The sequence below is a fragment of the Leopardus geoffroyi genome, chromosome E2, assembly GCF_018350155.1.
Source record: "Leopardus geoffroyi isolate Oge1 chromosome E2, O.geoffroyi_Oge1_pat1.0, whole genome shotgun sequence".
NCBI lineage: Eukaryota > Metazoa > Chordata > Mammalia > Carnivora > Felidae > Leopardus > Leopardus geoffroyi.
The window spans coordinates 4,363,991-4,435,437 of NC_059335.1; the positions used below are offsets into that span (position 1 = coordinate 4,363,991).

At 45.3% G+C, this 71,447-nt stretch overlaps 2 protein-coding genes and 1 long non-coding RNA gene across 6 annotated transcripts; 2 read left to right on the top strand and 1 right to left on the bottom strand.

Moving 5' to 3' along the window:
- Positions 1-18,234: 18,234 nt before the first annotated feature.
- ZNF331 (zinc finger protein 331) lies at positions 18,235-32,296 on the bottom strand. 4 transcript variants are annotated; one of them, XM_045441641.1, is made up of 7 exons: positions 32,130-32,296; positions 31,092-31,157; positions 30,109-30,228; positions 29,360-29,459; positions 24,019-24,066; positions 22,698-22,824; positions 18,235-20,073 (listed from the first exon to the last, which is right to left on the bottom strand). In XM_045441641.1, exons 5-7 carry the CDS (start codon positions 24,025-24,027, stop codon positions 18,737-18,739), a joined length of 1,473 nt encoding a protein of 490 aa, XP_045297597.1. In that variant the 5' UTR covers positions 24,028-24,066; positions 29,360-29,459; positions 30,109-30,228; positions 31,092-31,157; positions 32,130-32,296; the 3' UTR covers positions 18,235-18,736. The 4 variants fall into 4 exon arrangements, with proteins under 4 accessions (XP_045297597.1, XP_045297598.1, XP_045297596.1 ...); XM_045441642.1 differs by having other exon boundaries at positions 30,115-30,228; positions 32,130-32,273; XM_045441640.1 differs by lacking the exon at positions 30,109-30,228 and having other exon boundaries at positions 32,130-32,288.
- A 184-nt stretch (positions 32,297-32,480) lies between these two features.
- Positions 32,481-34,815, top strand: LOC123578645. The gene is made up of 3 exons (XR_006702444.1): positions 32,481-32,556; positions 32,862-32,982; positions 34,689-34,815. It is a non-coding gene; the product is annotated as an uncharacterized LOC123578645 (long non-coding RNA).
- A 27,921-nt stretch (positions 34,816-62,736) lies between these two features.
- On the top strand, positions 62,737-63,681 carry LOC123578641 (vomeronasal type-1 receptor 2-like). The gene has a single exon (XM_045441646.1). It carries the CDS (start codon positions 62,737-62,739, stop codon positions 63,679-63,681), a length of 945 nt encoding a protein of 314 aa, XP_045297602.1.
- Positions 63,682-71,447: the final 7,766 nt, after the last annotated feature.

Genomic DNA, 71,447 nt, shown 5'->3' on the forward strand with positions numbered 1-71,447 from the left:
GGGGCTTGAGGACTATCGTACCTCATGAGTTCCCAGGTGATGGTACCTCCGTGACGGGGTCTGGGAGGGTGTCTCTGGTTGCTTGGGGAGCACTTAGGTGTTCTTTAGTGGTTAGTCTGTGCCTGACATCCTTCTAAGCACCTGCATGTCCTAGTTTATTTAATCCACTTGCTCTCATTTTACAGATGAGGAAACAGACAAAAGGCAAGTTTAATCGACTTGGCCAATGTCCGGTAACCAGTAAGTGTCAGAGGCAGTGTTTTTACCAGGCGGTCATGCTCCAATGACCCTGCTCTGACCAGCGAGGTGCTATTGCCCCTAAGTCCAGTTGGGGGAGCCAGAGGGCCCGCAAGTGAGCAAAGAAAACCCCGACTTCATGGGATCATTGCGTAGAAAGAAACAAACATACTGAAAGAAAGGGGCTAAATGAAGATACTTTAGAAACAGTACTTCTAGTAAGCCTACATCTTGTAACTAGATTTCTGCCTGCCTTTTGTCTTGGGTTTTGTATTCTGGACCGGAAAGCATCCAGCCAACTTTCCTATCATTTCAGCAGTTAAAAAAAAAAAAAAAAAAATCCGCCTAATGAGACATGATGATCGGATAATGAGAAATAATCACATCATCATCATCCGATAATCAGCATCATCTCTGATGAACTGGAGTAACAAATAATGTACCCGAGAGGCAACGAACACATCTTCAGTGGTGAATCCAACACACCGACAATTTATAAGCCATAATTTCATCTCATAGTGTCAGAAACCACTTTGAAAAGGGCCTCCGTTCTGCTTTCTTTTTATGCATTTGCCTATTAGGGATATTTCACATAGTGGGATCCTACACTACATGACCTCTTGTGTCTTGTATTCACTGAGCATGTTGTCTTCAGAACCCTTGTATCTGTGGCTGAATTAGACGCCAGTGCATGGATATACCATAATTGGCTCATTCATCTGTTGATGGATGGATGGGCTGGCAGCAGAGAGAGTGGAGAGTAAGTGTGTAATGAGCACAGGGATTATTTGGGGGTTAATGAAAGCATTTCGAAGCTAGATACAGGTGGTGGTTGTACGACATTGTGTGTGTACTGAATACTGCTGAGTTGTTGACTTTAAAATGGTTAATTTTGGGGGTGCTTGGCTGGTCCAGTCAGTGGAGCGTGCAACTCGTGATCTTGGGGTCGTGAGTTTGAGCCCTACGTTGGGGGTACAGATTGCTTTTTTTTTTTTTTTTTTTTTTATTATTTTTTATTATTTTTTTTATTATTTTTTTTTAAATTTTTTAAGATTTTTTTTTTTAATCTTTATTTTTGAGAGAGAGACAGAGTGTGAGCAGGGGAGGAGCAGAGAGGGAGGGAGACACAGAATCTGAAGCAGGCTTCAGGCCCCAAGCTGTCAGCACAGGGCCTGACGCGGGGCTTGAACTCATGAACCGAACCGTGAGATCATGACCTGAGCCGAAGTCGGATGCTCAACCGACTGAGCCACCCAGGCGCCCCTACGGATTGCTTTTTTAAAAAATCTTAAAAATAAAATAGTTGGGGCACCCGGGTGGCTCAGTCAGTTAAGTGTCTGACTCTTGATTTTGGCTCAGGTCATGAAATCTTCATCGTGGGATTGATGTGTCCCACTTGGCATGAAAACAGAATTTGCTTGGGATTCTCTCTCTTTCCCTCTCTGCCCCTTTCTGCATGTTCTCTCTCTCTCTTTCTCTCTCTAAATAAACTTTAAAAATAAAATAAAATGGTTAATTTTATGTTAAGTGCATTTCACCTCAATACAAAAAAAAAAAAAGCCACTAAGAAAGTCACATAAAGTCCACTTGTCAGAGGTACAATGGCATGCATTCCCTCAAGCTGTTACCATCAGTCTAGTCAAAGGGGCTAAAGCCATAGCTTGCTTGTTTCTGTCCTTGGGTACAATTTTTACCCTTTCTTGGGAAAGGGCCAACTGCTATAGGTTGACCTCAGGAGGACCCAAATGCTATAGAAAACTTTTTTTAAAGACACTTTTATTTATTAATTTATTTACTAATTTTTTTTAATGTTTACTTTTGAGAGAGAGAGAGACATAGTGCAAGTGGGGGAGGGGCAGAGAGGGAGACACAGAATCTGAAACAGGCTCCAGGCCCCAAGCTGTCAGCACAGGGCCTGACTCGGGGCTTGAACTCACGAACCGAACCGTGAGATCATGACCTTAGCTGAAGTCGGATTATCAACGAACTGAGCCACGCAGATGCCCCTGTTTTTTTTTTTTTTTGTTTTTTTTTTTTAAGAAAGGGGGTGCCTGCCTGGCTCAGTGGGAAGAGTGTGCAGCTCTTGATCTTGGGGTCATCAGTTTAAGTCCCAAGTTGGGTGTAGAAATTACTTAAAAAAATGTTTAAAAAAAAAAAAAAAAAGGAAAGATAATCTTTATATTCCAAACCTTTATTGAGGTAGCTCATACCTTTTTAGAGGTTTCACTACACTTTATGTTTTCTTTATTTTACTTCATATTTAAAATTTTTATTGTATTTTATATTTTATTTTGTTTTTATTTTAAATTTAATTTTATATTTTATATACTCGTATATATATGTATATATTTTAAGTTTACTTATTTTGAGAGACACACAGAGTACGAGGGGCAGAGAGAGGGGGGAGAGAGCGAGAATCCCAATCAGGCTCAGCACTGTCAGCACGGAGCCCGATGTGGGGCTCAAACTCACGAACTGTGAGATCACGACCTGAGCTGAAATCAAGAGTCGGACGCTTAGCTGACTGAGCCACCCAGGCGACCCTTGTCTTTTATATTTTTTATTTATTTTTTTAGAAAGACAGAGCACAAGAGGGGGAGGGGCAGAGAGAGAGGGAGACACAGAATCTGAAGCAGGCTCCAGGCTCTGAGCTGTCAGCACAGAGCCTGATGTAGGGCCTGAACCCATGAGCTGTGAGACCATGACCCAAGCCTAAATGAGGTGCTTAACCAACTGAGCCACCCAGGTGCCCCTATAATTTTTTTGTTTTACTTTTATACTTTATTCATTTAATTTTGTATCTGATTGTATATTTTATATTTTATTTATTTACTTCGGCTGGGTACAGTGTACTGTATTAACAACACACGACCGGGTAGCTCTCCCTACGACTCTCCCCTGCTCCAGGGCGTCTGGGACGGACAATATCAAGGATGGGAGATTCTGTGTGTCGGGTGACTGAATTGGGGCAGCTGAGGGCCTCTCTCTTCCTTTTGAGCTCTTGCTGTGGCTGGAGGTCCAGGGCTTTTGTGCCTTGGAGGCCACACTGCAGTCAGATTTACTGTCGTCCCAGGAAATGAGCCTAATGTGGTGCCAGAACTAGCAACAGAGGTGGAAGACCAGGTGTCCCTACTAAAGACGCAGGAGACACCCTGCTCTGTGCTGCCCAGGATGCCCCTTAGGGGGCCCTCTGATGCTGAATTCACCACCCTGTTGATGTCACCATACTGAACAGCTTCAGAAGGACCCACGCTGGCTGTGGGGACACAGAAGGTCATGAGCGAGCTTCCCATTCAGCCCAGGGATGAGTCTGCCAACAGCCTTGACAGTCCCTGCAGAAGCAGGGATGTTATTCTGGGCCGCCCCTCCCTCATTATGCCCCAGCTTCCCAGAGGGGCTGTCCATGGTCTTCTGGCTGGCTGTGATGGCAGGGACTGTGGTCGTGAGTCCTTCCACGATGCCACAGTTGTCATGGATGACCTTGGCCTGGAGGGGCCAAGTAGTTGGTGGTAAGGGAGGCCTTGCTGACGACCTTCAGGGAGCTGTCCTCATTCTCATGGTTCACACCCATTACAAAGCATGAGGCGTGTCAGCAAATGGGGCAGAGATAATGACCCTCTTAGTTCCACTCTTCAGGTGAGCCCCAGCCTTCTCCAGGGCAGTGAGGACACTGGCTGACTCCACAACTTATTCAGCACAGGGTTCACCCCATGTGATACTCTTGATCCTGGAAGATGGACATGGGCTTTCCGTTGATGACAAGGCTTGACTGTGCCACTAAGCTTGCCTTGGGTGGGGTCATTGCAACACGTGGACCATGTAGTTGAGGTCAGTGAAGGGGTCATTGATGGCGACAATATCCACCTTACCAGCGTTAAAAGCAGACCTGGTGACCAGACGCCCAATACGCTCAAATCCATTTACTCTGACCTTCACCGTCGTGTGAAAGTCACACATCTCAGAGACGCCACTGGCACCACACAAGATTTGGCTGCCTGTCACCTGGGAGGAGCAGAGGGTCTAAACTTTTAAAATTAAGTGGTTTCAGAAATTCCACCCGAGTCTGAAAAAGCATACCTCAGGGATAAGCCTGCAGCTTCAGGAAGAGACAGGAAGACATTAATGAATTTGAGTTAGTAGTGTTTTTCAACCACGGCTGCTGTATATTGTCATCCTAGGCTAGAGTTTTTAAAAATGCCTGGGGCTCCACCCCAGGGTCAGGTCAATCAACTCAAATCTCTGCAGGTGGGGCCTCAGCATAAAGATTTGCATGCGATCCTCAAGTGGTTCCCGAGCACTGGTTGGGTTGGAAATTGTTTAGCTCAGTCTCCACCTGGGAGAGGAGGATTCTACTGCCATCTAGTGGGTTAGAGGCTAAGGATTGATGCTAAACATCTCACATTGCACACACAACAAAGCCCCCACAACAAAGAATCACCAGTCTCCAAAGGTAAAGGTCAGTAGCAACAAGGTTGAGAAACGCTGCCTTAGACTGTATCAACCACCGTACTTCCTTGGTGAGGCTCTCTACCCCCATCTTATTACTTCTTTCTAGAGACTGAACCCTGTAATTTTCTTCCATCACATAGTCACATGGCTTCTCTCACTTCATCCAAATCTCTGCTAAGATATCACCTCCTCAAAATAAAAATAAGCGGGGCCCCTGGGTGGCTCAGTCGGTTGAGCGTCTGACTTCAGCTCAGGTCATGATCTCGCGGTTCGTGAGTTAGAGCCCCGGATCAGGCTCTGTGCTGACAGCTCGGAGCCTGGAGCCTGCTTTGGATTCTGTGTCTCCCTCTCTCTCTGCCCCTCCCCCGTTCATGCTCTGTCTCTCTCTGTCTCAAAAATAAACATTTTAAAAAAAGAAAAAAGAAAGAAAAATAAGCACAACACCCCCGCCACCCCCAAATCAAAACAAGTAAATGCTCTCCCTAAGCATCCTATCTTAAAAAGCACCCATCAGTCTTCATTCCTTTGTACTGTCTTATTTTTCTTTAGCATATTTATTATTTCTTGACACTAAATTTTTGTTTTTAAAATGTTTATCTATTTTTGAAAGAGGGAGACAGAGCATGAGCGGGGGAGGGGCAGAGAGAGAAGGAGACACAGAATCCAAAGCAGGCTCCAGGCTCTGAGCTGTCAGCACAGAGCCCTACGCGGGGCTCGAACTCACAGACCATGAGATCATGACCTGAGCCGAGGTCAACGCTTAAGGGACTGAGCCACTCAGGCGCCCCTTGACGTTAAATTTTATATCTCTTCATTGCCTGGCTCATTTACTGGACTGTAGTATCTTTGAAATCAGGGTCTTTTTTGTTCCTCATTGAACTCACCCATTTATTCAATGTATATTAATTGGCTGACTCTACGAGTTACTGCTGTAGACACCAGAGACACAGAACACACAGACAAACCCACATGAGTTTATAGTTTAAGGAGATTGCATCACATTTTATGGGGGAATGCATCTAAAGTACTGGAATGTTCTAAGCTAATTCAAGTAGTCAATTAACTCATCCATGCACTTTTCAGTAATTGATTCAGCTCCTTTGGTCAAGTATCTCGAAGAGCCATCACCCTCATGGAGGCTCCCCTGCCCCGGCGGGGCACTCTACTGGTAAGTTAATATAACGTGCAGAAATTTGGAGCACCTGGGTGGCTCAGTTGGTTCAGCATCTGACTCTTGATCTCAGCTCAGGTCTTGATTTCAGGGCCTTGAGTTCAAGGCCCATGTTGGGCTCCATGGGAGCCTACTAAAAACAAACATACAGAAATTCATATTTTTAATGTTTATTTTATTTTTGAGAGAGAGAGCGTGGGGGGGGGGGGACGGGCAGAGAGAGAGAAAGGGAGACACAGAATCCGAAGCAGGCTCCAGGCTCTGAGCTGTCAGCACAGAGCCTGGTGTGGGGCTCAAACTCACGAACCATGGGATCATGATCTGAGCCAAAATCGGGAGTCAGATGCTCAACCAACTGAGCCACCCAGGCACCCTAAGAGAAGGATATATCCTGATGCATGTTCTAGGTTCTAATCTTCCCCAAATAATCGGTACCCAAAAGACCACTTAAGATGACTCTGTTAGGAAAGTCTCGCCCAACTCATTTCTAGGGTGATGTAAAGGCTGCTGGTTTTGGGTGGACCCAGAGTAAGACTAGGTCCTGCAGTCTGTCCAGGCTGGTGGTACAGGGTCCTTGCTCCTGTTCCAGCAGGTCCAGCCACGTGTAGTGGTATCTGTGGTAGTGACGACACTCCAAGGAATGTTTGGCAAGCATCGGTTACAGAATGTTCACAGAGGGATTCTAGGGTTCTGGAGCATGGCCATCCCTTCTGCGGCAGAACCCCTCACTCCTGGGATGAATTGCAGCTGAACCCTAGTCAATCCTGAACGCCTCTGAACGTGAGACATCAAGGGGCCACACAGCCAGAAATGCCCATCATGCTCTGGGTGTGGTTAGACCCTCGGCGGATCGGGTCCCGTATTGGATGGGTGTGGCAGCCATTACTTGTACCTTGGAAGAGGCACGTTGAGGAATCGAGCTGAGAAGGTCCAGAACACCCAGGTAAGTTACACAAGAAGAATTGGCATCAGGTCCTGGTGTTTCAAACCCAGTTACGTTGGTGCCTCTTCTTGACCTCACACTATGGTCTCACGGGGTTTCCTATGAGCAGCTGAGAGAGGACGAAACTCCAGCCTGGCTCACAGGTGGGTCACGTGCCCCCATGGATGTCCACTGACACCTCTGCGCTTCTCAGAGGTGGCCCTGTGGTCGTGGTGATAGGGAATTAGCCCAGCGGCCAGAGCTGTGAGAGGTGCCCACGGCTTCCCACTTTGTACGGACAGAGACGTGGCCTGAGATCGGGTTAGATATGCACTTGTGGGAAGTGGAACATGGACCAGCTTATTGGTCAGGGAAGGGAAGAAGGCTGAAAGATGGAAGTCTAAGTGGTCTGTGGACAAGGTAGGTCAATGACCTATGAAGAGACACACAACACATGTAGAACGTTGTGTCTCGTGTTAATGACCTCCAGGGAGCACTCATCAGTGAGAAGTCCCTCAACAACCAGGTAGAGAGGATGCTCTACCTAGTGGGTATGTTGGAGTCTCCTTCCTCAGACCTGTGTTTGATAATGAGCCCTGATAACGGGATCTTACAAAACACCACCTCAGACTGGGGGATTCATTTTGTGCTGAAATGGCTCATCCGTATGTGCATGACTATGGAAACCACTGTTGATGTCATATGTTGCATTATATACAGAGTGAGCTGCCACAATGGGATGATGGAATGGCCTGGAAACAGCTCTGCTCAGGTGCCAGCTGAGGGATAACAACCTGTGGGGGTGGGGTGCTGTCCTGCAACATGCGGTATATGCATTAAACTAACAACAGTCAGTAGAAGGTGCCGTGTCCCTATCAGAAGGCACAAGTCTAGCCACCAAGGGGTGAAAAGAAGAGTCGGCTTTTGTCACTCCCACTTCTAGGGACTCACTTGGAGAATTTGTACTTCCTGACTCCCCAACCTTAGGACCTGTTGGATGAGGTGTCTTCATTTTCAGAAGGGCAACACTTCCATCAGGAATCAGAAACCAGTCCCTGCCTGGTTACTTTGGGCTTTCTGTGCTGATTAACCAGTGGGCAGAGAAATGAGTTCGTTCACAGGCATGGATAGCCCACCATGATGACTACCAGACCAGGGACTAGGGTCACTGCTACATAATGAGGTCACGAACACATGTGTCTGGGACCCAGAGGTGTGCCCTACAGTCATGGGTGAAAGGAACTTGCAACCCAATAAAAGCAAAGTCACTGAGATAACCCTCAGGGATGGTGAAAGACTCATGTGATCAGAGATTTTCAATACCCACATCAAACTTCATCAATAATTCCAAGGATACAGATAATTGCAAGACACAGGCAAACACGGGGAAAGTCTAAGGCAGCCAACACAGCCGCTCAGGCCCTTCCTTGTCACATCAGAATGACACTTGGCCCTGAATTAAGATTCGAAGTCCTTATTTAAATGATGTATATTGGGGCCACAAAGGTGTTTGTTCCTTTGATCAATGAGTTTCTCTCCCCCCACACACACTCTGAGTAAATAGCAGACATGTTTTCCAATGGCCTCCGCCCTGTAAACCCATAAATCCCAGGTTTGTTTACTATAAGCCAGCTAGAAAGACCAGGTATATCCTATTAAAAGTATTTCATAGATAAGGAGTCTAGTTTGGTTTCCTCTAATACCTCGGGGAGGAGGTCTGATTAGCACGTTCATAAGTCAGGATAGGGAGAGCGGATTACAGACCAGCTGCTAATGCCTTCCTAGCAGCCCATGATTCAGACCTCTTAGAAACGAAGTCCCCGGTTGCCCTACTGGACAAATGACTTAGACAAGATATGGTGCTGACCCACCACAGGAATCCAGAAGGTGTCGGGCAGAAGGAGAGATGAGTAATAGAAGTGGTCTTGGGTCCGAGGGACAGTGGGGACTATGGCTGGTTCCACTGTCATGCTGAAGTCAGAATTTTGTAGATGGTGGCAGGATCCCTGAAGACTCAACCACTGGGGGGACTCCGTGTGGAAGGGAGTATATCTGAGAAGGTGCAAGGGTTGTGCCTTGGCAGAAGTCAACCCCCTATCTCTTTGCTGCACCTCTAAAGTCAGTCTGGGCTTCAATGGTCTCATACAAACACAGATTCCCCTTATTCTGCCATAGTCTTATCTCAGCCACGGGCCACTCATCCTTCTGTATTTGTCCCTAGAGCCTTTTCTGACGCTGTTCACCCCATAGAAAATAATGGCCCATGAAGCTTCTGGCTTCGTCAGTTAAACATCTGTCTCTTGATTTCAGCTCAGGTCATGATCTCACAGTTCGTGAATTTGAGCCCTGCACTGGGCTCTGTGCTGACAGTGCTGAGCCTGCCTGGGATTGTCCTTCTTTCCCTGCGCCTCCCCTGCTCATGCTCTCTCTCAAAATAAACTTAAAAAAAGAAAAAAGAAGAAAGGAAATAATGGCTCAGAATTGCAGAAAGTCAATTCCTCTGAGGAAAACCCCCAAGTCAGTGAGGGAGAGGGGTTAAATTTGGTACATAAATGCCCTAACCTCCCGTCTTTCTGGCAGGGTATTATATGAGGCATCATATATGCTCTTCAGAAGGGATGAAGGCCCCCCTCATTGCTCACACCTGGATTTCAGTAACTTACCCTTAGGTTGGGTCCCCTGCCTTCCCCTATCTTACTCTCCCTACTACGTCCCTCTTGTTCTGGGGGATCGGTTTCCAAATAAGCATCTTGAACTCACGTCCTTGTACCAGGCTCTGATTTGGGGAATCCAGATTAAGGCAGTATCGTTCTGAAAAACAGGATGAGGAAGAGACGCAAGAAACAGGCAGAAGTGGGAGATCTTCCCCCTAAAAATAAACATTCAAAAAAACCCCAGATCAACAGAACAAATAAAATCACCCGTTGCCACACTTTATGGCATAACAAATGGATCTTGACTCTCTCTTTCCTCATACACAAAAAGCAAATACAAATGATTTACAGACCTAAAATCAGAAGGCACAACAGTAGGGTTTTAGAAGACAACATACAAGGACATATTTTTTGTGATCTAGGAGTAAGCTAAGATTTATTAAAAAGGCCAAAAAATTCTTAATAGTGAGGATACACAAATTAAATTGTATTAATGTTAAGGACCACTGTTCTTTAAAAAAGCGAAACACCATTGACAAAGGGGAAAGGCAGTCCACAGCGTGGGGAAAGATACAGGCAATGGCATATGAAGAGTTCTTGTAAATCACTACGAAAAGAGATAAATCGGTACAAAAATGAGCAAAAGACGGAGACAGAAGAGGGAGTGACCTCGGCACCACAGCAGCGAAGGAAAAGCCTCCTTTTTACCCGCCTTAACAACGGGTTAGACAACCGTCCAGGAACGGAGGCGCCCCCGTGGGTGCTGCGCGATCCGGAAGGAGGCCTGAGCACCTGCGCATGAGGTGACGGGCACCCGCGGAACCAGCAAGTGTTGGTGAAGCCAGGAGAGTGCAGACCAGGACAGAGTCTCGCCAGCAGCGAGAATCTGCACGAGCGCAGGCTTCCGGGAGGGACTCGGCGGCAGCGCCCTCGCGCGCGGGGAAAGGAGAGCGGCACGGGGGGCGCCCGGCCATTCGGAGCGCAGGACGCCGCGGCGCACGGTGGGACCTCCCCTACCAGGGGAGAAGGGATCCTGGGAGAGACGGCAGATACAGATTTCTGGGGCCTTGGAAGGGAGAGACTTTGCGCCAATCCCAAACCTCTCCCAGCTCTGAGCGCCTACGAGCGCGCAGCAGCCGGTCCCGCGGACCCGGAGCGCGCTCGGAGATCCGACCGCGCGTCGGCCGGGAGAGACCGCAGCTGGAGCTACAGCGCCACCTTCCGGAACACGAGAGAACGCTTTCCAGGATACGGCCTGCTGAGTCCTTAAGACATCCCATTAAAGCTTTTGAATTGGGCCGCAGGGGAGAACAAGAGTGGGGCAGGTGCACCCATAGAAAGTCAGAAGACCCCAGACGGTAAAAGTGCCATCGAATAGAATGCACCATCCGAAGGTCACTCGCGCATTTTTTTTTTTTTTTTTTTTTTTTTTTTTAATTTTTGAGAGAGAGAGAGCATGAGCAGAGGAGCGGCAGAGAGAAAGAGAGGGAGACACGGAATCCGAAACAGGCTTCAGGCTCTGAGCTGTCAGCACAGAGCCCAGTGAGAGTCTCGAACTCACTAATGGAACCGTGAGATCATGACCTGAGCCAAAGTCAGAGGCTTAACCCACTGAGCCACCCAGACGCCCCTAGGTGAATAGGTTTTTAAGAGAACAAACAGGAGATAAGAAACTTTGTGATAGTGTTTGCCTGTGCAGGCGTGAGCGGTCTTTCCATCGTCAGGGACTTAGAATAGTAAGTACGTTCCTTCTGCTTGGGAACAGCTCTTCCCTGAAGAGGGAGTTTGTTGCATCCTTATACTGTAGAATATTCTGCTTTGAGTCACATAAGGGAAGAGCCAAGAAGGCTCCTTTGTGCATCAGTTGGGTCTCAAATGTCTTCCCTTTAAAATAATCTTCGGGGCACCTGGGTGGCTCAGTCGGTTGAGCGTCCGACTTCAGCTCAGGTCACGATCTTGCAGTCTGTGAGTCGAGCCCCATGTCGGGCTCTGGATTGATGGCTCAGAGCCTGGAGCCTGCTTCCGATTCTGTGTCTCCCTCTCTCTCTGCCCCTCCCCCGTTCATGCTCTGTCTCTCTCTGTCTCAAAGATAAATAAACGTTAAAAAACATTAAAAAATAAAATAAAATAATCTTCATATTCAGGATGCCTGGGTGGCTCTGTTGGTTAAGCGTTGGACTCTTGGTTTCGGCTCTGGTTGGTGAGTTTGAGCAGCGCGGAGCCTGCTTGGGATTCTCTGTCTCCCTCTGTCTTTCCCTTTGCCCCGCTTGGGTTCTCACTCAAAAATACTTATATAAACCTTTAAGAAAAAAAAAAAAAAAGCTTTAAGATCATCTTAATGTCAACCCTGGGGGTCTGAGTTGGTTTCCACACAACAAACCACAAGTCTGCTCAAGAGCTTAAGCCACTTCGCTCCATCTTGGGTGGATGGCTTTTTGAAAGTTAGTGAAAGAGTACTGCATTCTGCATTTCAGTCCCATTATTGGTGGATTGTACCCGGCGTTTCAGCACGTCGGGTGTTTGATGCATGTCGTAACCTGTTCCGTCAGTCCTGCACCGGGCCCCTTCCCTCGCCTGGGACTCTCCCCGTGAAGGAACAGTGCTTGTCTTGCATCACGTTGCCTGTCGTGGCTGCTTGCTCCGCTGGCCCAGCCAGCTGAGCTCCTTGAAGAACAGGATGAATTCATAGTCCTCTGTATCTTCCCCCATCCCCATGTGCTAGGTGGGGCGAGTGCATGATGCTTGCTTGTTAAATGCCATGCCTGTGTGGATTCACAGATATCAGAGCTCCCCTGCTTCTGGTTGGGCCCCAGCTCGGCTTGGGGGTCCCCCGCACCCAACTGTCCCAGGCGTGTGCAGACTGGCAAGTCAAGGGGCCTAAGAAGATGGGGGGAGGAAGGGCTGTGAGTGGGTCCTGTGTTATACACCTCCTATTTCTCTGGGTCCTTGGCGATCAAATGGATTCAAATATTTAAAAATCTTAGAAATAAAGGCACCTGGATGGCTCAGTTGGTTAAGTGTCCGACTCTTGGGTTTCAGCTCAGGTCATGGTCTCACGGTTTATGGGATTGAGCCCTGTGCCCGGCTCTGTGCTGACAGTGTGGAGCCTGCTTGGGATTCTCTCTCTCTCTCTCTCTCTCTCTCTCTCTGCCCCTGCTCATGTTCTCTCTCCAAATAAATAACGTTAAAAAAAATCTTAGAAAGATATTGAAGGGGTTGAGGAAAGGTGCCCCCAGAATAGGCACTGTTGGCATGCAGGTTACTTTAAGTTGAAAGCAGTCAAGACCCTGAAGGCTCAAGAGGAACTTTCACCCCTCCCTTAATTACATAGAAGAATCTAAATTGGAGAGTGTTTCCAGAGTAAAGATTATGAGTAGAGATAAATTTTATCTGAGTAACCCATCTGTAAGATAAAAAGTTTTTTTTTAATGTTTATTTATTTCTGAGACAGAGACAGAGCATGAGTGGGGGAGGGGCAGAGAGAGAGGGAGACACAGAACCTGAAACAGGCTCCAGGCTCTGAGCTGTCAGCACAGAGCTCAACGTGGGGCTCGAACCCACAAGCTGAGATCATGACCTGACCTAAAGTTGGACGCTTAACCGACTGAGCCACCCAGGCGCCCAAACCATATTTTATTTGTACGTTGTGTAACTCTTCATCTTGCAATATGAAACTCTGCCCCCATTAAACACCTCCTCCTCCCCCTCCCTCTATCCCACGGCCAGCCCATTCTACTTTCTGTCTCCATGAATTTGAGGACTTCTGGTACTTCATAGAAGTGGAATCATGCACCTGTCTTTGTGATTGGCGTATCTCAGTTACCATAATGTCTTCCAGACTCATCTGTGTTGCAGCATGTACCAAAATTCAGTCTTTTAAAGGCTGACTAATATTTCTTTGGGGGGCCCCCGGTTGGCTCAGTCGGTTGAGTGTCTGACTCTTGATTTAGGCTCAGGTCATGATCCAAGCAAGGGTCTTGGGATTGAGCCCCAAGTCAGGCTCCGTGCTGATAGTGGAGCCTGCTTAAGATTCTCTTTCTCTCCCTCTCCCTCTGCCCCTCTCCCCTGTTCTCTCTCCCTAAACATTAAAAAAGAAAATGATTTTTTTAAAGTCATCTCCACCCAGTGTGAGGCTTCAACCTACAACCCTGTGATCAAGAGTGACAGGCTCTTAGGGGCACCTAGGTGGTTTAGTCGGTGAAGCGTCCGATTTTCGTTCAGGTCATGACCTCATGGTTCATGGGTTCGAGCCCCCCCTTTGTGCTCTGTGCTGACAGCTCAGAGCCTGGACCCTGCTTCAGACTCCGCGTCTCCCTCTCTCTCTGTCCCTCCCCTGCTCACCCTCTCTCTCTCTCTCAAAATAATAAAAATAAATAAATAAATAGTAGGGCACAGACTAGAAATAAAAGGAAGGGAAGAGGGGCGCCTGGGCGGCTCAGTTCGTTGAGCATCTGACTTTGGCTCAGCACATGATCTCACGGTTCATCGGTTTGAGCCCCATATCAGACTAGCTACTGTCAGCACAGAGCCCACTTCAGATCCTCTGTCCCTCTCTCTCTCTGCCCCTCCCCTGCTTGCGCTCTCTCTCCTCAAAAATAAACATCAGGGTTGCCTGCGTGGTTCAGTCGGTTAAGTGACTTCGGTTCAGGTCATGATCTCACAGTTCGTGAGTTTGAGCCCCGTGTTGGGCTCTGTGCTGACAGCTCAGAGCCTGGAGCCTGCTTCAGATTCTGTGTCCCCCTCTCTCTGCCCCTCCCCTGTCTGCACTTTGTCTCTCTCTCTCTGAGAGTTAAATAAACATTAAGAAAAAATTTAATAAAAACATTAAAAAAAAAAAGGAAGAGAATAGACACATTGTGCAAGTGGTAACAGGAAGCTGGCATAGCTGTTTTAACATCAGGCAATGGAGACTCTAAGAAAGAGAGTAGTATCAGGTGAGGTACATCATTTCATAATATCCAAGAGAACTGATCATTTTTATTTTCCCACCAGCTTTACTGAGGCATAGTTGACTTATCGGCTTGTGTAAGTGATCATTTTTCTTTACGTTTTCGGTCATACTCTTACGTGGCGGGGTTGGTGAGGAAAAGTTGTGAACCAAAGAGAATTGCATTGCCAGAGGCGGGGCGGCGTGGGAAGTAATGGTGGATACGTGGGTACATTCGGGTGGAACTAAAAGTCAAGACCGCTGTGCTGAAGGGAATACTTGAAGTTGAGATTGTGGATGCTGAAGATGTTGGTAAGAGCCAAGTACAGGACTGTCTGTCGGGTAAGCAGTAGAGTGAAGAATATGACCGTTGTGACGATGGAAGTCAAGAAAATGAACAGCGAAGTTAATACGGTGAGGTTTTTTTTTAATATTTTAATGTGTTTTTTTTTTTGAGAGAGAGTGACAGAGTGTAAGTGGGGGAGGGGCAGAGACAGAGGAAGACACAGAATCCAAAGCAGGCTCCAGGCTCTGAGCTGTCAGCACAGAGCCCGACGCGGGGCTCGAACTCATGAGCCGTGAGATCATGACCTGAGCCAAAGTCAAGAGTGGGACGCTAAACCAACCGAGCCACTCAGGCACCCCTAGTTTCCTTTTTGTTTTTTGTGTTTTTAATATTTTTAAATGTTTATTTTGAGAGAGAGAGAGAGAGAGAGAGAGAAGGGGACAGGGTGGAGAGAGACTCCCAAACAGACTCCACGCTGTCAGCACAGAGCCCGATGTGGGGCTTGAACCCACGAACTATGAGATCATGACCTGAGCCGAAGTCGGACGCTTAACCGACTGAACCATGCAGGCGCCCCTCTTTTTATGTATATATTTATAAAGATATTTTCTTAATGGTTACCATGGGGATTTTAGCCGACATTCTAAATTTGTAACAATCTAGTTTGAGCTGATGCCAACTTAGATTCAGTAACAGAGACACCGTGCTCCTATCACTGTCAGTTACAGGTTTACTTTTGTGCCCATTAACACAGACATCATTTCTGATGCATTTATCCTTTATATCACGCAGGAAATTAGAGGGATTACAAATATTTACCTGTGTAGTTACGGTTTCTTTACATGCCTTCAAATTACTGCTGTGTGCCATTTCATGTCAACCTGAAGGACTCCCTTTAGCATTTTTCAAAAATTTTAATGTTTATTTTTGAGATACAGAACGTGAGTGGGGGAGGGGCAGAGAGAGAGGGAGACACAGAATCTGAAGCAGGCTCCAGGCTCCGAGCTATCGGCACAGAGCCCAATGCGGGGCTAGAACCTACGAGCCGTGAGATCATGACCTGAACGGAAGTCGGATGCTTGACCGAGTCACCCCAGGCGCTCCTTTGGCATTTCTTGTAGGGCAGGTCTGTTAACAAGCAACTCCTTGGTCTTTTATCTGGGAGTGTCCTCACTTCAGTCTAGTTTTTAAAGGACAGTTTTGACGGATAAAGAATTCTTGGTTTGCAGCCTTTTCTTTCAGCACTTTATATCATTCCACCCCCGGTCGAGATCTTGTGAATCCTTGCAACAGCTCTTTAGACATATCCTTAATGATAAAGTGTGTCTTATGCTTATATATTTGAGAAGGGGATCATTGATTAATGTGTTATTGAGGCTCAATAAAATTCAGATGTTCAACAGATATTTCTTGACTGCCTACAACGTACACGGTGTCTACTGTTCAAAAGGGTCAGGATTCAGGGGCACCTGGGTGGCTCAGTTGGTTAAGCGTCCGACTTCGGCTGAGGTCATGATCTCACAGTCCATGGGTTTTGGGCCCTGAGTCAGGCTCTGTGCTGACTGCTCAGAGCCTGGAGCCTGCTTCGGTTTCTGTGTTTCCCTTTTTCTAACTCTCCCCTGCTCGCGCTTTATCTCTTTCTCTCTCAAAAATAAACAAACGTTAAAAAAAAATTTTTTTTTAAAAAGGGTCAGGATTCAGAGGTAAGCAAGCGAAAGGTCACAGGATTCAAGAACTCACACTCTGATGGAGAACACAGACGATAAGTCAGTAAACCTTCAGTAGAGGGGTACCTGGGTGGCTCAGTCGGTTAAGTGTATGACTTCGGCTCAGGTCATGATCTTACGGTTCGAGTTCAAGCCCCATGTCAGTCTCTGTGCTGACAGCTCAAAGCCTGGAGCCTGCTTTGGATTCTGTGTCTCCCTCTCTCAGCTCCTCCCCTGCTTACACTCTCTCTCTAATAAATAAACATTAAAAATTAAAAAAAAAAACCTTCAGTAGAAATTTCAGTTTTGGATATGCACCAGAAGCAAATGAGTAGTGATGTGACAGAGCTGCATCAAGATGCCTTAAACCCTATTCTCCCAAAAACTGAGCCTGAAGCAAGGATTATGCATTGATGCTTCCATGGGCGGCAAGAACGAACTTGTCAGAACTACTCTAATGCCAGGGTGGCAACCACTGGGAGACCACACTCTTGAAAACAGTCCAAAGCAGAGTTTGAAGATTTCTGAAGTTGAAACTGTGGGGGTGCCTGGGTGGCCTCGCTCTATACCTGCCCCCACTTCCCTTCATGCAGGACAGCACCCACCCACACCTGTAGTCTGCAGACATCTGTATTCTGTGAATACTATACCCCAACCCGGAGGTAAACCAAACATTAAGCCCTACGTTGACCCCAGAATCTGGGTCCTCTGTTGCCCTTGTAGGACGCTCCTCTGTGCTCTAACCACACTACCACCCCCCGTACCAAGGCCAGACCCACAGGCATTCAAGTCTTCTAGCTCTTGAAGGCTTCAGTCTCCCAGGACCTGTCTGAGCACTAGCCATTCCTCCCCCAGCTTCTCAAACTCACTCCTGTGGGCTCTAGTCCCTCCCACAAGACGACCTCTCCCTTCTCCCTAGGACTCCTGACTCTAACTGCTCCCTTCATTCTCCCAGGGCTGGATGGAGGGTCCCAGCGCCTCCCCCCAGGGCAAGTCCACTCGCCACCTGCCTTGAGCACCACCTCCTTGCTCCTGCTGCGGGACCCCCAAGATCTCACGTGCTGGTCCCATATTCCTTCCCGAACAGATCATGTGTGACGATCCAACAAAGTGCCAGGCTCACACGTGATTCTAATGGTAGCTATTCTAGTGATCCGGTGAAATCGCAGGTAGTGTTCTTATTTCCTTGGTGAGAAAAGACGTCGAACCCGTTTCACTGGCTCACAGGCCATTTGATGATCTCTGTCAAGCGCTTATTTAAGTCTCCCTCCCCGCCTTTCCCACCAATTTGTTACTGACTTGGGGGATTTGGTTTTCTGTGTGAGTCCTTTACCAGGTGCATGGACAGGAAGTGCCTTCTTCCTGCTGTTTTTGCTGGCTTCATGGTTTCGCCTGACGAACAACTTTCAACAAGATCCAACATGTAAAAAAAAAAAAAAAAAATTAGAAAAAAAAAAAAAAGAGGCGCCTGGGTGGCGCAGTCGGTTAAGCGTCCGACTTCAGCCAGGTCACGATCTCGCGGTCCGTGAGTTCGAGCCCCGCGTCAGGCTCTGGGCTGATGGCTCAGAGCCTGGAGCCTGTTTCGGATTCTGTGTCTCCCTCTCTCTCTGCCCCTCCCCTGTTCATGCTCTGTCTCTCTCTGTCCCAAAAATAAATAAACGTTGAAAAAAAAATTTTTTTAAAAAAAAGATCCAACATGTAAACTTTTTATTTCACAATGAGCATCTTTTGTGTACCAAGAAACGCTGTCCACCCCAAGGCCGTGGCAGTAATCTCTAGATGACTGTTATTTTCTTCTAGAAGTCTGAGTCTTTTCTAAACCCGCTGTACCCACAGGGAAGGGGGTCTTCCTGTAAGAATTCACTAAGAGCAACGCCCATGGTAATGATGGTAAGAACAACAACAGCTAATATTTATTGAGCTTATGTGATATTCCAGATACACTTTCAAAGAGTTTACAAGTACCAGACGCAGTCACCACAACAGCAGTATTAGGTGTAATTATCCCCATTCCACACATAACGCACAGGGGGTACCAGGTCACTTCCCCAGTGAATCACAGGGAGTAAAGCGGTGGGATGGTGACGATAACAGGGAGGGAGTGTACCATGGCGGGAGGCTCTCCCGCATATGTTACATTGGTGGAGTTATTCCCCAGAACAAGTCTGAAATGAGACAGACATCGAGTGGTACTAGGAGGCTTCTATCCACTCACTGCACTAACCAATTCAGTAAAAAACAAAACAAAAAAGTCTACACGGGGTATACGGTGATCACTACGAAAAAGTGATTTCTCCATTCTCCAAGTCTGCCTCAAGCATGACTCCTCTGAGGTCCTGTGAGCAGAAGGGTGTCTGGTGAAGGCTTTCTCGTGTTAAATCGTATCATGGGTTTTCCTTGTGTTGTGGAAGGGAGGAATGTGGGATGGAAGTTTCTGCATGTTCTTTGTGTTCAAGAGGTTTTCCAGCAGTGTGAATTCTCTCATGTTCTCGAAGATGGTTCACATGGTGACACCCCTTCCCACACTCCTTACCTTCAAAGGGCTTCTCACCCGTGTGAATCTTCTGATGCTGCGTAAGCTGATGGCCGTGACTGAAGGCCTTCCCGCACTCTTTACATTCGTAGGGCTTCTCCCCTGTGTGAATCCTCTCATGTTTCACAAGGCTCGACCCGTAGATGAAGGCCTTCCCGCACTCCCTACATTTGTAAGGCGTCTCGCCCGTGTGGATCCGCTCGTGCTGCGTGAGGTGGTAGCCACAGTTAAAGGCCTTCCCACATTCTGTGCACTTGTAAGGCTTCTCACCCGTGTGAATCCTCTCGTGCTTCACGAGGCTCGAGCCCCAGCGGAAGGCCTTCCCGCACTCCTTGCACTCGTGTGGTTTCTCACCAGTGTGGATCTTCTGATGCTGAGTGAGGTAGTTGACTCGCGTGAAGGCCTTCCCGCACTCCTGGCACTCGTAGGGCTTCTCGCCAGTGTGGATCCTCTTGTGCTGGACGAGGCTCGAGCCGCAGATGAAGGCCTTCCCACAGTCCTTACACTCGTAGGGCTTCTCGCCGCTGTGAATTCGCTTGTGCTGGATCAGTTTATACACACGGCTGAAGGTCTTCCCGCAGTCTTTGCACTCGTAGTCCTTCTCCCCCGTGTGAAACCTCTGATGCTGGGTGAGCTCGTCACCACGTCTAAAGGCCTTCCCGCAGTCCTTACACTCGTAGGGCTTCTCGCCTGTGTGGATCCTCTTATGAATGACCAGGCTCGAGCCCCAGCGGAAGGCCTTCCCGCAGTCCTTACATTCATAGGGTTTCTCCCCCGTGTGGATTTTCTGGTGTTGCGTGAGTTGATTGCCCCAACGAAAGGCCTTTTTGCATTCTTTACATTCGTAGGGTTTCTCCCCCGTGTGAATTTTCTGATGCTGAGTGAGCTGGTAGCCACGACTAAAGGCCTTCCCGCATTCCTTACATTCATAGGAATTCTCCCTAGCATGAGGTCTCTGGTGTGGTCTACCAGAGGTATTTTCTCTACAAGTGGGCGTTTTCTCATGGTTGGTTATCACTTGATTCAAACAGCCCTGCTGAGGGCCCTGTGATCTTTCAAACTCACCTTCACACATCCAGTTAAGGCCCAGGGATTTACTTTTTCCATTTGAGTTCCATCTGGATAAATTTATTTCGTAAATGCCCTTTTCTGTAGGTAAACTCTTGGTCCCATATGGTGACTCCAAATCTGGGGGGAAAAAAATAAACATATTTTGTTTCCTTCTAAGGAGAATGAAAACACAAAACTAACCACAAACCAAAAACCTTGTCTAAGAGAAATAAAACTTCTCTAGGAGAACAAACATGAATCCCCTAAGGGCTCTTGTTAGAATATAGAGTCCACTTCTGGGACCATAATACTTAATGAGGAAACACTGGAGATGCACACATTCCTGCTAAAGTCAGACAAGAAAAAGGAACTGTCTGTTAGACGCCCCACTATTTCCTATGAGCTGATGCAATTAAGCAGAAAGAAATCGGAGGGGCAGATCTCAAAAATAAAGATGAGAAAGAACAAATCTGCAGATAATGTAATGACATACCTGGAAAATGCAGGAAAGTCAAATACACCACTAATGTAAAAAACAAGAATATACAGTTGGGTAGCTGGGTATAAAATATTCTGAAATTATGTAGTGTCAGTCATATAATGAAAAGTAGTTCTGGACATAAAGACCCAACATCGAAGGCAATAAAAGAGACAATGTGTAGGATTCACTGTAAGAAACCTGGTAAACGTGTATAAAGGAATGTTCAGGAGGATCTGACCATCCATACGATGTTAACTCCAAGGGGCTGCAAAATCCTGAACATGTTCAACTTCCTGAGGGCACAACGATGCTACAAAGTGTTAAATGATCAACTGGGAGCATGCTAACAAAGCAGCCCTTTACTGTAGGAACTGGTAATTTTCTCTTTAAAGAACAATCTTTATCAGGTACAAATGGTGTCATTACATAACCAAGTAGTAGATGGAGCAGTTTCTCTTTAAAATAGTGCAGTGAACAAAGAAGTGGTGATAAGAGATCACCATTTTTTAAAATGTATTTTTTAAAGTTCATTTTGAGAGAGACAGACAGCGTGAGTGGGGGAGGGGCAGAGAGAGGAAAGAGAAGAGAGGAGGGAGGGGGGGAGAGAGAGAGAGAGAGAGAGAGAGAGAGAATCCCAAGCAGGCCCCTCACCACCAATGCAAAGCCTGACGTGGGGCTCGAACTCACAAACCGCGAGATCATGACCTGAGCCAAAACCGAGTCGGATGCTTAACCGACTGAGCCAAGCAGGAGTCCCTAGAAGATCACCATTTTGAATCCCTCTGCAAAAGTGGGTCTAGGCACCGAGTGTCAGTGACAGCTAAAGGCACAAAAAGAGCCATAACCAGACAACGTCTTGTGATGTTAGAACATAACCACACCCGGGAAGAGGTATTAGTGAAAATTAGACAAAAGGAAAAGGAGAAAAGCCCTCAAAGCTAGGAATCCAGCCAACCTGCACGAACGACAAAGGGCATGGGATCACGCCGTCTATGCCCCGGCTGCTGGAGGCTGGTCCGCAGACCAGCAGCATCCACGACACGAGAAGTGGGGTGAAGTGGAGGAGAACGGGTAGAGGGGGATGGGGTGGAGATCAGGTTCCTGGTGGTGACTTCTTCCCCACAGGCCTCGGGCCTTTGCAGCGAGCTTCCCAAATGCCCAGGGGCACACCTCGCTGCCTCGATGGCACGTCCCAGGCGGACCGGCTGTCACTGTCCTCTGCACGCATACCCCCCTCTCAACCCAGGCTCTCTCCCCTGCTCCCAAAAGCAGCAAGTCACATCTGGCTTAGAAATGAAAGGCCCTGCTTCCGAAAAAAGAAATGCACATGATGTGGGACTTAAGAAACAAATCATAAGCTCAAAAATGTTTTGATGGAGACTTCGCGAAATTTCTGACAAGCTGCAAGTCAAAGTGGTCAGACTTCAGAAAAGAGAAATCAAAGAACAAACAGGCAGCCAGACAGGAAGATCTTCTTTTAAACTCCCAAGGGCCTTACCCCTGGAGGCAAGTACAACAGGGGGGGTGACAGTGTGGACCCGGGCCACAACTCTAGGGTTCGATTCTTGCTTCTGCCTCCCTGTCTGACCTAGTCACCCTATGCCCAAGTATTCTCGCCTACAGATCAGATACGGCAATCGTGACAACACCATAAGCTGGTGGGGACGAGATGAAGTGTTTGCACACACAGTGCTCACAACAACGCCGGGTACACAGTGGGCACAGTATCAGCCACTAACACTATGGCTACTGTTTTCCAACAGGAAAACAAGACATGTCCTGAAACGTTTACAGGACACGGTCATCCAATGTTTAACTCAGGATTCAGGAATGGGAACTTTCAGCCTCACTGCAGGTAACAACGTGCAGCAAATGGAAAGTGCTCGCTTTGGTTTTATAGGAATGCTGTTCACTCGGTCTGCCTGTATGTCAGACGCAGACACAGACGCTAGTTTACCGGGAAGATGAAGTTGCTGTGCGGAGCGGTTTTCCCAGGAGGTGGGTCCCCAGAGTAGCACAGTCCATCCACAGTGGTTTGGGCGGTAACATACTACCGTAATATGAAGATGGCTGTGAAATAAATATTCCAGAATCTAAATTCACTTTGGTCACTAAGGACAGGATGCCCCAAAGGTGGGACGATCGCTGACAGAGCAGACGAGGGCGCATGACGCCCATTTTAGATGCGGCTGAGCTCAGGACACTCCTTGGGAAGGGGAAGAAGGAAGTCGGCTAGGTCCTTGGAAGGCAGTCCCGACGCTCCGGGGGGCAGGTGGCTCACCCAGGGACACCAGGTTGCTGTAGTTCTCCAGCATCACGTCCCAGTACAGGTCCCTCTGCGAGGAGTCCAGGCACGCCCACTCCTCCTGCGAGAAGTCGATGGCTACATCTGAGAACGTCACCAGACCCTGAGAACACAAACCCACACGTCCCTGATGAGATGAGAGATCACAGGCTCAAGATGAAAGACAGGCCAGAAAGGGCTCTGCGCTGGGTCGGGCTGGACACGGACAGGACGCGGTGGGGGCTGTGACCGCAGCAGGGCCGGGCGGCTGAAGAGAAAACCCCACGGCCTGTGGGATGCCTCGTTATGCCAACCTGTCAATCCTGGGGCTCCTCCTGAGTGCCTGCCCCATAACACCTCAGCAACTGTGGATTCCTGGGGCACCCTTTCCATCCTCCAAGGGAAGGAAAATGCCTAGGGTTTTGTCTCCGAAATGTGAGCTCTTTTACCTTCGAAACTAGGGCTCATGTGTCTGAATGTTCTCAAGCCTCATGCTCATCATTTGCCAAGACTTTAAGCAGTCTTCCTACGTAATGAGCAGCATTTTCTTATTCCCTCGTGGGAACAGATTAAATTTACTACAGCTGTACACCTAGGTACAACCAGACATCCGGGGTTTTCCCCAATTCTGGGAGTGGATGATCATCTGGGACTTCTGTACTGGGTGACCTTCTTACCCGTCGCCACCCACCACCCCTGCCTTTTCCCCGTTCCTGACTTAGGATACTGGTGCAGAATCACATAGATGGCAGTGTGGGTCTGGCAGGTCTCCATGACAACACAATGCATCTCCTGGGTCTCCTGGTAACACCACGGCCCCGCAGGCCCTAAGCACAGCCCTATCCGACCCCAAAAGCCTCCTGGAGCTCGAGCTCTCACCACACACTGACACTGACCAGACAACGTGAACGTTCCCTTTTCTCGGCCTGAAAAAAGACCAGTGGAGAACGGGGAGAATTTTAGTTTTTGCATGTGGTCACATGGGACCACCACCTCCCAACTCCTCAAACCACACACGTGGCCCAAGTATTTCTCGCAAGGGACTTTCCTCCTCTGCTGCTCCCCCGTTACTCCTGACAAAAACGTGAGCACAAAGGAGACACTGAAATCACTGGCTTGGGGGTGAAGTGAGCATTAGCCATGCGGGGGCACAGGGCTGTATGGCGTTGTCGTTCACCAGAACAGAAGACCTGAGGTGGTGGTGGGGGGGGGCAATTACAGGGGCCTCAGTCGGGCAGGAGGCTTCAGGATAACTCAGAAAAATATCCACAGGACCTAAACATCACATTTCGAGAAGGAGTGAGAAAAACATACTTACGTGGGCCATAGTGTTAGAATCAAGAACTGATCAGTCCTCTTGGGGTTTCTTTTACCAAAGACACAAAATCCAGAGAAGCCAGAGATATGCGAGAAAAAAAGAGGCATTAAAACAAGTGCTTGGTCCCCAAAGGCCGACATACAACCTTCCTGCTCCTCTGTCTTTGTTTCCAACCCCCGCCCCCGCATTCCTCCCCCACAATATGCACGGATCAACAGGACACGTCCGGAGAGGATACAGAGGAGTCTGCGCAAAAAGGGAAATCGCTCTCCCCGAAAGCCCCGGAAACCCAGCTGCACACACACATTAGAGCGGCTTATAGTTACGGTTTTGCCTTGAAGTCAGACCTACTCTCAGCTGGCATTTCTCAAGATAACTGTTTTACTTTTTAAATTTTTATTTTTTTAAGTAATCTCTACCCACAGCGTGGGTATGAGCTCAACGACCCCCAGATCAAGAGTCGCACGCTCCAATGACTGAGACAGCCAGGCGGCCCTCAACATCATTTTTTCAACTGCAGCGCACGGACAGTGTTGTGTTAGTGTCAGGAATACGCAAGTCTGTATCTCACGCTGTGCACACAAGTATAGCGGCCCTGTTACACTCGTTACAATGCCGCTGACTGTGTTCCCTATGCTGTCCCTCTCATCCCTGTGACTCTCTCCAGGGCTGGAGGCCTGTACCTCCCCCCCCCCCCCGCTCCCCTTCACCCATTCTGCCCCTCCCCCCTCCCCTCCCTTCCAGCAACCATGCTTGTTGGTGTTCTGCATTTATGGGTTTGTTTCTGTTTTAGTTTGTTCATTTGTTTTATTTAGATTCCACATATAAGTGAAATCATATGGTATTTATCTTTCTCTTACTTCACTTAATACTCTTTAGGTGCATCTATTTTGTTGCAAATGGCAAGATCTCATTCTTCTTTGTCTTTTGCTCTCAACTTTTTTTTTTTTTTTTTTTAAACAGTGAGAGAGGACAAGAGCTGGGGAGGGGGGCAGAGTGAGAGAAAGTATCTTAAGCAAGCTCAATGCTCATCACAGAGCCCAACTCAGGGGCTGGGTCCCACAACCCTGGGATCCCACGACCCTGGGATCATGACCTGAGTGAAATTAAGAGTCGGGTGCTCAACCTACTGAGCCACCCAGGTGCCCCTGCCCTCAACTTCCAAGAGGTGACCTACATCACACCTGATGAGAATGTCTTTGTTTTGGTGCCTCTGGTTATACCCAACTAGTCTTAGGGCAGGAACTGGCTACACAAGAAAGGCCAACCCAGGTGATTCGGGGTGGGTGCTTTGGGTCATGATCTGTAATGAGATTAGCATGGAGACAGTTAGTCAATCATGCCTGGATGATCAATCATTCAGTCAACCAACCAGGCCTGTGAAAACTCTGGGCGTTTGGCAATACCTTATGCATATTGTCCTACGTCCCTGTGACAGGGAATCCAGTCCTAACTCCATGGGGAGAGGACACTGGACACTGGAAGCTTGTTAATCTGCATCCTTCCCCTGTAATTAACTGTAACTATGAGAACAGATCTCAGTGAATCCTAGGAATGCTTCTAGTCCTGATTTATTGAACCTGAAAGTCATTTCGGGAAAGTCCTGAACTTGGAGTTGGTGTCAGGGCTGAAGGTAACCCTGTGTGGATCCCGTGCCCTCAAATCTGTTCTGGCCTCTAGATGGGGTGAGGTTGGTCAAGACATGGCAGGTGGATACAGTGAAGGAAATGCCACCATGTTCAGCACTGAGTCCAGAAAAGCTGACTGCATCAAGTACGATGTAAAAGAGTAAATGTTCATGAAATGCTAAGTTGGGAGAAATCCTTAAAAGACATGAGTACTTCGGAGATATTGGCAGCAGAAAAATCAGTCTACCAAAACAGAATAATACAGTTGCAGTATTTTATATATGAACATATGTATGTGTATACAGATACACACAGACACAGAATAACCGTAACACATCAACAGAAACAGGAAACACAGAGAAACAGAAAGAAAAAGCCTGGAAAGTTACGCATCCCTTATGCAGAAAAGAGCTAACAGCAGGTTTGAAGTTTCTTGGCCCTTGGCTGGACTTCCGGAGGGTCCCCGCGACTCCCTGACAAGGCGGCTCACTGCTCTTCAACTGTAGAAACCACGTGGTTTATACAGAACCCTTGCTTTCCTCTGCGGGTCTGCAATTCTGGGATGTACCAGGCACACGGTGCCTCTGTGACTGGGCCCTGATGAGCTTTCCTGGTGGACGACACTTCACATGTGCTGCTGTCACTCAAGCTGGGGGATTAAGCATGTCCTGGGTCACTGCGCTGGGAAGGTGCTCTTGGAAGTGTGTGCCTGGATTCCTCCTGACATTGTCCCATGCGCCTGTCCCTCGGCTGACTGTGGTGTGTGCCCTGTCACCGGATAAACCCTGGCCACGAGCAGGACTGCCTGTTGAATCCTGTGAGTCCACTCAGAACCACAGAACCTGCAGGTGGTCCTGGTGACCTGAAACCCGTCTGATCTTGATTTTCTCCTTCTTTTTTGAATGTTTGGTTATTTTTGAGAGAGACACAAGAGCGTGAGCAGGAGGGGCAGAGAGAGAGAGGGAGACACAGAATCCGAAGCAGCCTCCAGGCTCTGAGCTGTCAGCACAAAGCCCGATGCAGGGCTCAAACCCACAAACCGTGAGATTATGACCTGAGCTGAAGTCGGACACTTAACTAACTGAACCACCCAGGCGCCCCATGATCTTGATTTTCTTAAGTACACCTCACTTGGTGTGTAACAGCAGGTGTTGGTTGGATGTATATACGTGTGTGCGTTTCTTTTAAGTTCGTTAAATGGCAGGCACCTGGGTGGCACAGTCGGTTAAGTGTCCAACTTCAGCTCAGGTTATGAACTTGTGCGGTTCGTGGGTTCGAGCCCCACACTGGGCTCTGTATTGACAGCTCAGAGCCTGAAGCCTGCTTCAGATTCTGTGTCTCCCTCTCTCTCCTCCCCTCCCCGGCTCACACTCTCTCTCAAAAATAAACAAACTGTGGGGCGCCTGGGTGGCGCAGTCGGTTAAGTGTCCGACTTCAGCCAGGTCACGATCTCGCGGTCCGTGGGTTCGAGCCCCGCGTCGGGCTCTGGGCTGATGGCTCAGAGCCTGGAGCCTGTTTCCGATTCTGTGTCTCCCTCTCTCTCTGCCCCTCCCCCGTTCATGCTCTGTCTCTCTCTGTCCCAAAAATAAATAAACGTTGAAAAAAAAAATTTTTTAAATAAAAAAAAATAAACAAACTGTAAAAAATTAAAAAAAGTTCATTAAATGGCCGTTGGACTCTCAAACAACACAGAAACTTCTTTTTTAAAGTCTCCTTTTGACATGGTGGGAAAAAAGGCTCAGAATACATGATCTCTGCATTATTTTACGCATTGACTTTTGTTTCCTTTCACTTCCTAATACGTAAACCAGCTCTTTGGTGCATCCCCATGCCCACACATGCTGGGGCACCAACTAGAAACAGGACCAGAATTCCAAGGGGTGCTCTGCAGACACTGACAGCTGTCTCGCTGGAAGGCTGAACTGGACTTCTGAACTTGTGCACAAATGCTAAACCACCTGACCCTGTCAGTCTTCACTTTGCATCAGACGTCATTACAGACGACTTGTAAGGTCTAAAACTCAGGTAGCAAATTCCATTTTACTCCACACACAGCCCGTGCATTCAGTTATCTGGTCACGACCTGACAACCGTGAGAATGATTCTCTCCTTCCCAGCACCTTTCGGAGCACATCACCTACGAGTCTCCACAGACCCTGACTGCAGGCTGCCCAGGGCTTCCATTCAGTCTCCCTTTCGGGCCGGGTTATGGGCAACGTGCAGGTAATGATGTGCTCAGTCATCGCTCGTTCCCAGTGCTCACACCACAGGGTCAGGCCCCTAGGAGTTTGATGCAAAATTCCTCTTTTGGGAACACTTATCCCAAGGAAACAGAAAGAGGTGTACAAATATGTGTACAAGAATGTTGAGGACTTTTTAAAAATGGGACGGCTTTAGAAATGTTTTGAGATAATTGTCGACTCACATGCAGTTGCAAGAAATAATACAGAGGGAACCTGTGTACCCTTTACCCAGCTGACCCCAATGGTAACACATCACAAAACTACAGGACAATGTAACAATCAGGACATTGATACGGATGTAATCCATCAATTTTATTCAGATTTTCCAGAGAATTGTTTTAAAAGATGGAAAAAAAAATAAAAGAAAGAAATAGAAATATCTCATGGTAGAGGACAGATGAAATAAATTATGGTCTGTTATAACGGCATATAATACATTTACTAACAATGATATTGACTTATATTCCTCAAGAAAAAAATTTAAGGTAAGTTACTAAGTGAAGAAAACAGGTTTAATAAATATGTGTAATTTGGGAGAAGAGGTCTTGGTGAAATTAAGAATAAGGCCCTGTGGTCTTTTAGGATGTGAATCTGAGCTCTGACAGTTGCTAACCTCCCACTGTCTGTTCCCCCATGGGTAAGACGGGGGTAAAAACGGTATCGGGCAGGTAGGACTGCAGCAACTATTAAGATAATCTATGTAAAACACAATAATATTAACAGTTACTTAATACCAGTTAGCAGCTATGATTGAAAATCAGTCACATCACACTGTTTTTATGAAAGAAACTCAAGCATGCCTTTTCCTTTCTTCTACTGATAGGTGCTTCTCAAACCTGTTTCTATATAATCCATGCTAACAATTTTCCGAGCCTCTTGGGAAATGAAATTCTTTTAAATCATCAGCAAAAAAAACATTCTGAGACACACAAGGAGAAAATGAGGGACAGACCGGAGTCTGCATGGAAAATCCAGCTCAGAATCTAACCTGAGAAGGTGTCAAACTGACAGCACGCGGCTGGACCTCGTACTCCATTGTCAGGGGAGATTTCTGTCACCTTACACCTTTCTCATGTATCTGCCCGTGCAAATGTTAGAGTACAGCTCATGTGTGTAGTAAGTCAGTACTTATAGTCACGTTTTGTGAAATCTTACAAAATCTAATTTTGAAAGCCTGTCTGTGTTGATAATTTGTTCATGGGATTAATTTTAAATGATGCCTTTCTAATCCTTGAAGGTGTAAATATGTGAGAGATTTTTTTCCTAAGCAAGATGAGGATCACTGGAACACTTCTCTCCACATGCACACAGGTACAATGGGACCCACGGCTGACTTGGACGCCTCTATAAACTAACATCTGGAGAGTCTATGGCTCACTTACGTTATCACTTAGCAGGATCCAGGACTCTGAGGACAAAAACCACACATGTATGCACAGACGGGGAGGGAAGGGCTGGGCACATACATACCAAAAAATCAACAGCAATTAGCTCTGGATGGTACAGTTATGGGTAATTTCGAGTTTCTTCTTTACGGGCTCCTTAGGGAACTGAAGCTTTTGCGGCAGGCCTGAATTAATCCCATGATAAGAAACATAAGAGTCCCAAATTAAAAAAAAATCAACAAAGAGAAAGACCATAGTCATGGGGGAGTGGGTATATTGCAGTCATCAGGGGAACGCTGGGTGGACAGGCCTGTGACAGGCAGGAAAACGGTCTCCCCAAGATGTCCGTCCACATCCTTGCCCTGGAGCCCGTGAATATGTTACATTACAGAGCAGAGGGGAGCTAGGGTCCAGGTGGACTTGGGAGTTGCTCCTCACCTGACCTCAACACAGGGAGGTACCCTGAATTTTGGCAGGTGGGCCCAACGTAATGCAAGGGTCCTTACAAGTAAGTGTGAGGGGGTGATAAGAGAGAAAGACCTGACCACTGAGGCAGGGTCAGAGTCACTGGGATCTAGTAACTGGGGTCCTGAAACACAAGGCTGTCACTTAGGGAGACACGGTCTTTGGAAACAAAGGAACAACTTCACAGTGGAGAAAACTGACAAACTACCTCAACCAGATGATCAAGTTCAAACTCAGCCATTATAAATCGTGATGTATTCTTGCCATGACAAGATGAAAGCAATGTGATCTAACACCCCCAAAACCATACACCCAGTCCAATCATGAGAAAAGCATCAGGTTCCGAGAGAGGGGCATCCTACCAAGTACCTGTACCTCTCAAAACCGTCAAGGTCATCAGAAACAAGGGAAGTCTGAGAAACTGTCTCAGCCAAGAGGAGCTTAAGGGCACATGACAGTGAAATGTAATGGGATCTCCTGGATGGCATCCTGGAACAGATGAAGAACATTACGTAAAAACTAAGGAAATCTGAATAAAGCACAGATTTCAGTTAATGAAACATATCAAACCTGGCTCATCAACTGTGAATTAATATCCCACTCTAACGTACGTTGTTAATGGTGGGGGAGACCTAGGCATTCTCATACTATCTTTGCAATTTTTCTGCAAATCTCAAACCATTTTAAAAATTAACATGGAGAATATGCAACCTGTAGCCCGCAAAACATGAACTATTTAACACGTGACCTTTCACGGAAAACGTCTGTGAAACCCTGCTCTAGACCCAGAACTCACACACAACGTCAAACTACGTTGCTTCTTACAGTTAAGACAGAGAGGCAAGTGAAACCCAGGAAAACAAACGGAGGCTGTCCAGACCCCCAAAAAGATGGGGATAATACAACAAATCTCGACTTATTGCTTCCTGGAAAAAAAGTCCCTGCCTTTGATGAAAAGACCTTTGTTCAAGCCCCACTTTTAAGAGCATCACAAAGCTGGTAACTTTGTCATTCGCTGGCCCAAACCCTCAAAACTTCTCTGTTCTTATTTTGCTGTGGAAGTCAGGCCTGTGGTTAAAGACCGACGAAGTCTAGTGCTTGATTCCACCTTACAAGTCAGATCGTCCTGACCAAAGCACCCTCTAAAATAAAGCACCACAGGGAACCTCTCCACTGCAGTCCTCTGTTCTGTGTTGTGTGCATACACCTGCCTGACCCCATCACACCTCTTGGGCAAGAATGACTGAGGTTAAGTCCCTATCAGGGAGAACATTTCAGGCCAAGGAAAGCAGATATTCTGAAGTCCTATAAGCACAAGTCATTGACAGAACAAAAAGGTAACTCATCTGAACCTTGACTTTAAGGTGTGTAACAAGCCGTCTTCCTCCTCAGGATGCTTTTTCTGGACGACCGCTGGCCTGGGGGAAAGAGAAGGAGACACTAGGGCCTTTCTGGAGCACAAACTTATCAGGAAACACCCTCCAAGCCCACACATCCTATCTAAAACCAATCAGGAATCACAGGGAACTGGCATCTGAGTATTTCGGAGATTCCCGGGGACCAGGCTGGAGTAACTGGGGTTCTGACATATGAAGCAGCCCCATCTCCCAAGTCAGGGACCTCTCCCCTCCAAAGAAGGAATCTCATTCCCGAGGCCCTTCGGTCCTGTTACTCTGGTAGCCTGTAAAGTCAATACTTCGTTCTAAAACAGTCATCTCATGCTACGTCTGCGCCCTTCCTGTCGGTCACTTTCGCGGCAGGGTTTGGGCTCTCATCTCCCTCTGTGACCACTGCCCTTCCTCCCCCCTCCACCCCGGGTTGGAACGTGCTCCGGTTGGAGCAGCGACAGCAAAGCTACAGGTTGCATTGTCCCCTACTAATCCCAGCCTCGCCACCGCACATGCCGTCACGACACGCACCTTGGCCCCGCCACCGCCGCGGTTGCGCGAAGGCACCGTAACACTCCAGACCCGCCCCTCCGCCTCCCTGCTACCCGCCGCACGAAGGCACCCGTGACAGGCACGGTGGCCCATCCGACCCCCTGCCGCCCCCGCCGTGGCGCGAAAGCACCCGTGACAGGCACGCAGCTCCAGCCGGGCCCCTCCACCCCTGCGGAGCCCAGTCGCGCAATCGCGGTCCCCCCGCCACCCCACCCCGCCCCACTCCCGCGAAGTGCGTCACAGCCTCCGAGCTGGGGCCTGCCCCCTCGCGCGCACCGAGGCCCCCGGAGACCCGGCCCCTGGCACCCCCCCGACGCTCCCGCACTTCTCCCCGCAGCAGCTCCCGCAGGCCCAGGCTCCGCGTCGGGCCTCCGCGCCCGGGATGCCTTCCCCACCGCCCTCCCACGCCGTCCCCCGCGCCGCTCCTCTCCCGGGAGGCCACCCACTCACCGCTCGGGGCCCCACGACCCACTGGAAGTCGGGAGGGGGCGCGAGGGGGCGCAAGGCGCGAGGTTAACTCCGAACCGCGTCCGCGGGATGCGAAGCACAGACGATGCTAGACCTAGCGAGCCTCTCCCAGCAGGCACGTCGCCGCGTTCCGACTTGAGAGAGGGGGCGGGGCACCGGGCCTCTGGGAAATGTAGTCCAGCAGGCCGGGAATACGCGGAGCTTGAAGCGCGGCAGCCCACTTCCCCGGCATGCAACTCTGCGCGGCCCGAAGCGCTGTGCCTCACAGACTTCTGGGAAATGTCGTTCAGGGGAAGGACTCGCGGAAGGATGGGGGTGCGGCGGCGCTCCCAGCATGCATTTCGGCCTCCTACGTAAGGATGGCTCGTCGTCTGTGATGTCGCTCGTTGCCAAGGGGTTGATTTTAAGAGTAATTGAGACTTTTCTCTCAGACCATTATTTGACTTATGAAAAACAAAAAGCCCAAAACAACGTTTTTTTTCTCCTAATGCTGACGTTCCTTATACAGCCGTTAACTGGGACGTTTCTTTCCTTATGCAGTGGGACTATGTGCTTCCACTCTAGTATTGATCCCATCGTAAAAGCAGCACGTTTGCCTCTTTAATCACCACTCTGTAACCGAATCAGTTGTTTTAAAAACTACCTTGAATGATGATAATGTTAGTTACTTTTGGCTTTTTCTTGTAGGTTCATTTTATTCTTTCTCTATTCCAGATGCAGCATCAGTCACTTTCTCCAAAAAGCCTGGACTCCTGTTGTTTGGAAAGAACATTAGAGAACACAAACTCCGTACTCTTGGGCTGACACTGCTTTTAGGTGCTTTTGGTGAACAGAGGTAGGAAAAGAATTCTTGTATTCCTATTCATAATTTTTCAAATTAAATCTGACCTTATAGCATTGTTCTCTCAATTTATTAAATCCCAACTTTATAATTACTTATTGTCACCTACAACATAAAGGGAATGCTTTTTTATATTTTATATTATTTTTCTTTTTTTCTTTTTAAAGTTTATTTTTTTATTTTGAGAGAGAGAGAGAGAGCAGAAGCGGGGAAAGGTCAAAGAGAAAGAGAGAATCCCAAGCAGGCTCTGCAACATCAGTGCAGACCCCAATGTGGGGCTTGAACTCACAAACTGAGATCATGATCTGAGTCAAGATCAAGAGTCGGAAGCTTAACCAACTGTGTCACCCAGTTGCCCATATTTATTATTTTTCTTAAAGTTTATTTGTTTTGAGAGCAAGCGGGTGAGCAGGAGACAGGCAGAGAAAGAGAGAGAGAGAGAGAGAGAGAATTCCTGTGCTGTCAGCATAGAGCCTGACTTAAGCTCGAACTCACAAGCCACCTGAATCGAAACCAGGAGTCAGAGGCTTAACCAACTGAGCCACCCTGGTGCCCCTAAAAGAAATACTTTCAAAATAACGATGTTGATAGAACTGTGATATAACAAAAGAAAATCTGAAATGTTCTCCATAATTCTTTTTGTCCTTAGAATGGCTCCCATTCAAGATACTTCACTGTTTCTTTATCAGTAATGAACTTTTAAAAATGGTGTTGCAACAACAGGGTAGTTATTTGGAAAAAGGTCAAATTCATTCAATAGCTCAAATTATATATCAGAATAAAGTACAAGAGGATCAGAGATGTAAAAGTAAAAAAGTAAGTCATAAACATGATAAAAATGTGTACATAACATGGAAATAAGGAGATCCTTTCGAACTGTAACCCAAAATCCAGAAGTTGTAAGAGACACATCACAGTTTAAGTGTTGAAAGCAAAAGACAAAGAGGAAATCCTGAAGCAGCAACAGAACAGACTCATTGTATAGAGGATAACAACAATGTGATGACTAATGCCTGGCACTTCATCAGAAATACTAAGTGAAGGCAGTGGAATGAGATATTCAAAGTAATGACAGAATAATAATTTAAAAAGGTCAAAGAGGAATACTATATCCAGCAAAACTATCATTAAAAAATTAGGGGGAAATAAAGACATTTCCAGGCGAACAATATGCAAAGAACTTTCGTAACTCATGAAGAAACCAACCCAATTAAAAAAGAAACAGGAGGGGTCCCTGGGTGGCTCAGTCAGTTAAGTGTCCAACTTTGGCTCAGGTCATGATCTCATGGTTTGTGAGTTCAAGCCCCACGTTGGGCTCTGTGTTGACACCTCAGAGCCTGGAGCCTGTTTTGGATTCTGTGTCTCCCTCGCTCTCTCTCAAAAATAAATAAACATTGAAAAATTAAAAAAAAAAAAAAGAAATAGGGAAAAGCCTTGAATAGACATGTCACCAAAGATATATGAATGGCTCATAAGCAAATATGCTCAACATCATCAGGCACTAGGAAAATGCAAATCAAAACTACAGTGCAATTATTACACTCTTTAAAATGGCTATAATATGAAAGAGCAAAAACACTGTTGCTGAGGCTATGGAGAAACTGGAGGCCTTACCTATTTGTGCGCAGAATGGAAAATAACAAAGCATTTTCTATTTTTAAAAAAATCTTTAATTTTAAGGGACATGTATTACTTTCTAGGTTATATTGCACATCCTGACTGAGAAAGAAAACAATCTGAGTAACCAATTTCAATATACAGATTAAAAGGCATTGGAGGTCTCTGAATCTAATAAGGTCTGTTTCATTTTATTTAAAAAAGATTTTTTTGGGGGGGCGCCTGGGTGGCTCAGTCGGTTAAGCATCTGACTTCAGCTCAGGTAATGATCTCACGGTCTGTGAGTTCAAGCCCCGCATCGAGCTCTGTGCTGACAGCTCAGAGCCTGGAGCCTGTTTCAGATTCTGTGTCTCCCTCTCTCTCTGACCCTCCCCCATTCATGCTCTGTCTCTCTCTGTCTCAAAAATAAATAAACGTTAAAAAAAAAAATTTTTTTTTTTTTAACGTTTATTTTTTGAGAGAGGGAAACACAGAATCTGAAGCAAGCTCCAGGCCCTGAGCTGTCAGCACAAAGCCCAACGTGCGGCTCAAACCACAGACCGTGAGATCATGACCTGAGCAGAAGTCGGACACTTAACCAACTGAGCCCCCCAGGCACCCCAAACTCTGTTTCATTTTAAGCCAGAGATAGTTCCAATGTGTTGGAATCTCTTTTAATGAAGAAAAATTAATTTGTTCATATTATCAGGCTACTAAAAAAATATGAACAAAATGAAACAAGAGAAAATTTTAACTTGATCTCCTTTAAATACATAATGTAGAGGTACAAATATGACTTTAGCCGTTTTTTTTTTAATTTTTTTTTAAATGTTTATTTTATTATTTTTGAGACAGAGAGAGACAGAGCATGAACGGGGGAGGAGCAGAGAGAGAGGGAGACACAGAATCGGAAACAGGCTCCAGGCTCTGAGCCATCAGCCCAGAGCCCGATGCGGGGCTCGAACTCACGGACCGCGAGATCGTGACCTGAGCCGAAGTCGGACGCTTAACCGACTGAGCCACCCAGGCGCCCCTGACTTTAGCCGTTTAAATGTAGCCAGTTAGCAATTAATATTAGCCAAATTCACTTTATTTCGTTAATGAAAAAAAAGATTCCATATTAGAATACCAATTAATGCAATACATCAAAATAACATATATTTTTTAATGTTTTTAATGTTTGTTTAGTTTTTGAGAGAGAGACAGACAGAACATGAGCAAGGGAGGGGCAGAGAGAGAGGGAGACACAGAATCTGAAGCAGGCTCCAGGCTATGAGCTGTCAGCACAGGGCCTGATGTGAGGCTCGAACTCACGGACCGTGAGATCATGACCTGAGTCGAAGTCGGACGCTCAACTGACTGAGCCACCCAGGCACCTGTAACAGATTTAAACAAAACATATTTCAGCACTGCTGTAGATCCTTGATAGTTAAATCCTGCCAAATATGACATTTAAAAAATTACTTTTCAGCAAGAAAATTTCAGCAAACATTATGATCAGGAGTTAACACTGGGAACATTTTCATGAAAGTGGGGCTGAGACCAGGGGCCCAGTCAGTGCTCAGCCCGTTCACCCCTGCACAGGATGCCTGAGCCAGGACCCAGAGGAAAAGGGTAAAGCAGGAAACAAAACTAGAAGCAGGAGGCTAGAACAGTTATTATTCACAGATGATATGATTACAAACTTTGAAACAGCAGATCTATTTTGACTGTTTGACTAATAAGAGAATCGAGAAGGTTGGGGAGGAAGACCTTCTGCCCTGTGGTCCTTCGAGCTGAACTTAAAAATCTAACTGACATGACACAAATTAACAGGAGAAAACTAGATTTAATAGTGTACATATGGGAATCCACAGAGATGTGAAATTCAGAAGACAGTGAGGTACCATGAAGCTTACAGGGAACGAAGGAGAGGGGTATGGGTGTAAACTCAATAGCAAGGTGAGAGGAGATGTTTGGAAAGACAAGGCTGATTATACAGATGAGTTCCTTTGGTAAAGGGGGGCCTCTGTTAATACTTGTCTTCCTCCTGCAGACTCTCCTTTCCACTGTAAATTTAGACAGTTATGGGGGAGGCACAACACCTTTCCTGCATCTGCTGGTTTTTTGTTTTGCTGTTTTTCTTTTTTTTACTTAAAAAAAATGTTTATTTTGAAGACAGCGCAAGCAGGGGAGGGGTGGACAGAGAGGGAGACACAGAATCTAAAGCAGGCTCCAGTCTCTGAGCTGTCAGCACAGAGCCTGATGTGGGGTTCCAACTCACAAACTGGGAGATCGTGACCTGAGCTGAAGTCGGATGCTCAACCGACTGAGCCACCCAGGCACCCCTGATGAATATTTTCAATATATAATTATCAGAAAAGCATTGAGACCTCAACTGAATGATACAATTTATTTAAAAGGAAAAAAGCTGAAACTTGAAAAAAAAAATGAACACATTAGGAATCATATTGAAATATGAAATTTGAGGATAGAGGAATGGAACAAAAATGGCCCCTGGGTGGGGAAAACCCTTTCCAGTGGAACACTGAGGTTACACACACACCAATGAGAAAGAGGATCTCGGGCGCCTGCATTTTGACCTCAAACTTTCCCGTTGGGTTCTCTCCAGCTGGACTCTCAGCTCAGGAGGAAGACTCTGAAAGCAAAACATGCCCTGAGGGGAACCAATAGCTGCCCCTTCAAGCAGTAGGGTTTGCCCTGAGCCCCCACTCATCATTGACTCCAAGACAAAGATCTCTTTGACTTTCACTGCCTACCTATCCACCACGCACCTTTGCCCCACATTTTCCTTATAAACGTAGAAGTATTTTCAGCACTTTGGACAGTCTTTGAGAAGCGAATCCTAGGTTCCTTTCGTGTTTCACCACCGCTCCTCTCTTTGCCTTTGGATTTTGTCAGCGAGAATGGCCCAACCTGGTCTGTTTGGAACCCCACCCCTCTTGCACCCTTGCGCCCCAGCTACACCATGGTCCGGATGAGCTCAGGGAGGAAAGAAACACTACAGGACACGAGCCTGTCACCTCCGCGGATGGGTGGGGGGACAACAACGAGGAGGTCCCGGGAGGAGTGACAGGTCCCCGCCCCAGGAGCACGCGATGCCGCGGGCTGTGGAGGTGGGGGTCTCAGGACAGGGTGAAGATTGCGGAATGCCAGGCTCAGGGAGGAAACCGGCCACCCGCGCTGCCCGCAAGGGGCAGACAGTCGAGAGGCGGGAGCCGGCGGCAAGGGCAAGAATCCGTGCACCGAGTGGGGACTTCACACGGCATCGGGTCCGTGAGGAGAGTCGGCGAAGAGTACAGTGCAGGAAAACGACGAGGCCGGTAGTGTCCACATGCCACAGGCAGAGAGGCAGATCTCCTTCCGAGCAATTTTAACCGGGAACAGAGCGGATCCCAGCACTCGGATCGCCTCCAGCGGCGTCGGGATTCACCACTGCATGGACCGGCGGGGGTTGCAGCCTTCCAGCGACCCACACCCACGTGCGGACTTCTGCGGACCGAGCAGCCGCTGCGTTCAAACCTGAACCGGAAAGACAAACTGTCCCGCAACAGTGGGACACCACTTATCCGGATCCGCTTCCGGGTCTGCCGGAAATGCGCCATGGCCGTGCTGGGGGTGGGGGGTGGGTGGGGCGGGGCTTCGGCTGGCCGGGGCGGGGCTGGGCACGGTGTGTCCTGGAATCCGGGGAAGCGGGTATGGAGGCTGGGAGTGGGTGGGGCTAGGAGGGTGCTGGCTCCCGAGGGAGCGGGTGTGGGGGCGGGGTCTGGGGGTGGGCGGGGCTGCGGTGAGCGCGGGGCGGGTCTGGGAGCTAGCGAGGACCGGTGGGGGCGGAGTCTGGTGGTGGGCGGGGCCTCGGCCGCTCCTGTGTCCCGCCCCCGGGGCGTTCCTGGATCGGCCCCACCTAATGTGGTGTTCAGGGTTTGGATTCATTTAGACTACTTAGGCGTAGTGCGGGGCAGGGTTGACTCCTTCCTGCTTTATGTATATATTTCCAACAATTTAGCGTAAACGCTTAGAGTGCTGTAGACTCTCACACTGGAAGCCGAGATGTTTTCCTCTTACTGAGCTGGAAACGGTTGGAGTCCGAAGCCGCTTTTGCTAGCGAGTGGAGACGAGAGAGGGCGCTGGGCGGTGTACACAGTGGTTCAACGGGGAGGAGCTGCAGCAGCAACCCGGGACAAAGGACCTGGGAGGGTGGGTGGAGGGGAATTTGAGCATCGACGTCACCAATCCATTGCTTTAAAATATCAATTAAAAAAAAAAAACAACTTAAAAAATAGGCATTAATTCCTTGGTTCTTTTTTTATCTTCATTGTGTTGGTCTATTACGTGCTGGAGGTGAGCTATAAATCTATGCATGTATCTTGAAATAAAGTTGGATTGCGTCTACTTGTTTGCAATTAACTGAAATTTTCTTTTGTCCTGCTGTAACCTCACATTTGATAGATGTTCTGTTGTTACCGAACCCCAAGTTCAGGTCCTTGTGGCTCAGAAGGCCCGAGAGATGAATGTTGATTGGAAAGGAATTTGAGCTTTAGTCAGGAGGCTGGCCACCCTGGGAGAGGACAGATTTGTCCCAGGGCCAACACCAAGGAAGGTTTCTGCCTGGCCCAGGGATTTTTAAAGGAGTTTGGGGCAGTTGATCCGTAAAGGGAGGGCAATGCTCCCTGGAACATTTCTTGATTACCTGCAGACTCAGTGATGCCAGCTACAGATGTTATCTCCGTGTTCTGAGGTTGTGCAAGGAGGTCTGGTTCCTCAGTGCCCAGGTGCTAGTGCTAGTGGATTTAGATTCTGTTTCATGAAGCGCAGAGGTGCTCTGTTGTTTCTAGGAAAGAATGCATGATCTATAGATACTCAAAGACAGGATAGTTAATCACGAGGGCTAAGGGTGCTTGCTAAACCTTAAAGACTATTAGGTTGCCTGGAGGAGCCCAGGTGGTTTCACTATATGTGTGTTAAAGTGGAATAAGGGTATTTCTGAGGCTCCTGGGTGGCTCAGTTGGTTAAGTGTCTGGTGATTTCAGCTCAGGTCATGATCTCACAGTTCATGGGATTGAGCCCTGTGTGGCACTCTGCTGACAGCACGGAGCCTGCTTGGCATTCTCTCTCTTCCTCTCTCTCTCTACGCCTCTCCAGCTCATGCTCTTTCTCTCTCTCTCAAAATAAATAAATAAACTTTTTTTTTTTTTTTTTTTAAAGAGTATTTCTGGAGAACCTGGGTGGCTCAGTCAGTTAAGGGACCAACTCTGGCTCCAGTCATGATCTCTCAGTTTGTGAGTTTGAGCCTCACATAGAGCTGTGTGCTGACAGCTCAAAGCCTGGAGCCTGCTTCAGATTCTGTCTCCCTCTCTCTCTCTCTGCCCCTCCTACACTTGTGAACGCACGCATGCGCTCTCTCTCTCAAAAATAAACGTTAAAAAAATAAAAAAAAAAAGTATTTCTTAGGGGTGTGCCTGGTTGGCTCAGTTGATAGAGTATGCAACTCTTCTCAGAGTTGTGAGTTTGAGCTCCATATTGGGTGAAGAACTTAACTTAAACACGCACACACACACCAAAAGTGCAAGAAGAAACAGTACTTAAACACATATATTTTATGTGTTTATGTAGAGAACTATTATAAGTTATTAAGTAAAAGTATTTCCACAGTGGAAAAAACTAATGAGTTCATAGTTCTTTGGGGCAGACAATTGTTCCTCAATTGTCAGAGGGAAAAATGTACCATATACATCAATCCTAGCATGCCAGAATTCCACTGAAAGGAAACCAGGTTTCCAAATCTTTTACAGGTTTCAAAATTTCTTACTTCTTTCAAAATCTTTCACAAGTTTTCTCAATGATCGGGTGAGGTATTGGCACATTAATATCTCTAAAATAGTCAACTCTTCTCAAATGATGACAAGAATACGTAAAGAAAACACAAAGACATGAAAACAGATGGAGCATATAATTCATACTGATGGAGAAGTGGTCCCAATTCTTTTTTTAAAAACTCATTATTTAAGTATAGTGGACATACAATGTTACATACATTTCAGGTGTACAAGACAGTGGTTGACAATATGTTCCTCAATGCTCACCATGATAAATTTAGCCACCATAGAATGTTATGACAGTATTATTGACTATATTCCCTATACTGACTTATTTATCTTATAACTTCAAGTTTGTACCTTTTAATCCCCTTCACTTATTTCACCCTCTCCCTATTCTTCTCCCATCTGACAAGCACATGTTTGACCGCTGGATTTGTTTTTTTTTGTTTTGTTTTGATTTTTACACTCCACGTATAAATGAAATCCTATGGTATTTGTCTTTCTCTGTCTGGCGTATTTCACTTAGCATAATACCCAATCCTGATTCTTTTAAAAAAAAATTCTTATAGTTATTTATTTTAGAGAAACAGCGAGACACAGCGTGAGCAGGGGAGGGCCAGAGGGAAAAGCAGACAGACTCTGAAGCAGGCTCCAGGCCCCGAGCTGTTAGCACAGAGCCTGACTGGGGCTCAAACCCATGAACTGTGAGATCATGACCTGAGCCGAAGTCGGACACTCAACTGCATGAGCCAGCCAGGTGCCCCAATCCTGATTCTTAACAGCAAAACTCTTCCCTATCTGACAACTGCTACTAAAGCCACATCCTGGGGTTCCTGGGTGGCTTGGTCGGTTAAGCGTCTGACTTCGGCTCAGGTCATGATCTCACGGTCTGTGAATTCGAGCCCCATGTTGGGCTCTGTGCTGACAGCTCAGAGCCTGGAGCCTGTTTCAGATTCTGTGTCTCCCTCTGTCTCTGCCCCTCCCCTGTTCATGCTCTGTCTCTCTCTGTCTCAAAAATAAATAAACGTTAAAAAAAAATAAAGCCACATCCTAATACATTTTTTTTTGCCCTGCCAGATCAATTTTTCTTTAAATTTACATCCAGATTAGTTAGCATACAGTGCAATAATGATTTTAGGAGTAGATTCCAGTGATTCATCCCCTATGTATAATACACTGTGCTCATCCCAACAAGTGTCTTCCTTAATGCCCCTTAGCCATTTAGCCCATTCCCCCCACCCACAACCCTTCCAGCAACCCTCAGTTTGTTCTCTGTATTTAAGAGTCTCTTATGTTTTGTCCCTGTCCCTGTTTTTATATTGTTTTTGCTTTCCTTACCTTACGTTCTGTTTTTTTTTTTTTTTAATGTTTATTTATTTTTGAGACAGGGAGAGACAGAGCATGAACGGGGGAGGGTCAGAGAGAGAGGGAGACACAGAATCTGAAACAGGCTCCAGGCTCTGAGCTGTCAGCCCAGAGCCCGACGCGGGGCTCGAACCCACAGACCGCGAGATCATGACCTGAGCCGAAGTCGGATGCTTAACCATCTGAGCCACCCAGGCGCCCCCTTTACGTTCTGTTTTGTATCTTAAATTCCATATATGAATGAAGTCATATGATATTTGTCTTTCTTTTAGCATAATACCCTCCAGTTCTATCCACGTAGTTGCAAATGGCAAGATTTCATTCTTTTTGATTGCTGAGTAATACTCCATTGTATATATATACCACATCTTCTTTATCCATTCATCTGTCGCACATCCTAATACTTTTTAAAACTTAAATGTTTATTGGAACCCGCAGAGAAAATATTATAAGGTATATCTGAATTTGACAGGCACTGAAGTCCATAGGATTTTTTATATTTTCATCTAGGACAGTATATCTCAAAATCCCTGATGCCAGCCACATAGAGCAATTCCATCAGAATTTCTGGTATATTTTTTAAAAAACTCCCCAGGTAATTCTAAAGTGCTTCCCTGTTTGAGAAATAGCACCTAGGAAGTCTTGAGGAAGATTCAGTCATGGACTGAGCTTGTCTGCAGGAAGCCTAGATCATCGTTCTCTGGGATCATATATGGCCCATACAGAAATGTCAAAGCTGGGCACCTGGCTGGCTCTGTGGGTAGAGTGTGTGATTCTAGATCTCGAGCATGGGTTCAAGCCACCCATTGGGTGTGGAGATTACTTAAAAAGAAAAAAGCTGAAAGCTTGTTCTATTGTGGTTGTCTATGTCCACGTTCCAGGAATTGTAGACAATCCAGAGAATAGGGAATTCTGAGTGCTGGCAGAAGGAAGCCCACCTTCCCACCTCCATGTAGGAGGGAATCTTCAGGGATTACCTTTTGTGATGTGGGTTAATACCAGGTGCTGGGAGGGTATGGGGACAGAGGAGAGGGTCATGTGTTTGGCAGACAGTTGGAGACCTGGCCAGGTGTAGTTTCTCATGATGTTGTTCTTCACACCAAGGGGAGGTCTTTTTAGGATTCCCAGTGATAAAATAAAGGAATTTTTTTTTAAATTTTTTTTTCAACGTTTATTTATTTTTGGGACAGAGAGAGACAGAGCATGAACGGGGGAGGGGCAGAGAGAGAGGGAGACACAGAATCGGAAACAGGCTCCAGGCTCTGAGCCATCAGCCCAGAGCCTGACGCGGGGCTCGAACTCATGGACCGCTAGATCGTGACCTGGCTGAAGTCGGACGCTTAACCGACTGCGCCACCCAGGCGCCCCAATAAAGGAATTTTTCAACTTTTATTTATTGATTTATTTATCTGCTTAGAATGATTACTTCAGGCTTTATTTTTTGATACAACAAATTAGTCCAGTGGTGCCTGGGTGGCTCAGTCAGTTAACCGTCGGACTGCAGCTCAGGTCATGATCTCACAGTTTGTGTGTTTGAACCCGCATTAGGCTCTGTGCTGACAGTGAAAAGCCTGCTTGGGATTCTATCTCCCTCCCTCTCTCTCTCTTTCAAAATAAATAAACTTAAAAAAAACCTAAATTAGTCTAATAGTTCCAAGATACAAAATTAACCAGTTAAAAAAATTTTTTTTAAATATTTATTTTTGAGAGAGAGAGAGAGAGAGAGAGAGAGAGACAGAGCATGAGCGGGGGAGGGACAGAGAGGGAAGGAGATACAGAGTCTGAAGCAGCCTCCAGGTTCTGAGCTGTCAGCACAGAGCCCAATGTGGGGCTTGAACCCACGAACTGCAAGATCATGACCTGAGCCGAAGTCAGATGCTCAACCGACTGAGCCACCCAGGCGCCCCTTTTTCTTTAAAAAATTTTTAAATATTTATTTAAAAATTAACCAGTTTTTAAAAAAATGTTTATTTATTTTTGAGAGAGAGGGAGAGTGTGAGTGGGGGAGGGGCAGAGAGAGAGAGAGAGAGAGAGAGAGAGAGAGAGAGGGAGACAGAGGATCCGAAGCACGCCCCAGGCTGACAGCAGTGAGCCCGATGTAGGGCTTTTACTCACAAACCATGAGCTCTTGACTGGAGCTGAAATCAAAAGACAGATGCTTAACTGCCTGAGCCACCCAGGCGCCCTGTCATGATTTGTAACTTTTCATGTACAAAACAGCATACATTGCCCTGCACTAAATGTTTTCTCCCCAGAGCACTCTACTTTGTGAAGATTGTGTGTCCTGGGCAGCTGTCCCAACTTGGGCTGGAATAAAACTCTTTTCCTATTTCTTTAAGATGATAATAATAATAATAATAATTATTATTATTATTATTATTAATAATAATAATAATAATAATAATACAAGGTTTGTTTATTTTGCATCAATATCAGAAAGGTAGGAGGCGGGAAAACAGATTCCTTCCAAAATGCTATCTTTCAGAAAGCTCGATTTCTTTCCACAGTTTTCCTGCACCACAAACATCCCATTCAGGTCCAGTTTACTAATTTTTCTCATTTTGGGTAATTAGATGTAACACAGTGATGGCTTCAACATCTCTTGAGAATTCTCTCCCTGCGATATAATGATTTATATGAAATATGTATTTGGTCATTCAGATGACCAAAATTTATTTCACAGATCTGCTTGTTTTTCACCCATGGTTTCTAAAAATGCTTCAGAGCCATAGGAGTGAAGTGACAGCCTCATTATTAGTGAAGATGACTTTTGGGCTCCACCCAAGGGCAGAGGCTGGTGGCCGGCAGGATCAACCATGTGATTAGAGGGTTGGAAATTTTAGTCCCACCCCCTGACCTCTGCGGAGGGGAGAGGGGCCGACGGTTGAATCAGCCAGTAGCTGGTGACTGAGTCATTCATGACTATATAATAAAGCCTCTGTAAAAATCCAAGAGCCCAGCTTCTGGTCCTGTTATGGAGACTTTGCACGTTTGGGAAACCTCAACACCCCACGTGCCACTAAACTGCGCCCAGACTCCACGAAGACAGAAGCTCCTTTGTTGAGTAACTTAGCCCTATGTAGCTCTTCATCTGGCTGTTGATTCGTGTCCTTCAAAAACCTGGTAAGTGTTTCCCTGTGTTCTCTGAGCTGCTCTAGCAAATTAATTGAACCTGAGAAGAAGGTTGTTGCCACCTATAATCTGTAGCCAGTTAATCAGAAGCACAGGTGGCAGCCTGTGGCTTGCGGCTGGCATCAGAAGTGGGGGAGGGGGGAAGTGGGGGATGGGGTGAGAGATGGGGATTGGGGAGGCCTTCATGTAGGACCGAACCCTTAATACTCGGAATCTGATGCTATCTGTAGATAGTGTCAGAATTGCTTGGTGTTGTGTGGAAGAAACCCCGGTCTGCCATATTTGGCCAGAAACCCTAACATCCCTAATGAATATACTCTCAATGAGAAACAATCAAATATGGGGCACCTGCGTGGCTCAGTCGGTTAAGAATCTGACTTCAGCTCAGGTCGTCATCTTACGGTTGGTGGGTTCGAGCCCCGCATCCGGCTCTGTGCTGTCCGCTCAGAGACTGGAGCCTGCTTCAGCTTCTGTGTCTCTCTTTCTGTCTGCCCCTCCCCCACTGGCTCTCTGTCTCCCCCTTAAAAAAGAAATAAACATTAAAAAAAAAGAGAAATAATCAAATAGTTTGAAAATATTCGGAATATAAAGGTATTTAAATTAGTTTTAAATTGCATTTCCCTATTTGTGACTACGATTGAGCATCTTTTCATGTGCTCATAGTTTGTCCACTTTTATTAGGCTAAGTTCTCTTTGATTTGTTGCCTTTTTTTTTTTAGTAGTTTCAAGAAATAAGCTTTTCTCTGTGGTTGTAGATACAACTTCTAGTTTTTCATTTGCCTTTTAAATTTAATTTGGCTGTCTTATGAACCATTTAAAAATATTGTTGCATTCAAATTTATTACTCCATTAATGCTTGAATTTTGTGTCACCTTTTTTTTTAATTTTTTTTTTTAACGTTTATTCATTTTTGGGACAGAGAGAGACAGAGCATGAACGGGGGAGGGGCAGAGAGAGAGGGAGACACAGAATCGGAAACAGGCTCCAGGCTCTGAGCCATCAGCCCAGAGCCTGACGCGGGGCTCGAACTCCCGGACCGCGAGATCGTGACCTGGCTGAAGTCGGACGCTTAACCGACTGCGCCACCCAGGCGCCCCTTGTGTCACCTTTAAAAAGGCTGTTTTCTAATATGGAAATAAATAATTTTTGTTTGTGTAAGTTACCTTTTTAAAAATTGAAGTATAGTTGACATACACTATGTATAAATTACCTTTTCATTTGTAGACTACCAATTTTATCTCACTTCTCATGTGTAATAGTATAATTTAATCAATCCCTGTTTTCAGATGTATATCCTATTTTTATTATAAGTGATATACTGAACATCTTATTTGCAAAATTCTATGCATAGTAATTATAGGATCTAACTTCCATTTGGAAATGTTGATCCTTTATAGATTAATCAAGACCACACATCTAGGAAGGTGACCTCTAGTTCCATCTCACGACATCTTTCCCGCCTGAAAAACGCCACTCCCCCTAAGATCCAGAATGGCTGGAATCGTGTGTGATTGGTTCTCTAGACAAGCTGACTCTGGGAGTCATGTCTTTAGGAGGTAGAGCATGATACATGGAACCCGGAAACACTTGGGGTGAAAATGAAAATTTGGACAGAGAAGGGCCAGATAATTTGCAGATAATTTGCAATTAGCAGTCAACAGACCATCTCATTTACACACACACACACACACACACACACACACACACACATGCACACACACAACAAACACATCAGAATGCAAACTGGTGCAGCCACTCTGGAGAACAGTATGATGGTTCCTCAAAAAATTAAAAATAGAGCTACCTTACAACCCAGAAATTGCACTACTAGGTATTTATCCAAAGGATACAAAAATCCAGATTCAAAGGGGCATGTGCACCCCAATGTTTATAGTGGCACTATCAATAATAGCTAAATTATGGAAAAAGCCCAAATGTCCATTGCCTGATGGGTGGATATAGAAGATGTGTTATATGTATGTACAATGGAATATTACTTGGTGATAAAAAAAAATGGAATCTTGCCATTTGCGACAACATGGATGGAACTAAAATGTATTATGCTAAGTGAAATAAGTCAGAGAAAGACAAATATCATATGATTTCACTCATATGTGGAATTTAAGAAACAAAACAGATGGACATATGGAGGGGGAAAGAGGAGACGGGAACAAACCACAAGAGACTCTTAACAATAGAGAACAAACTGAGGGTTGGTGGAGGGAGGTGGGTTGGGGATGGGCTAGATGGGTGATGGGTACAAAGGAGGGCACTTGTGATGAGCACCGGGTGTTGTATGAAAGCGATGAATCAATGAATTCTACTGAAACCATTATTTTTTTTAATGAAAAAAAATTTTAATGTTTATTTATTTTTGAGAGACAGAGACAGAGCATGAGTGGGGGAGGGGCAGAGAGAGGGAGACACAGAAACAGAAGCAGGCTCCAGGCTCCACGATCTGTCAGCACAGAGCCCAACACAGGCTCGAATGCACAGACCATGAAATCATGACTGCGCCAAAGTTGGACACTCAACCGACTGAGCCACCCAGGTGCTCCAGAAAACATTATTACACTATATGTTAATTAACTTAGATTTAAACAAAATTAAAAAAAAAAATTTTAATGTAAAAAGCTCTTGGAGGGGCGCCTGGGTGGCTCAGTCGGTTGAGCGTCTGACTTCAGCTCAGGTCACGATCTCACAGTCCGTGAGTTCAAGCCCCGCATCGGGCTCTGGGCTGATGGCTTGGAGCCTGGAGCCTGCTTCCAGTTCTGTGTCTCCCTCTCTCCCTGCCCCTCCCCCATTCATGGTCTGTCTCTCTCTGTCTCAAAAATAAATAAACGTTTTTAAAAAAAAAAAAAAAAAGAAGAGGTCAGGGAGGGTGTTCTTGTCCATGAAAGTAGGAGTCTTGAGGAAGTCCACTGGGACTAGAAGAGTGGGGTCTTGTGGGAGAGGGCAAGGCCTGGGATTCAAATGGAGTGTGGGGGGATTGTGGGGGAGGGAGCAGAGCAGTGAAAACAGGACAGAATGCAGATGACCTGACCCTGATGTCTCCACTCCCTGGGTCCTTACTAGCTCCTGACACCTGACCAGTATATGGCTGCAACACAAGGGTGGGCCACTTGCTGTTTGTTTTCACAATGTGTTATAACTTTGAAGCTGTACAGTATGCACATAAAATGCTAAATCAGAAATGTTGTGGGGCGCCTGGGTGGCTCAGTCGGTTGAGTGTCCAACTTTGGTTCAGGTCATGAACTCATGGCTTGTGAGTTTGAGCCCCATGTCAGGCTCTGTGCTGACAGCTCAGAGCCTGGAGCCTGCTTCAGTTTCTGTGTCTCCCTCTCTCTCTCTGCCCGCACCCCCTCAGTCACATTCTGTCTCTCTCTCAAAAATAAATAAATATTAAAAAATTAAAAAATATATTGTTAGTATTGCCAGTTATAGAAAAGAGCAGACATCCGTCTATGCCCTGTCTCTGAAGGAATGTAATTAAATTAAGTCAGTAACAGACACCTGATTATCCTAATAATTCTTTTCCTTTCCCAAGATTTAAGTCTTTGGTGGGCTCAAGAACTCCCTGACACTCTGTAGAACCATGCTTATGCTGCACACAGGTCTACAAAAATTCCCTCAACCTTCACTGTCCACTAGGGGGAGTCAGACTTACATTGCTTTCTGAAGACTCTGTCCCTGCCTGGCTCCTTCTCTATTTCTTTTCAGTCATTTCCCCTAATAAGTTCCTTGAATGTGTGTGTGTTGTTTTTTTTTAAGTTTGTTCATTTTTGAGAGAGAGAGAGAGAGCAGGGGAGGGGCAGAGGATCTGAAGCAGCTCTCCACTGGCAGCACAGAGACCGATGTGGGACTTGAACTCAGGAACCATGAGATCATGACTGGAGCCTAAGTCAGACACTTAACTGACTGAGCCACCCAGATGCCCCTTAATCCCTTGAATGTTTAATCTCTTCTGGGCATCTACTTCTCTGAGGACCATCTTAGCAAAACTTGTGCTTGAGAGCAGCCTGAGAAGCCAGGTGGAAAGATGGGAATTTGGGACTGGTTCCCCCACTGTCTGACAGGTAAAGAGGATGTTGTTCTCGTCAGTAGGTGGGGCACAGAGCTAACTCCCTTTCTAAGGATTTCACTAGTGCTGACCAGGTGTGATGATTCAGATATTTGAAAGACAGCTGAGTTGCCTGGTTACTGAGTTTTACTGAGTGCCTGCGTAAGGAAAATGAGAGACTAAAAGTTAATAGCAACTAGCTAATGGCTAAAAGAGCCAGAGAGACTTGGTTGTAGCCTACAAAGAAGCCCTCGTTGTCATCTGTAGTGGAAGAGAAGGCACGATCCAATGGCAGGGTTTAGACGTAATTGTGAGTATCGCCGAGCTCTAGAGATGCTTGAATGCTCTGCCATAAGTCTGTTAGGCTACGATTGGGGTCTAGTCGGAAAAACCTGGCGTCCTGAAAACTGGGGTAGGGACATCTGGATGGGAACGTCTGGAGATGTTGACTTTACAACATCCCAGGGAACTTCTGGGGCATAGAGGTGGCCCATTCTCTCCCAGTAAGGGCGACTGGCTCTGCTGCTGTGTTGGAAGATGCTGCAGAGGATTTTGTGCACGAAGCAGCAAGTATCCCCTCCGGAGCTTCTCCCACTTCCTCTCCTGGATGTTAGACCCATAACTGGCCCTAAATCTCAGTATATCTTGGCTCTGGACATGCTAGGAATGCTAAGGGAGGAATGAACATGAAGAGTTGTAAGTAGCTGGAATGTATGGCAGGGGCCAAGGGAATACTCTGGGGATTCGATTTATGGAAGTTTGATGAAGAGGGCAGGGATGTAGGGCTGGATAAACAAAATCTCATTTATTCTGTTGCTCAGTACGTTGGATTTAACCCTCCAGCAAGGATCCCAGAAGTTGGGGCTGTTTTGGTGCTGGAGTGTCTCTCAGAATCCCGGAAGAAACAACGGCCAAACTCTCAGGTCAAGGAGAAATGTTGGAGTTGCTTTGGTAGACAGTACAGGAAGGAATAAAGATGCTCTGGGAAGTGGGCTGTATTGTGTCAGGGCAGAAAACTCACTGGAAGATTATGTTCCAGAGGACAGACTCTTTAATAGCAGGCAGTTCATGGCTGAAAGCAGGAGGCAGAGAATCTTGGTGGCGGCCTAGAAACAAGCCCTCACCTCACTGTAGTGAAAAGAATATCAGGGCTCCTGGGTGGCTTAGTCGGTTAAGCGTTCGACTTCAGTTCAGGTCATGATCTCACTGTTTGTGAGTTTGAGCCCCACGTCGGGGCTGTGTCCCCTCTCTCTGTGCTCCTCACCCTCTCATGCTCTGTCTCTCTCTCAAAAGTAAATAAAAATTAAAAAAGAAGGAAGGAATATGGAATATGCTGCTGATGTGGGCCCCAAGAATGCTATGAAGTTCAGAGGGGGTTCTCTTTGGGTGAGGGGTGATGGCAAACAGACGTTCCCGGGTTGAGGCTAAGAGTATGGAATTGTGGATCCAGATGTTTGATTTCCATTTCTTTCTCTCTCTCTCTTTTAAATTTTTATTCATTTTTGAGAGAGAGAGAGAGAGAAAGAGAGAGTGAGCAGGGGAGGGGCAGAGAGAGAGGGAGCCACCCAGGCATCCCATGATTTCCATTTCTGACTTGACGATCATGTGGCCTCAACAAGTTTCTTAACCTCTTGAAGGCCTCGGATCCCTCAGTGGCAGAGTGGGACTTAGCAGTAGCTTCCTCACAGAGTTGTTAATGAGGATGAGTAAGTTAATATTTGTAAGATCCTTACCTCTTGACATATAGTAAACATTAAAATTCGTGCTCACAAATGAAATTAGTAGGTGGTACCTCAGAAGTCTACACAGGAAAGAATAGAAGTCTCCCCACCTATACGTTGGGATGACAGTCCTTGTTGTGGAAAGATCCTCTTTTTTTTTTTTTTTTTTAAATATTTTACTTTTAGGTAACCTCTATATCCAACGTAGGGCTCAAACCCACCACCCCGAGATCAAGAGTCACATGCTTCGCAGACTGAGACAGCCAGGTGCCCCGAGAGATGCTCATTCTTGTCCACATGGTGATACATTACTAGGGTTTTACTTAGAGGGATGAAATGCATCTCATCCCTTAATATACCCAAGATGGGACATCATGTTCCTCCTTCACCTTGGTTTCTTCCTCTGGTCTTCATGTGGATTAAGGACACCATACAACCATTTAATCCCAAACTAACCATCCTTGGCACTCTCATTTCTCTCACCCACATATCCAAGTCAACAGGAAATTACTTTGGATATCCTTCCCCATTATCAGAGGTGTTAAAACTTTTCCTGGTCTATATCAGCAACTTGCTGGCGAATCTCTTTTCCCTCTTAAGTCTCACTTCCATTGCAGTCCCAGAGAAGCCTTTTACAAACTGCGGATTATCACCTCCCTACTAAATTCCCCCCATGGTCTCTGACTGCTCTTAGTTTGAAATTCAGATGTTGGACCAAGGCAGCTTTCTGTAACGTGGTCCATGACTGCCTGTCACTTTCCTTCTCCCAACAATTCCCTTCCACACACACTCCTGGCATATGGGACATATTTCTGTCGTTCCAACACACTTTGTCCTTCCTCACTGCAGACCAGGTGATAGCTTCGTCGTGTATTTGGAGGCACCAGCCGCTGCCTCTTAGTGTGGCTGAATCAGGCTCTTTAATCTTGTCTCAGCTCCAGCATTGTCCCCTCACAGAGGGGGACACGCCATACATCTCCTTAGACCCCCCTCTGGAGAATCACCCATTGGTCATTCTGGTGAAGGTTATTTGTAGGTTTTTCATTTTTACACTATCCCTTTGTGATTGTAGCCTGCCTTTAAATCATAACTTGTACATAATTGTTTGTCTATATGAAGACCATTGTTTTCTCTGTGCTAATGTCATACTCTCTCTGTGTTTTTTTTTAAAATGTTTATTTATTTTTGAGATAGAGAGAGTGTGAGCAGAGAGGGGCTGAGAGAGACAGAGGGAGAGAGAGAATTCCAAACTTGATGTGGGGCTTGAACCCATGAACTGTGAGATCATGACCTGAGCCAAAGTCAAGAGCTGGACGCTTAACCAACTGAGCCACCCAAGCATCCCCTCTGTATTTTTTTTTTAAAGTTTATTTATTTATTAGAAAAAAAATTTTTTTTTATTTTTTATTTTTTTATTTTTTTTTTCAACGTTTATTTATTTTTGGGACAGAGAGAGACAGAGCATGAACGGGGGAGGGGCAGAGAGAGAGGGAGACACAGAATCGGAAGCAGGCTCCAGGCTCTGGGCCATCAGCCCAGAGCCTGACGCGGGGCTCTAACTCACGGACCGTGAGATCGTGACCTGAGCTGAAGTCGGACGCTTAACCGACTGAGCCACCCAGGCGCCCCTCACTTAGTCTCTAAATGAGGTTGGGTTTAGGTGTGCAGGTGGGTGCAAATTTTGGAAAGCATATTGATTAATATAAAAAGGATAAAGGATGTAAAATGTTGGGGCAGGGAGGGGACTGGGGAGAGGGAAGAGTGATCAGTAGGTGGGACATTGCACAGGTGGAAAGGAAGAGCCAAAAGTCCTAGCGATAGGACAGACCAGGAGGGATCATAGGAAAAAAATGATCACTATGTAAGTTTATTAAACTGTTTGCTAGAGGGTGTTCTGGCATTTCTCCCCCAACGTGTCACCTTCAATAGCATCTTTAACAAAGGCCATAGGCTCATTGAAGCTTTTTAAAAACATAGATTCTTTTTTCTTCTAGTGTCTATTTATTTTTGAGAGACAGAGACAGCACATGGGTGGAGGATTAGAGAAGGAAATGCAGAATCCGAAGCAGGGTCCAGGCTCTGAACTGTCAGCACAGAGCCCAACGTGGGGCTCAAAATCACGAACCTGTAAGATCATGACCTGAGTCAAAGTTGGACGCTCAACCAACTGAGCCACCCAGGCACCCCTCTTATTTCTTTTGTGTTTATTTATTTGTTTTTTGTGGGGGAAGGGCAGAGAGAGAGGGAGAGAGAGGGAGAATCCCAAGCAGGTTCCCTGCTGTCACCATAGAACCTGATGCAGGCTCAATCTCCCAACTGTGAGATTATGACTTGAGCTGAAATCAAGAATTGGACACTTAACCTACTGAACCACCTAGGCACCCCTAAAAAAATAGAGTATATATTTTTTCCCTTTAATCCTAATTAAAAAAATTACTTATTGTTTAAATTACATCTAAGTTAGCACATGGTGCAACAATGATTTCAGTAGTAGATTCCTTAAGCCCCTTACCCATTTAGCCCACCCCCCTCCCACAACCCCTCCAGTAACCCTCTGTTTGTTCTCCATATTTATGAGTCTCTTGTGTTTTGTCCCCGTCCCTGTTTTTATATTATTTTTGTTTCCTTTCCCTTATGTTCATCTGTTTTGTCTCTTAAAGTCCTCATATGAGTGAAGTCTTATGATTTTTGTCTTTCTCTGATTGACTAATTTCATTTAGCATGATACCATCCAGTTCCATCCACATACTTGCAAATGGCAAGATTTCATTCTTTTTGATTGCCCAGTAACACTCCATTGTGTATATATACCACATCTTCTTTATCCATTCATCCATCGATGGACATTTGGGCTCTTTCCATACTTTGGCTATTGTTGATAGTGCTGCTATAAACATGGGAGTGCATGTGTCCCTTTGAAACAGCACCCCTGTATCCCTTGGATAAATGCCTAGTAGTGCAATTGCTGGGTCGTAGGGTAGTTCTATTTTTAATTTTTTGAGGAACCGCCATACTGTTTTCCAGAGTAGCTGCACCAGTTTTCATTCCCACCAGCAATGCAAAAGAGATCCTCTTTCTCTGCATCCTTGCCAACATCTGTTGTTTCCTGAGTTGTTAATGTTAGCTATTCTGACAGGTGTGAGGTGGTATCTCATTGTGGTTTTGATTTGTATTTCCCTGATGATGAGTGATGTTGAGCATTTTTTCATGTGTTGGTTGGCCATCTGGATGTCTTCTTTGGAGAAGTGTCTATTCATGTCTTTTGCCCATTTCTTCACTGGATTATTTGCTTTTTTGGTGTTGAGTTTGGTAAGTTCTTTATAGATTTTAGATACTAACCCTTTATCTGATATGTCATTTGCAAATATCTTCTCCCATTCTGTCGGTTGCCTTTTAGTTTTGCTGATTGTTTCCTTTGCTGTGCAGAAGCTTTTTATTTTTAAAAAAAAATTTTTTTTTTCAACGTTTATTTATTTTTGGGACAGAGAGAGACAGAGCATGAACGGGGGAGGGGCAGAGAGAGAGGGAGACACAGACTCGGAAACAGGCTCCAGGCTCTGAGCCAGCAGCCCAGAGCCTGACGCGGGGCTCAAACTCACGGACCGCGAGATCGTGACCTGGCTGAAGTCGGACACTTAACCGACTGCGCCACCCAGGCACCCCCAGAAGCTTTTTATTTTGACGAGGCCCCAGTAGTTCATTTTTGCTTTTGTTTCCTTTGACTCTGGAGACATGTTGAGTAAGAAGTTGCTGCGGCCAAGATCAAAGAGGTTTTTGCCTGCTTTCTCCTCGAGGATTTTGATGGCTTCCTGTCTTACATTTAGGTCTTTCCTCCATTTTGAGTTTATTTTTGTGTATGGCGTAAGAGAGTGGTCCAGGTTCATTTTTTCTGCATGTCGCTGTCCAGTTTTTCCAGCACCATTTGCTGAAGAGACTGTCTTTATTCCATTGGATATTCTTTCCTGCTTTGTCAAAGATTAGTTGGCCATACGTTTGTGGGTCTATTTCTGGGTTCTCTATTCTGTTGCATTGGTCTAAGTGTCTGTTTTTGTGCCAGTACCATACTGTCTTGATGATCACAGCTTTGTAGTATAGCTTGAAGTCCAGGATTGTGATGCCTCCTGCTTTGGTTTTCTTTTTCAAGATTGTTTTGGCTATGGGGCACCTGGGTGGCTCAGTCAGTTAAGTGTCCGACTTTAGCTCAGGTCATGATCTTGCAGTTTGTAAGTTTAAGCCCTGTGTCAGGCTCTGTGCTGAGCCAGCTCAGAGCCTGGAGCCTGCTTCAGATTGTGTGTCTTCCTCTCTCTCTGCCCATCTCCTGCTCACGCCCTGTCTCTCTCTGTGTCTCAAAAATAAATAAGTGTTAAAAAATTAAAAAAAAAAAAAAAAGAGACTGCTTTGGCTATTCAGGGTCTTTTCTGGTTCCATACAAATTTTAGGATTGTTCTAGGTCTGTGAAGAATGCTGGTGTTATTTTGATAGGTATTGCATTGAATATATAGATTGCTTTGGGTGAAAAATAGATTATTTTGTGAGGTAATTAAAAGGGGGACTCAATTTGATGTCTGGGTTGGCAGGTTTTGCAGGAAAGACTAAATTGAGGACAGCAGAGATCCTGAGTGTGTAAATCTATTGGATTTTATTTATGCTGTCAGCGCAGAGCCCGCTTTGGATTTTCCATCTCCTCCTCTCTCTGCCCCTCCCCCACTCACTCTCACTCTCTCTCTCAAAAATATATAAACATTAAAAAAATAAAAAGAAAGTTCCCTTGCTTATTAAACCTGTCACCCACCCATCTAGAGTGGTCTCTTTCTTTGGTTTCTTCCTGCCCTCTGAATGTGGGAACCGGCTGTGCAATTTTGGCAGATTGATCTTGGATCCTGGAATTTTGCTGATACGTCCTGTTAGTTCTAACAGTTTTTACATCATTGTACATAGATTTGCTATGTCAGCAATTGCACCTGCCAATAGCAAGAATATTGGATTTTTATGTATGTAGTAATAATGCTTCCTAAAAAATACATTTAGTTTATCTTAAAGATCCTTTTTTTTTTTTTAATTTTTTTTTTCAACGTTTATTTTATTTTTGAGACAGAGAGAGACAGAGCATGAACGGGGGAGGGGCAGAGAGAGAGGGAGACACAGAATCGGAAACAGGCTCCAGGCTCTGAGCCATCAGCCCAGAGCCTGACGCGGGGCTCGAACTCCCGGACCGCGAGATCGTGACCTGGCTGAAGTTGGACGCTTAACCGACTGCGCCACCCAGGCGCCCCAAAGATCCTATTTTTAAGTAATTTCTCCACCCAACATAGAGTTTGGAACTTAGAACCCTGAGATCAAGAGTCACATGCTCTGTGGACTAAGCCAGCCACGTGCCTCCAAATGGATTTTATTTTTATTTATTTTAATGTTTACTTGTTTTTGAGAGAGAGACAGAGCGTGAGCAGGAGAGGGGCAGAGAGAGAGGGAGACACAAAATCTGAAGCAGGCTCCAGGCTCTGAGCTGTCAGCACAGAGCCTGACGCGGGGCTCAAACCCATGAACCATGAGATCATGACCCTGCCGTCCCCCAGCCTCCCACTATCAACAACCTGCATCAGAGCAATACATTTGTTACAATGAACCAACATTGATACATCATCATCAACCAAAGTCCATCGTTTACATTAGGTTTTACTCTTTGTGTGACACATTTTGTGGGTTTGGGCCAATGTATAATGACATGTATCTACCATTATAGCATCATACAGAGTAGTTTCACCGTTCTAAAAAGCCTCATGCATATGTATTCACCCCTCCTGTTCTTCCTCCCCCTAAGCCTGGCAACTAGTATCTTTACTGTATAGTTTAGCCTTTTCCAGAATGTCATGTTGCTGGGATCATATGGTGTGCAGCCTTTTCAGATTGGCTTCTTTCACTTAGTAATATTTATTTAAGGTTCTTGCATTTCTTTTCATGGCTCCGTAGCTCATTTCTTTTTGGCATTAAACAGAATTTGTCTGCGTGGATGACAGTTATTTATTTCACCTCCTGAAGGGCGTCTCTGTTCTTTCCAAGTTTTGGCAGCTATGAATAAAGCGGCTATAAACATTTGTGTGCAGAAATCTGTGTGTGGACATAAACGTCCACCTCATTTGGATAAGTACCTAGGGTGAGATTTCAGGATCATGAGAGAGGCTATTTAATTTTGCAAGAAACCCTCATCTACCCTCCAGTGTGGCTCTACGATTTTGTGTTCTCATCAACAGTGAAGGCAAGTTCCTGCTTGCCCACCTCCATGCTAGTATTTGGTGGTATCACTTTTGAATTATACCCTAATAGACACCTAATGTATCTCACTGTTTCAATTCGCGATCCACGATGGGCATCTATTCATTTGCTTATTTGCTAAGTGTGTGTCTTCTTTGGTGAGGTGTTTATACAGATCTTTTGCCCATTAAAAAAAAAAAATCAAGGGGCGCCTAGGTGGCTCAGTCGGTTGGGCAGCCGACTTCGGCTCAGCTCATGATCTCGCGGTCCGTGAGTTCGAGCCCCGCGTCGGGCTCTGTGCTGACAGCTCAGAGCCTGGAGCCTGTTTCGGATTCTGTGTCTCCCTCTCTCTGACCCTCCCCTGTTCATGCTCTGTCTCTCCCTGTCTCAAAAATAAATAAAACGTTAAAAAAAATTAAAAAAAAAATCAAGTTGTTTGCTTTCTTGTTGTTGAATTTTAACCAGTTCTTTGTATATTTTGGATAACAGTCCTTTATCAGATATGTCTTTTGGAAATGTTTCCTCCCAATATGTGGCTTGTCTTCTCATTCCCTTGACCAGTTCTTTGTATATTTTGGATAGCAGTCCTTTATCAGATATGTCTTTTGGAAATGTTCCCTCCCAATATGTGGCTTGTCTTTCGTGGAGTAGAAGTTTGTAATTTTAATGAAGTCTGATGTAACAATTATTTCTTTCATGGATTATGCCTTTGGTGTTGTATCTAAAAAGTTGTCACAGGGGCACCTGGGTGGCTCAATTGGTTAAGTGTCTGACTCTTGATTTCAGCTCAGGTCATGATCTCATGGTTTGTGGAATCGAGCCCCACATCAGGCTCTGTGCTGACAGTGTGGAGCCTGCTTGGGATTCTTCCTCTCTCTCTCTGTCTCTCTCTCTCTCTGTCTCTCCTCTGCTCTCTCTCTCTCAAACATAAATAAATATTAAAAAAAAAGTTATCACAGAACCTAAGGTCATCTAGATTTTCTCCCGTTATCTTCTAGTGGTTTTATAGTTTTGTGTTTTACATTTATGTCTAGGATCAATTTTGAGCTAACTTTTGTGAAGGGTGCAGGATCTGTATCCAGATTGATTTTTTTCCCTTGCATGTGGATGTGCACGTGTTCCAGTGCTGTTTGCTGAAAAGACTATCCTTTTCCCATTGAATTACCTTTGCTCCTTTGTGAGAGAGCAGTTGACTGCCTTTGTGCGAGTCTATTTCTGGGCTCTTTGTTCTGTTCCATTTATCTGTTTGCTTATTATGTTACTGGTGACACACTGTCTTAATTTGGCTTTATATTAAGTCTTGACATTGGGCCTCCTCAGCCTTCTGATTTTTTTCTTCTACTTTATTATTTTTTGAATGTTTATTTATTTTTGAGAGAGAGAGAGAGAGAGCATGAGCGGAAGAGGGGCAGAGAGAGGGGGACAGAAGATCCAAAGCAGGCTCCACACTGACAGCCACCAGCCTGATGTGGGGCTTGAACTCACAAACCACAAGATCATGATCTGAGCTGAAGTTGGACACTCAACTGACTAAGCCACCCAAGTGCCCCCCTTCTACTCTAATACTGGGTTGGCTTTTCTGGACCTTATACCTCCATATACAGACTTTAGAATCAGTTACTCGATACCTACAAGTAATTTGGTGGAATTTTGATGAGGATTTCATAAATCTACAGATCAGTTTGGGAAGACCTGGTATCTTAACAACATTGAGTCCTTTAATCCATGAACGTAGATATAAGTTGCACTTCATCCTGCCGTAATATTGTATGGCGGTATATGCAACATTGAGTGTCATAATTTTGGACTCCCAGGCATGTATGAGATTTGTGAAATATGTGTGGTTATCTCTGTAAGATTTTGGAAAATTATTAGGAAGTATCATTCTTCAGTATTTTTGGATGGCCTAAGTCACATTGGTTTATGGAATATATGTATATTTTTTAACGTTTATTTTTGAGAGACAGAGAGAAACAGACCATGCGTGGGGGAAAGGGATTCTGATGGGGGAAACCATCGGCACAGTAGCCTTGAACTCACTAACCGTGGGGCTTGAACTCACTAACCGTGGGGCTTGAACTCACTAACCGTGAGATCATGATCTGAGCTGAAGTCAAACACTCAACCAACTGAGCCACCCATGCACCCCTGGTTTAGTTAATATTTAAGAGTAGTGAGATGCTATTGATAAACTATATGACCTAGTGCTGTTTTCATGAGGAACCTTTCTTATAAATATTGCTGTTTATTCTATAGACATTGCCCAGCTTAGAATTTGTGTCTCTTTTTGTGTCCATATTGATAAAACATTTATTCCTAGAAATACCCACATCAACTAGACTTTTCAAATAATCGCACTGAGTTGTGCAAAGCATCTCTAGTTAATAACATGTTCTCTGTATTACTCTTCTTGAGGAATCCTTCTCGCAATGAACTTCTTAGGGCAGCACAGGGTCTGATGAAATACATGTGAATCATTGCCAGCCCCTCACCTGTCAGGTGGGAACATTTCCCATTTCCACCACCTGAGACCCCCGTCTGCCTCCAGGTGTTGTGGGAAAGAGAAAGTTTCTCTCTGACACCAAACCTGCCTCTTTGCAGAGCCTTGCTAGGAAACTTATAATTGTTCCTGGGAATTGGGATCTGTTCTATACCCAACCTGGGGCTCAAACTTGTGACCCTGAGATTAAGAGTCACCTGCTCCACTAACTGAGCTATCCAGCCAGCTGCCCCTGGGAGGAAGCTTTTACAAATTAGTCTTACCTGCCTTATTGTGTATTGTCATGGAAAACGCAGGTGAAATGATAATTGCAGTTCTGTGGGGAGATGAGGTCACAGAACCATACCCATATCAGCTCTGGTTGCCTCCCTCTGCCACACAGGGGGTGGCATGACTGTCCCATTGAGCCTGCATCCTGGCGACAGGAAAGATGGGGTGAGTATTTTCTCTGTCAGTCTGAGTGACTCAAATTGTAAGGGAGTGAGATGTATCAGGGTCTGTGTCTGGATTGATCCTTATGGCAGGAAAAAGGACTCTTCTGGGGTAGAAACTGGTTTGGGCTGAGGTCCTCTCCCAGACCCTAACTTCTCCTCATGTAGTTTTTTTCTTTTTTAAATTTTTTAATGTTTATTTATTTTCTAGAGAGAGAGACAGAGACAGAGTGCGAGCGAGCGAGAGAGGGAGACACAGAATCCAAAGCTCAGGCTCCATGCTCTGAGCTGTCAGCATAGAGCCCGACGTGGGGATCAAACTCACAAACCGTGAGATCATGACCTGAGCTCAACCCACTGAGCCACCCAGGCGCCCCTCCTCATGTAGTTTTAATGTACATCCCTCCCTGACCGTGCTTGCTGGAGTTAGGTGTAGCAAAGTCTGAACTTTACGATCCTTAAGACTGCGATTCAGAAATTAATATGCTATTCAAGCCGCTTCCTGAAACCACAGAGAAATTTACACGATAATGTGTAGTTATGTCCTTAAAGTGTTACTGTGCATGTGATAGTGAGTTTCATGGAGTTAATCACATCATGTGTCTCTCACTGCAAATAATGTGCCTGAATGGCATGTGCTGAATCATAATTGTTTTTCTCCTATGTACTCCTGATGCATCTAATAGAGATAGTAACTAAATCTCTGCTGAAAATATTTGCAAACTAGTGATCATGGAAGGACAATTTTCCTTTGTGAATTTAGGAGAGACTTTCAGGAAAAGGTGACCCTCACATGTGAGGGATTTGGAGAGCAGGAAAACGAAGGACTTCAGCGCTTTTCAGCTTAAATGTGTCTTCTGATATTTTGTGTGGTTTTCAAAGTTCTAGCATCATTTTCAGACTCATCCTTCATTTCTTCTATTCGATGCTCATGATTTCATGCCTTGAAATTCCATTTCACATGCTTGTTTTCCAGCTTACTATCTTTCTCGTCTTGTAGTTTTTGTTATATTTTTTTTTTTTCAAAAATCACAGCTCACTGCCTGCTCTCTAAGGAGGAATAATATAGATCCTGTTCTAAATGTTTTTATCTCCAAATGTTTTATTTAAATCTACAAATCCCATAGTTTAGGGCAAAGTGAAATATTACACAACAATTTCTGTTGTGCGGGGGGGGGGGGTTGGAATTGTATGATTACTTCTGTTGCTATACTAACATTGATCCACATTTGGGAAATCCATTTTGCTCATGGATAGATACTATTCAGGTCTTTATTCAGACCTTTTCATCTTCATTCACAAGTGATGTTGGTCAATGGAACAAACATTTTAGCAAAAATGAAGAATTGTCACAATCAAACCTAAGTTAAAGTAAATTTCAAAGATTACCCTGTATGCGTGCATATATCTGTATTGCATTTTATTTTTTTTTTTAAATATTTTTTTTAACGTTTATTTATTTTTGAGACAGAGAGAGACAGAGCATGAACAGGGGAGGGGCAGAGAGAGAGGGAGACACAGAATCTGAAATAGGCTCCAGGCTCTGAGCTGTCAGCACCGAGCCTGACGCGGGGCTCGAACTCACAGACTGTGAGATCATGACCTGAGCCGAAGTCAGACGCTGAACTGACCAAGCCACCCAGACGCCCCTCATTTTATTTTATTTTTTTTAACATTTATTCATTTTTGAGGGACAGAGAGAGACAGAGTGTGAGTGGGGGAGGAGCAGAGAGGGAGGGAGACACAGAATCTGAGACAGGCTCCAGGCTCTGAGCTGTCAGCACAGGGCTTGATGTGGGACTCGAACTCACTGACTGCGAGATCATGACCTGAGCCAAAGTCAGGCACTTAACCGACTGAGCCACCCGGGTGCCCCCATGTATCTGTATTGTTTAAAGATACAACCAGGTACGGGTGCCGGAGTGCTTCCAAGTAGAGCATGCAATTCTTGATCTCAGGGTTGTGAGTTCGAGGCCCATGTTGGGGTAGAGATTACTTAAAAATAGAATCTTAAAAAAAAAAAAAAAGATACAACCAGGTAGCTATGAGAGTATATAGCATGATGGTAAACACCAAGATTATTGCACCCTGGCTATTGTAATATTTCACTGAGTCATATAACCTCATTTTAATTAAAGCCTCCTTGTCTGTAAAACGTATACATCTCTAAGTATTAAATAATTTACCATAGGTAAAGCATTAATAAGAGTGACTAGGAGCACCTGGGTGGCTCAGTTGGTTAAGCATCTGACTTCACCTCAGGTCATGATCTTATGGTCTGTGAGTTCGAGCCCTGTGTCAGCTCAGAGCCTGGAGACCACTTCTGATTCTGTGTCTCCCTCTCTCTCTGCCCCTCCCCTGCTCGTACTCTCCCTCTGTCTCAAAAATAAATAAAAAACATTTTTTAAAAATAAAAAAAAGGGTAAATCAGAACTATATAAAGCAATATGTTAAACTTGGAAATCTTTCTTTTTTTTTTTTTTTTAGTGTTTTTTAATGTTTATTTATTTTGAGAGGAAGAGAGACAGAGCACAAGAAGGAGAGGGGCAGAGATTGGGAGACACAGAATCCAAAGCAGGCTCCAGATTCTGAGCTGTTAGCACAGAGCCCAACTCAGGGCTTGAACTCACGAACCACGAGAACATGACCTGAGCTGAAGTCGGACGCTTATCTGACTGAGCCACCCATGCGCCCCTGAACTTGGAAATCTTTGAATCAAAGAAAATGTGTGCATTTGAAAGAAATTCTCAGAGAAAAATAGTAGCACGTGGAGAATTTTAAATTTATTTTCCACGAACCATTAGCCCACAACTCCTGTTTTCATGTAGAGTCTTCTCTTTGTGAATGCGAACTCTGAACCCTGGAAAATGACAGAATGGCCTCAACAGATGTGAAATTTGCTCTGATCTTCTTATTCCAGATAGTTGTTGGAATCCTGGGAAACTTCTGGCTCTTCTACCATTTTACGTCCCGTTACCTCAGGGGATATGGGGCAAAGTCCACAGGCTTGATTCTCAGGCACTTGAGTTTAATCAACTCCTTGGTCATTCTCTCTCGAGGAATCCCAGAGACCATGGCAGCTTTTGAGCTGAAATCTTTTCTCAGTGACTTTGGATGCAAAGTTGTTTTCTTTGTTCACAGAGTGGCCCGGGGTATGTCCATCGACACCACCTGCCTCTTGAGTGTCTTCCAAGCCATCACCATCAGTCCCTGGGGCTCCAGGTGGGCAATGCTTAAAGGGAAAGCTTCCCAATACATTGGCCCCTCAAATATCCTCTGTTGGACTCTGAACATAATACTCCATATTATGGTTCCTGTGTATGTGACTGACAAATGGAACAGCAGAAACACTTCAAGAACTATGGACTTGGGATACTGTACTTCTAAACTGCATGACAAACACATAGACTTACTATATATGTTATTGATATCTGTCCATGATGTTTTGTGCTTGGGGCTCATAACTTGGACCAGTGTGTTCATGGTTTCCATCCTGCACAGGCACAGGCATCAGGTCCAACACATTCATAGAACCAAAGTGCCCCCTACGTCCTCCCCTGAGATCAGAGCCACTCAAAGTATCCTTGTCCTGGTGAGCACCTTTGTATCTTTTTACACCTTCTCCTCCATTATTTACATTTATTTTTTTGTTTTTCATGAGACTTGCTGGTGGCTGATGACCACCTCTGCCCTAATCAATTCAGGTTTCCCAGCTGCCTGCCCCTTTATTCTCCTGAGTCACAACCACTGTGTATCCAGATTCTTCTCTGTGTGCATGGGAAGAAATACACACTTCCCTCGTCTCATCAGAGAAATATAAATTGTCTGGTTTGCACTGTGTTCAGCCACATCTTTTTTTTTTTTTTTTTTTTAATGTTCATTTGTTTTTGAGAGAGAGAGACAGACAGCATGAGAGAGAAAGTGAGACACAGAATGCGAAGCAGGCTCTAGGCTCTGAGCTGTCAGCACGGAGCCCAACCTGAGGCTTGAATCCATGAACCGTGAGATCATGACCTGATCTGAAGTCAGATGCTAAACTGACTGAGCCACCCAGGCACCCCAGTGTTCAGCCACTTGTTATACTCATCCTTCAAGAAATCTTCAGTGAAATAGTCTTATTTTATTAAAAAAATTTTTTTAAGTTGATTTATTTTGAGAGAGAAAGAGACAGAGCAAGTGGGGGAGGGACAGAGAAAGAGAGAGGGGAGAGAGAGAGAATCCCAAGCAGGTTCTGCACTGTCAGTGCAGAGTCTGATGTAGGGCTCAAACTCACGAAACTGTAAGATCATGACCCAAGCCCAAACCAAGAGTCGGATGTTTAACCAAGTGAGCCACCAAGTCGCCCCAGTCAGTCTTATTTTATAGTTCTGAATAAGACAGAGATTCTGCTACAACAATAAGGAGTAAATAACAGCCATTGTAAATGAAATCCTATGTAATAATTATGTAAGTACTCATGTAATTACATTTTATTAATGCTGGTCGTGGAGAAATTCAGAGTCCAATAAATAAAACGATCCTGAAATAACGTAGAGTTACTGGAAATGTCTTTGGGTGTATAATTTTTTTAAATGCTTATTTATTTGTTTTGAGAGAGATAGAGCACGAATGGCGGAGGGACAAAGAGAGAGAGAGGGAGAGCGAGAATTCCAAGCAGGCTTTGTGCTGTCAGCACAGACCCCCAACTCAGGATCAACCTAATGAACCGTGAGGTCATGACCTGAGCCAAAGTCAAGAGTTGGGCGCTTAACCGACAGAGCCAGCCAGGCACCCTGGATGTATAATTTTTAATGTGACATATCAAATTTCCTTGGGATTTACTGGCCATGTGATCGTAAGACTAGTTGTGCCTGTAAGAGGAATACCTGTGGGGTGTTCCTTCGAGGAATTCAGAGCAGAGGGTTCCACATCCCTGTAATGTAATGCAAGTGTCCTGAGGTGAAGCTGGAGGTAAAATTAGGTTTTCATTGTTAAGGACAATGGCAAGCAGGTTGTGAATATTGTGTCTCACATTCTTAGAGAACAGTAGTAGTTTGAAATTAGAAAACGTGTGTGTTGGGGCGCCTGGGTGGCTCAGTCAGTTAAGCATCCGACTTCAGCTCAGGTCATGATCTCACGGTTCGTGGGTTCGAGCCCCGCGTTGGGCTCTGTGCTGACAGCTCAGAGCCTGGAGCCTGCTTCACATTATGTGTCTCCCTCTCTCTCTGCCCCTCCCCTCCCCTGCTCGCACTCTGTCTCTTATTCTCTTTCAAAAGTAAATAAAAATTAAAAAAAGAAAAAAGAAAACGTGTGTGGAGAAAGATGAGCATGTTAAAAATATTTTCAGTGGAGGGGCGCCTGGGTGGCGCAGTCGGTTAAGCGTCCGACTTCAGCCAGGTCACGATCTCGCGGTCCGTGAGTTCGAGCCCCGCGTCAGGCTCTGGGCTGATGGCTCAGAGCCTGGAGCCTGTTTCCGATTCTGTGTCTCCCTCTCTCTCTGCCCCTCCCCGGTTCATGCTCTGTCTCTCTCTGTCCCAAAAATAAATAAACGTTGAAAAAAAAAAAATTTAAAAAAAAAAAAAATATTTTCAGTGGAACCTTGGAATTCTGAGGAGACAAAGGCCAAGGCAGGATGATATGTTAGCTGAGATGTAAAAAGAGTGGAGGTAGAAGGCTAACATTAAGTAGACATTTTATGTCTGTGATGAGAATGAATTAATATTCAGGGTCTTTGGAAGGTCAGTTGTTCTGGGATCGGTCTTGGTGCCAACAGGCTGGTTGATGAGAAGTCGATTCCAGGGTGGGTGCCTGCATTTCCAAGTTGGGGAGACAAGCTTATAGAGGAACTCTTCATTAAGCTTGGATTAGCAGAGGAGTAGCCATCTGGAGACCAAAGACATGAATCTATTGGATCTGTTTTGCTTAATGAGCTTTCCTGCTTTTGAAATCACCCAACAGAGCAAATGGACACATTCAAAAGAAAACAGTAGATATCAACTCAGACATAATTTAATGTATTTTTTGTTTTTGAGAGAGAGAGAGAGAGAGTGTGTGTGTGTGAGTGGGGGAACAGCAGAGAGAGAGGGAGACACAGAATCTGAAGCAGGCTCCAGGCTCAGAGCTGTCAGCACAGAGCCTGACGTGGCCCTCGAACTCATGAACTGCAAAATCATGACCTGAGCCAAAGTCAGACGCTCAATCGAACCAGTCACCCGGGCACCCCAACATAATTTAATGTAAATATCTGTAATTAACTTATAAATGGTTGCAATTTTAATGTAATTTTTTTACTTTGGAATCTGTCTAAATTTGCAGGAAAGTAGCAAAGAACATAGAATTCCCATCTTCCCCTCCCCGTCTCTCCTGTTATTAACATCTTACATTTCCATGGTTTCCACGGTACATTTTGGAAAACTAAGAAACCAGCCCTGGCACCGCACTGTAAATTGAATTGTAGACTTTATTCTTATTTCATCAGTTTTAACACGAATGTCTTTTTTTTTTTTTTCTCTTCCAGGATCCAGTCCAGAATACCACATTACATTCAGCCGACATGTGTCTCCAACTTCTTCTGCTCTCTGTCTGATTCTCAGTCTCCTAGAATTTTATGAACTTGACAGCTATGTGGAGGACTGTTCAGGTACTATCTAGGATACCTCTAAAATTTGTTTTGTCTGATGTTTTTCTTTGATTAGACAATGCTTACTTAGAAAAAACATCTCATCACATCATATCACTGGGAATGAATTATTCATTAATCATTAATCTTTACTTATCACCGGCTATGTCGATCTCGACCACTTGGTTATCAAGTGTTGGTAGTGTTTTCCAGTTTCTGCACTATAAAATTTCTATCTGTCCATTCCCATTCTGTATTGATTGGAAGGGAGTTGATAGGTTTAGCCCAAACACAATGGTGTGGGAGCGGGTGAACTGATCTCCACCTCTTGGAAAGAGCAGGTGAACTAATCTCCACCTCTTGGAAAGAGGAATATCCGTGTATACTATTTAGCATTCTTCTGCAAGAAATATTTCTCTCTTCTCCCTCATTTATTTGTTCCATTTTTATTTGTATCATTGAGATATAAGGTACATTGAGAAAACTAGTTAATGTTCCCTTTTGCCCTATTAAATTTGCTTTGTGGGATAAAAATCCCTGGAGGGCATCAGGAATTCCCCAGTTTATGAGGTCAGACAAGCAGTATTTTGTATGCCCATGTCACATGTTTGCATTGGCCTCAACATGCACACCGAGTTCTGCTAAAGGGCAAAAAAATAACCTAACAAAGTGCTCATTCTTCCCTTCACGAGTCCAAAGTTACTATTAGTGCCAGGATCATTGCATCAGGACTGAGAACAGGCAAGGGATCCAGAGGGTCCTTACAGAACTAGTTCATAGTGTTTATTTCTATTCTCTGGTCTTAGCAGATATTTATAGCTTCAACTTTCGTCTGAGAGTTTTGGGATTTTGTGATACATAAGCGTCTTCAAAAACATTTTTATGGCACATCGTAAAGATCATTACAAAAGTCTATGACCTCATTTCAGATGGAACCTAAAAATTTACTTGTTGATATTTATTTTTTAAATTTTTATTTCTTTGAGAGAGAGATCAGGAGAGGAGCAGAGAGAGAAGGAGAGAGAGAATCCCAAGCAGGCCCTGTGCTGTCAGTTCACAGCCTAGTGAGGGGCTTGAACTCATGAACTGGGATATCATGACCTGAGCCAAAATCAAGAGTTGGACGCCCAGGTACCCCTACATTCATTCATTCATTTCAATTTTATTTTTTATTTTTCTAAAATTTACATCCAAATTAGCATATAGTGAAACAATGATTTCAGGAGTAGATTCCTTAATGCCCCTTACCCATTTAGCCCATCCCCTCTCCTACCACCCCTCCCATAACCCTCTGTTCTCCATATTTATGAGTCTCTTCTGTTTTGTCCCCCTTCCTGTTTTTATATTATTTTTGTTTCCCTTCCCTTATGTTCATCTGTTTTCTCTCCTGAAGTCCTCATATGAGTGAAGTCATATGATTTTTGTCTTTCTTTGACTGACTAATTTCACTTAGCATAATACCCTCCAGTTCCATCCACATAGTTGCAAATGCAAGATTTCATTCTTTTTGATTGCCGAGTAATACTCCATCGTTTATTTATACCACACCTTCTTTACCCATTCATCCATCGATGACATTTGGGCTCTTTCCATACTTTGACTATTGTTGATAGTGCTACTGTAAACATGGGGGTGCATGTGTCCCTTCGAAACAGCACACCTGTATCCCTTGGATAAATACCTAGTAGTGCAATTGCTGGGTCATAGGGTGGTTCTATTTTTAGTTTTTTGAGGAGCCTCCATACTGTTTTCCAGAGTGGCGGCACCAGCTTGCATTCCCAACTACACTTATTTTTTTTAACCTAATGTCCCTTAGAGTTTATTTAGGGTAGAATCATCAGAAGGGAGATATTTTAATAAAGTGTATTTCATTTCACTCTGACTCATACTTGATTTCATTTCCTTGGGGGGGCTCACACATCCAATATTGTCATGGAGGCAGAATCACAAACTTGGGCATGTTGACCATATGATGTCATACCTTCCCTGGGAATATTGAGCGAAAGAGGCCTCATGCAGCAGATGCTGCTAGAACCCTGCAAGCCCAGAATTTTCCAGGATGGAGGTGGACCATGCTGGAGACAGAGCTGTCATCGGTTGCTCTTGGGTCCTGTTCGTGTCGCCTGCCTCTTAGAAGCCCTGTGCGTGATCAGGTACCGAGATTAGCCATCACTCCAGAGATTATTTCCTCACGTCTCTCTGAAATCATATCTTCCCCAGGCTCACACCTGGATTCTCCAATCTAATTTCCGTCAGATTTTTACATTTTTCATAATATCCTATAATTGGAACCATACATTATATAACCTTTTGAAACTGGTTTCTTTCACTCAGCGTAATGCCTTTGATATTAACCCATGCTGTGCTGTAGATTAATAGTTCATTCCTTTTTATTCCTGAGTGACATTTCGTTGTATGGATATGCCACAGTTTTTTAAAAAATTTTTATTTAAAAAATTTTTTTAATGTTTATTCATATTTGAGAGACAGAGAGTGACTGGGGGAGGGGCAGAGAGAGAGAGGGAGACACAGAATCCGAAGCAGGCTCCAGGCTCTGAGCTGTCAGCACAGAGCCCGACGTGGGGCTCGAACTCACAAACTACGAGATCATGACCTGAGCTGAAGTCAGATGCCTAACTGACTGGGCCACTCAAGCATCCTGATATGCCCCAGTTTGTTAATCCAACAATTAGTTGTTAAACATTTGGGTTGTTTCAACTTTGCCAATTACACTATAATGCATAAATACTCCATAGATGTATTTTTTGGTGATGTAATTTAAAAATCTTTTATGTGTAAATATTTGAGGTATTCTGAAAAATGTAGATTTTACAATCATTAACTCTTCAGCATAGATTTTTAGGTTCCAGGGGTGCCTGGGTGTCTCAGTCGGTTGAACAGCTGACTCTTGATGTCAGCTCAGGTCATGACCTCATGGGTCGTGAGATCTAGCTCCACGTACTGTTAACATGGAGCCTGCTTGGATTCTCTCCCTCTCCCTCTCCCTCACCCTCTCTCCGCACCTCTCCCTGCTCATGCTCTCTTTCTCTCTCTAAATTAAATATATAAACATTTTTTCAAAATGTAGATTTCAGGGGCGCCTGGGTGGCTCAGTCGGTTAAGCATCCGACTTCAGCTCAGGTCATGATCTCACAGTTTGTGAGTTCGAGCCCCGCGTCGGGCTCTGTGCTGACAGCTCGGAGCCTGGAGCCTGCTTCGGATTCTGTGTCTCCCTCTCTCTCTGTCCCTCCCCTGATCATCCTCTGTCTGTCTCTCTCTCTCAAAAATAAATAACCATTAAAAAAATTTTTTTTAATGTAGATTTCAGTCATTCCAGAGGTGAGAATCATTGACCGAGGTCTATCTTTCACTCACATGCTCCCTTCCTTAATAACATACGGAGAAAACTGTCCTGGATCTGAAATGGCTGGATTTTACTGTAGGACAGTTTACAAGCTCCTTTTACCTGTGAATATAGGTGGCAAATATTACCTTTTTAATCAAAATGAAGTCAGCAATGAACTAAAACAATTTCTTGTAAACATATTTCATAGTGATGCATCAATGCTTTATTTCCTTTCCATATTATTCCAAGCAGGAATTTAAAACATTTACAAAATTAGGGGCGCCTGGGTGGCTCAGTTGGCTGGGCGTCAGACTTTGGCTCAGGTCATGATCTCATGGTCCGTGGAGTCGAGCCCCGCCTTGGGCTTTGTGCTGACAGCTCAGAGCCTGGAGCCTGCTTCGGATTCTGTGTCTCCCTCTCTCTCTACCCCTCCCCTACTCACACTCTGTCTCTCTCTCTCTCTCTGCCTCTCTCTCTCTCAAAAATAAATATTTAAAAAAAAAAATTAACTCTGTAATGAAAAAACGACGATTATCACACAAGAGTATTGAAATCTGTTTGAGGGGCGCCTGGGTGGCTCAGTCGGTTAAGCGGCCGACTTCGGCTCAGGTCACGATCTCAGGGTCCATGAGTTCGAGCCCCGCGTCGGGCTCTGTGCTGCCAGCTCAGAGCCTGGAACCTGTTTCGGATTCTGTGTCTCCCTCTCTCTCTACCCCTCCCCTACTCACACTCTGTCTCTCTCTCTCTCTCTGCCTCTCTCTCTCTCAAAAATAAATATTAAAAAAAAAAAAATTAACTCTGTAATGAAAAAACGACATAACACTTCCAGGTGATTATCACACAAGAGTATTGAAATCTGTTTGAGGGGCGCCTGGGTGGCTCAGTCGGTTAAGCGTCCGACTTCAGCCAGGTCACGATCTCGCTGTCTGTGAGTTCGAGCCCCGCGTCGGGCTCTGTGCTGCCAGCTCAGAGCCTGGAACCTGTTTCGGATTCTGTGTCTCCCTCTCTCTCTGACCCTCCCCTGTTCATGCTCTGTCTCTCCCTGTCTCAAAAATAAATAAAATGTTAAAAAAATTAAAAAAAAAAAAAAAGAAATCTGTTTGAGTCTCTCACTTTGGTCCTCATGAGCATATACCTACCGGTGGAATTTTGGGATCATATGGTAATCATGTGTTTAATGTTTTTTTTTTTTTCCCCAAGATTTTATTTTTTTAAGCAATCTCTTCACCCAACATGGGGCTCGAACTCACAACTCTGAGATCAACAGTCACAGGCTCTTCTGACTGAGCCAGCCAGGCGCCCCCATGTGTTTAACTTTTTGAGGGAACGCATAGCAACTGCACCATTTTGCCTTTGTTCTGGGAATACCCAAGAGTTACAACTTCTTCATATCCTCACCAATGCTTGGTATTTCTTGTTTTTGTTTGTTTTTTTTTTTTTTGTCTCTGTGTAATCATCATCCTAATGGGTGTGAAGTGGTGTACCATTGAGGTTTTGATTTTCATTTCTGTAACGATTAGTGATGTTGAATATTTTTTAATGTGTTGTTTAATGATGTTGAACATCATTTGTGTCTCTTTTTCAGAGAAATGTGTGTTCAAGTCCTACAACTCTTTTAATCGGGCTTGTTGTTGAATTGTAA

Bases quoted from the DNA above. Each gene is read 5' to 3' on its own strand.
- ZNF331 (XM_045441641.1), bottom strand. The intron at 20,074-22,697 runs GTGAGCCACCTG...TTTTCCCCCCAG, and splicing joins CAGCAACCTGGTGTCCCTGG to ATTTGGAGTCACCATATGGG.
- LOC123578641 (XM_045441646.1), top strand. From the start codon at position 62,737: ATGGCCTCAACAGATGTGAAATTTGCTCTGATCTTCTTATTCCAGATA.